At 50.3% G+C, this 72,089-nt stretch overlaps 5 protein-coding genes across 5 annotated transcripts in view; 2 read left to right on the top strand and 3 right to left on the bottom strand.

Annotated features, from left to right (window-relative positions):
* The first annotated feature begins 3,195 nt into the window (after window positions 1-3,195).
* Window positions 3,196-4,515, top strand: LOC138771354 (cocaine- and amphetamine-regulated transcript protein-like). The gene is made up of 3 exons (XM_069950991.1): window positions 3,196-3,327; window positions 4,244-4,324; window positions 4,408-4,515. The coding sequence occupies exons 1-3, from the start codon at window positions 3,196-3,198 to the stop codon at window positions 4,513-4,515; spliced, it is 321 nt and encodes a 106-aa protein (XP_069807092.1).
* Window positions 4,516-12,298: 7,783 nt separating this feature from the next.
* On the top strand, window positions 12,299-21,767 carry LOC138771353 (pneumococcal serine-rich repeat protein-like). The gene is made up of 4 exons (XM_069950990.1): window positions 12,299-12,433; window positions 14,372-16,657; window positions 20,459-20,542; window positions 21,660-21,767. The coding sequence occupies exons 1-4, from the start codon at window positions 12,299-12,301 to the stop codon at window positions 21,765-21,767; spliced, it is 2,613 nt and encodes an 870-aa protein (XP_069807091.1).
* A 4,895-nt stretch (window positions 21,768-26,662) lies between these two features.
* Window positions 26,663-45,139, bottom strand: LOC138771352 (cilia- and flagella-associated protein 251-like). The gene is made up of 2 exons (XM_069950989.1): window positions 44,974-45,139; window positions 26,663-27,396 (listed from the first exon to the last, which is right to left on the bottom strand). The coding sequence occupies exons 1-2, from the start codon at window positions 45,137-45,139 to the stop codon at window positions 26,663-26,665; spliced, it is 900 nt and encodes a 299-aa protein (XP_069807090.1).
* Window positions 45,140-47,470: 2,331 nt separating this feature from the next.
* Window positions 47,471-53,035, bottom strand: JTB (jumping translocation breakpoint). Its single transcript, XM_069950107.1, has 5 exons — window positions 52,900-53,035; window positions 49,482-49,525; window positions 49,313-49,398; window positions 48,191-48,270; window positions 47,471-48,115 (listed from the first exon to the last, which is right to left on the bottom strand). Exons 1-5 carry the CDS (start codon window positions 52,947-52,949, stop codon window positions 47,959-47,961), a joined length of 417 nt encoding a protein of 138 aa, XP_069806208.1. The 5' UTR covers window positions 52,950-53,035; the 3' UTR covers window positions 47,471-47,958.
* Window positions 53,036-66,236: 13,201 nt separating this feature from the next.
* RAB13 (RAB13, member RAS oncogene family) overlaps window positions 66,237-72,089 on the bottom strand; it is a 7,893-nt gene continuing 2,040 nt past the window's right edge. The window contains exons 2-8 of the mRNA XM_069951407.1: window positions 70,701-70,761; window positions 70,427-70,487; window positions 70,159-70,236; window positions 69,172-69,261; window positions 67,473-67,538; window positions 67,347-67,397; window positions 66,237-67,269 (exon numbers count right to left, since the gene is read on the bottom strand). Of these exons, the coding sequence (XP_069807508.1) occupies window positions 67,195-67,269; window positions 67,347-67,397; window positions 67,473-67,538; window positions 69,172-69,261; window positions 70,159-70,236; window positions 70,427-70,487; window positions 70,701-70,761 (482 nt within the window). The 3' untranslated portion in view covers window positions 66,237-67,194. The remainder of the gene's footprint in view (window positions 67,270-67,346; window positions 67,398-67,472; window positions 67,539-69,171; window positions 69,262-70,158; window positions 70,237-70,426; window positions 70,488-70,700; window positions 70,762-72,089) is intronic.

Here is a 72,089-nt window from a genome sequence, read left to right as displayed (position 1 = left end):
CCCTGTCCGCCCCCCCCCCGTACAGTCATACACCCCTGTCCGCCCCCCCCCCGTACAGTCATACACCCCTGTCCCCCCCCCCGTACAGTCATACACCCCTGTCCCCCCCCCTGTACAGTCATACACCCCTGTCCGCCCCCCCCCGTACAGTCATACACCCCTGTCCGCCCCCCCCCGTACAGTCATACACCCCTGTCCGCCCCCCCCCCCGTACAGTCATACACCCCTGTCCGCCCCCCCCCCCCCGTACAGTCATACACCCCTGTCCGCCCCCCCGTACAGTCATACACCCCTGTCCGCCCCCCCTCCCCGTACAGTCATACACCCCTGTCCGCCCCCCCCCCCGTACAGTCATACACCCCTGTCCGCCCCCCCCCGTACAGTCATACACCCCTGTCCGCCCCCCTGTACAGTCATACACCCCTGTCCCCCCCCCCCGTACAGTCATACACCCCTGTCCGCCCCCCCCCCCCCGTACAGTCATACACCCCTGTCCGCCCCCCCCCCCGTACAGTCATACACCCCTGTCCCCCCCCCCTGTACAGTCATACACCCCTATCCCCCTGTATAGTAATACACCCCGATCCACCCCCCTATATAGTCATACACTTCTATCCCTATGTACCTCCTGTATAGTAATACACCCCCCCTCCCTTATCTAGTCATATACACCTATCCACCCCCCCATATAGTTATACACATGTATTCCTATATGACCCCCTGTGTATACACATCCTCTAGAGGCTGTATACCTGTATATACACATCCAGGTCTCCCCTAATAATGACAATAATATAGTAATAATGATAATAGACTAACCATGGGTTGCTGCTCAGTTCTTTTTTACTTTTTCTAATCAAAATATCGCCAGTTTGGCATGGCAAGTGGGTGTGGTTTGCATGCGTCATCGAGACAGGCAGGGAACACTCACCAATGAGGTGCCACGTGAAGGTGATTCCCTCTGTGACGCACGGCCTACTCCACCCAAGCGGCCGGCTGGCGCACATAATGGAGGCGCAGATTCCTCTCCAGGTCAGCGGTGTGCAGGGAGCGGCCGGTAAGAGATGACACGTCCCGCTCTAGACGCCATCTTATCATCCAGGAGCAGGTGGGCTACAAGGTACAGAGGGCGGCAGAAATCTCTTTTCCACCATACAAACCCCGGTGAGCTGAGAATAATCGGCAGCCGGCACGGCTATCCCGCGGAGCCAGCACCATAGCTCCTCACACTGGACTCCAGGGAGGATAACCAGGGCGAGCCAGAGCCCCATGCCCTCAAGATAGGTAAGAAAAACGAATAGGAGCAACAACTCCCTCAGCCTTGCAGAAGAAACAGAAACATGGAGTTTTATGGAGCCTTCAGCCTTTCATTACCGGTGGAGTCCGAATGTTTAGTATTTGATTACCGGTGGAGTCCGATCGTTCAGTATTTGATTACCGGTGGAGTCTGATCGTTCAGTATTTGATTACCGGTGGAGTCCGACGGTTCAGTCTTTGATTACCGGTGGAGTCTGATCGTTCAGTATTTGATTACCGGTGGAGTCCGACGGTTCAGTCTTTGATTACCGGTGGAGTCTGATCGTTCAGTATTTGATTACCGGTGGAGTCCGACGGTTCAGTCTTTGATTACCGGTGGAGTCTGATCGTTCAGTATTTGATTACCGGTGGAGTCCGACGGTTCAGTCTTTGATTACCGGTGGAGTCTGATCGTTCAGTATTTGATTACCGGTGGAGTCGATCGTTTAGTATTTGATTACCGGTGGAGTCCGATAGTTCAGCCTTTAATTAACGGTGGAGTCCAGTTGTTCAGTATTTGATTATCGGTGGAGTCCGATCTTTCAGCCTTTCATTACCGGTGGAGTCTGATCGTTTAGTATTTGATTACCGGTGGAGTCGATCGTTTAGTATTTGATTACCGGTGGAGTCCGATCGTTTAGTATTTGATTACCGGTGGAGTCCGATCGTTCAGCGTTTGATTACTGGTGGAGTCTGATCGTTCAGTATTTGATTACCGGTGGAGTCTGATCGTTCAGTATTTGATTACCGGTGGAGTCCGACGGTTCAGTCTTTGATTACCGGTGGAGTCCGACGGTTCAGTCTTTGATTACCGGTGTGGTCTGATCGTTCAGCCTTTGATTACCGGTGGAGTCCGACGGTTCAGCCTTTGATTACCGGTGGAGTCCGATCGTTCAGCCTTTGATTACTGGTGGAGTCTGATCGTTCAGCGTTTGATTACTGGTGGAGTCTGATCGTTCAGTATTTGATTACCGGTGGAGTCCAACGGTTCAGTCTTTGATTACCGGTGGAGTCTGATCGTTCAGTATTTGATTACCGGTGGAGTCCGACTGTTCAGTCTTTGATTACCGGTGGAGTCTGATCGTTCAGTATTTGATTACCGGTGGAGTCCGACGGTTCAGTCTTTGATTACCGGTGTGGTCCGATCGTTCAGCCTTTGATTACCGGTGGAGTCCGACGGTTCAGCCTTTGATTACCGGTGTGGTCCGATCGTTCAGCCTTTGATTACCGGTGTGGTCCGATCGTTCAGCCTTTGATTACCGGTGTGGTCCGATCGTTCAGCCTTTGATTACCGGTGTGGTCCGATCGTTCAGCCTTTGATTACCGGTGTGGTCCGATCGTTCAGCCTTTGATTACCGGTGGAGTCCGACGGTTCAGCCTTTGATTACCGGTGTGGTCCGATCGTTCAGCCTTTGATTACCGGTGGAGTCCGATCGTTCAGCCTTTGATTACCGGTGTGGTCCGATCGTTCAGCCTTTGATTACCGGTGGATGAAGAAGTTGGGTGCAGCCCTGGGGCGTGTAGAGTTGCGCTCATCTCTAGTCAGGACAGATTGCCTCCAGGCCGCTACTAGAAGTGTATTACAGGGGTCATCCTGTGTGTATGAGTATATATACTCCTGCCGGTGGCTGTCCAGGCATGCTGGGGGTTGTAGTTATACAATAGTGGGGAGCGACAGGTTGGAGACTGATAACTTTAAGCTGTAATCACTGACACAAAGCAGAACGGCAGAGCTGGAGCCGGAGGCTGGAGGGGCGGCCGCCATATCACCTTCCCCATCAGTAATCACCAGAGACGCACATCATCTCTCCCTATATACAGTATATACGGGGGAGGGGGGGAGGAGGTGTATAAAGGTGCAGACCCCGGAGCTCCCACAGCACAGTCTGCACCGCAGCCATGGGGCTACCGAAGCAACGCACTGCCCTCCTGCTGACCCTCTGCCTGACCGCACTCCTCCTGCCAGGGAGAGCCGAGGACCCCCGACTGCAGCTGACCCCCGAGGAGCTGCCCCTGCAGAGCAACAGCCTGGTGAGTGTGAGAGGATGATGGGAGTGATGATACACTGTGTGTGATAGGAGATTAGAGTGTCAGCTCCTGGGGTCAGGGAGGATGATGGGAGTGATGATACACTGTGTGTGATAGGAGATTAGAGTGTCAGCTCCTGGGGTCAGGGAGGAGGATGATGGGAGTGATGATACACTGTGTGTGATAGGAGATTAGAGTGTCAGCTCCTGGGGTCAGGGAGGATGATGGGAGTGATGATACACTATGTGTGATAGGAGATTAGAGTGTCAGCTCCTGGGGTCAGGGAGGATGATAGGAGTGATGATACACTGTGTGTGATAGGAGATTAGTGTCAGCTCCTGGGGTCAGGGATGATGGGAGTGATGATACACTGTGTGTAATAGGAGATTAGAGTGTCAGCTCCTGGGGTCAGGGAGGATGATAGGAGTGATCATACACTGTGTGTGATAGGAGATTAGTGTCAGCTCCTGGGGTCAGGGATGATGGGAGTGATGATACACTGTGTGTGATAGGAGATTGGAGTGTCAGCTCCTGGGGTCAGGGAGGATGATGGGAGTGATGATACACTGTGTGTGATAGGAGATTAGAATGTCAGCTCCTGGGGTCAGGGAGGATGATGGGAGTGATACATCTCGGGATGATGGGTGATGGAGGATGGGGGTGATACATGGTGGGGTGATGAAGGATGGGGGTGATACATGGTGGGGTGATGGAGGATGGGGGTGATACATGGTGGGGTGATGGAGGATGGGGGTGATACATGGTGGGGTGATGGAGGATGGGGGTGATACATGGTGGTGTGATGGAGGATGGGGGTGATACATGGTGGTGTGATGGAGGATGGGGGTGATACATGGTGGAGTGATGGAGGATGGGGGTGATAGTAGCTGCTGTATAATCCCGGGTGTTGTCCCTCCAGGCGGTGGCTCTGGGCGAGATGCTGGAGTACAGTCAGGATAGAGGGCTGCTGCTGGAGAAGAAGGCGGCCCAGCTGCCCCGGGTGAGGATCTCTCATATACATTGTGTGATTGATGGCTCCAGGTTGTTGTTGCCTGCAGAGCTGACACTCTATTCTCTGTGCAGTGTGATGTAGGAGAGCGCTGCGCTATGAAGCACGGACCTCGGATTGGGAAGCTGTGTGACTGCCTGCGCGGAGCCTCCTGTAACTCCTTCATGCTGCGCTGTTACTGAGGGGGCCACACACCGGACCCCCATCCCTGACCACCCTCCGGCCCCTCCTACTATCCCTGACCACCCTCCGGCCCCCCCCCCCCCCATCCCTGACCACCCTCCAGCCCCCCTCCTACTATCCCTGACCACCCTCCGGCCCCCCCCCCATCCCTGACCACCCTCCAGCCCCCCTCCTACTATCCCTGACCACCCTCCGGCCCCTCCTACTATCCCTGACCACCCTCCGCCTCCCCCCCATCCCTTACCACTTTCCGCCTCCCCCCATCCCTGACCACCCTCCAGCCCCCCTCCTACTATCCCTGACCACCCTCCGCCCCCCCCCCATCCCTGACCACCCTCCGCCTCCCCCCCCATTCATGACCACCCTCCGGCCCCTCCTACTATCCCTGACCACCCTCCGCCTCCCCCCCATCCCTGACCACCCTCCGTCCCCCCCCCATCCCTTACCACTTTCCGCCTCCCCCCATGACCACCCTCCAGCCCCCCTCCTACTATCCCTGACCACCCTCCAGCCCCCCCCATCCCTGACCACCCTCCAGCCCCCCTCCTACTATCCCTGACCACCCTCCGGCCCCCCCCCCATCCCTGACCACCCTCCGCCTCCCCCCCATCCATGACCACCCTCCGGCCCCCTTGTGATGTTTAGCCATAGGAGAATAAGATACAGCTGTAATTGTGCTGATAACAGAGAACAGCAGCAGTAGCTGATCCCCATGACCCCCCGAGACCCCCAGCCCCCTTCCCCACTCTCTGTGTTTTATATGACACTTTGTATTACAATAAAGAATTATTACTGATTCCTCTATGTGTTTTTAATTTCCTCTCCTGAAACCATCTGTGCTGCTGTGGGGATGGTGACAATGTACAGTCTCACTCATGTCTCTTGCGTCCCTATGATAACACTTCATAGCCATGTTCCCTGGCAGGTGGTTGTTATCATAGGCCCATATGACAACACTGACGTGCCAGAGCACAGGGACAGGCAGCTGATGGCGGGGTCATGTCCTGCGGGGATCACCGCACGGCGACCATTACATAACACGCTAAATGTGATGTCACCTCAGAGCCGACAGATAATCTCCCCGAGCCGCATTATGTCACATGTTATATAAGGAGATTACCCCCATCATCCACCAGGAGCAGCCGACAATGGGGAGGATCAAAGAGCACAACATGATACACACTCTGGGCAGTGTATCTAAGCATGTGTCTGCTGTACCACTGTATCTAATCCAATCATGTGCAATACTGTCTGCTGGAAACTCCGCCCTACTGACTAATCAATAGTTCAGGCATAAAATGTGATTGACCTGTAATAATAATCCAGTAGGGGAGCAGCAGCCCCAAATCATATAGCGCAGAGGCCCCCTAGTTGTTGGTGAGCCTCCCCCTAGTTGTTGGTGAGTCTCCCCCTAGTTGTTGGTGAGTCTCCCCCTAGTTGTTGAGGAGGCGCCCATTAGTTTTTGGTGAGGCCACCCTAGAAGTTGGTGAGCCTCCCCCTAGTTGTTGGTGAGCCTCCCCATAGTTGGTGAGGCCCCCCCTAGTTGTTGGTGAGGCCCCCCTAGTTGTTGGTGAGGTGCCCCCTAGTTGTTGGTGAGCCTCCCCCTAGTTGTTGGTGAGGCCCACCCTAGTTGTTGGTGAGCCTCCCCCTAGTTGTTGGTGAGCCTCCCCCTAGTTGTTGGTGAGTCTCCCCCTAGATGTTGAGGAGGCGCCCACTATTTTTTGGTGAGGCCACCCTAGAAGTTGGTGAGGTGCCCCCTAGTTGTTGGTGAACCTCCCCCTAGTAGTTGGTGAGGCGCCCCCTAGTTGTTGGTGAGCCTCCCCCTAGTTGTTGGTGAGGCTCCCCCTAGTTGTTGGTGAGGTCACCCTAGATGTTGGTAAGGCCCCTCTGGTTGTTGGTGAGGCCACCCTAGATGTTGGTAAGGCCCCTCTGGTTGTTGGTAAGGCCCCTCTGGTTGTTGGTGAGGCCACCCTAGTTGTTGGTGAGTCTCCCCCTAGTTGTTGGTGAGGCCCCCCCTAGTTGTTGGTGAGCCTCCCCCTAGTTGTTGGTGAGTCTCCCCCTAGTTGTTGAGGAGGCGCCCACTAGTTTTTGGTGAGGCCACCCTAGAAGTTGGTGAGGTGCCCCCTAGTTGTTGGTGAGCTGCCCCCTAGTTGTTGGTGAGCCTTCCCCTAGTTGTTGGTGAGGCGCCCCCTAGTTGTTGGTGAGGCCACCCTAGATGTTGGTAAGGCCCCTCTGGTTGTTGGTGAGGCCACCCTAGTTGTTGGTGAGGCCACCCTAGATCTTGGTAAGGCCCCTCTGGTTGTTGCTGAACCTCCCCATAGTTGTTGGTGAGGCCACCCTAGATGTTGGTAAGGCCCCTCTGGTTGTTGGTGAGCCTCGCCATAGTTGTTGGTGAGGCCACCCTAGTTGTTGGTGAGGCCACCCTAGATGTTGGTGAGGTGCCCCCTAGTTGTTGGTGAGGCCCCCCCCCCCTAGTTGTTGGTGAGGCCACCCTAGTTGTTGGTGAGGCCCCCCATAGTTGTTGGTGAGGCGCTCCTTAGTTGTTGGTGAGCCTCCCCCTAGTTGTTGGTGAGGCCACCCTAGATGTTGGTAAGGCCCCTCTGGTTGTTGGTGAGCCTCCCCATAGTTGTTGGTGAGGCCCCCACCTAATTGTTCGTGAGGCACCCCCCTAGTTGTTGGTGAGGCCACCCTAGTTGTTCGTGAGGCGCCCCCCTAGTTGTTGGTGAAGCCACCCTAGTTGTTCGTGAGGCGCCCCCCTAGTTGTTGGTGAGGCCACCCCAGTTGTTCGTGAGGCGCCCCCCTAGTTGTTGGTGAGGCCACCCTAGTTGTTGGTGAGGCGCCCCCCTAGTTGTTGGTGAGGCGCCCCCCTAGTTGTTGGTGAGGCCACCCCAGTTGTTCGTGAGGCGCCCCCCTAGTTGTTCGTGAGGCGCCCCCCTAGTTGTTGGTGAGGCGCCCCCCTAGTTGTTGGTGAGGCACAGCTTGGGAGCCAGTTTTCACAAAAGTAACTATGATCTGCACAGTCCTTTTGCTGTTTGCAAAAAATTCCATTTTAGAAACATTATTAATTTATTTTTTACTTGCTTTATTAGCTTATAGAGCTTGGGAGACCGGCGAGAGGCGGCCATAGCAGTAATTCCAGCTTTTAAAAGGACTTCCACCACAGATCAGATGGTGAGGCCCGGCCTCCTCCTGGTTAGTCTGGTAAAGCTCCAGTAGAAAAAGTTTGAGAAGCACTGATAAAGTGGGCCTCATCATGGTCACCATCACAAACAGACGCCTCATGTGAGCGTAGTGTCACCTGCTGCTGTGTAATATACAACCAAAGTGACAATAATGCTAAATACTGCCCCCTATGATTAGGAACATAACTGCAATAATGATGCCAAATATCTGTAAGAATATAACTACTATAATACTGCTCCAATATACAGGAATATAACTACTATAATACTTCCCCCTATATACAGGAATATAACTACTATAATACTGCTCCTATATACAGGAATATAACTACTATAATACTGCCCCCTATATACAGGAATAAAACTACTATAATACTGCCCCCTATATACAGGAATATAACTACTATAATACTGCTCCTATATACAGAAATATAACTACTATAATACTGCTCCTATATACAAGAATATACCTACTATAATACTGCCCCCTATATACAGGAATATAACTACTATAATACTGCCCCCTATATACAGAAATATAACTACTATAATACTGCTCCTATATACAGGAATATAACTACTATAATACTGCTCCTATATACAGGGATATACTACTATAATACTGCTCCTATATACAGGAATATAACTACTATAATACTGCTCCTATATACAGGAATATAACTACTATAATACTGCTCCTATATACAGGAATATAACTACTATAATACTTCCCCCTATATACAGGAATATAACTACTATAATACTGCTCCTATATACAGGAATATAACTACTATAATACTGCCCCCTATATACAGGAATAAAACTACTATAATACTGCCCCCTATATACAGGAATATAACTACTATAATACTTCCCCCTATATACAGGAATATAACTACTATAATACTGCTCCTATATACAGGAATATAACTACTATAATACTGCCCCCTATATACAGGAATATAACTACTATAATACTGCTCCTATATACAGAAATATAACTACTATAATACTGCTCCTATATACAAGAATATACCTACTATAATACTGCCCCCTATATATAGGAATATAACTACTATAATACTGCCCCCTATATACAGAAATATAACTACTATAATACTGCTCCTATATACAGAAATATAACTACTATAATACTGCTCCTATATACAAGAATATACCTACTATAATACTGCCCCCTATATACAGGAATATAACTACTATAATACTGCCCCCTATATACAGAAATATAACTACTATAATACTGCTCCTATATACAGGAATATAACTACTATAATACTGCTCCTATATACAGGGATATACTACTATAATACTGCTCCTATATACAGGAATATAACTACTATAATACTGCTCCTATATACAGGGATATAACTACTATAATACTGCTCCTATATACAGGGATATACTACTATAATACTGCTCCTATATACAGGGATATAACTACTATAATACTGCTCCTATATACAAGAATATAACTACAATAATACTGCTCCTATATACAAGAATATAACTACTATAATACTGCTCCTATATACAGGAATATAACTACTATAATACTGCTCCTATATACAGAAATATAACTACTATAATACTGCTCCTATATACAGGAATATAACTACTATAATACTGCTCCTATATACAGGAATATAACTACTATAATACTGCCCCCTATATACAGGGATATAACTACTATAATACTGCTCCCTATATACAGGAATATAACTACTATAATACTGCTCCTATATACAGGAATATAACTACTATAATACTGCTCCTATATACAGGAATATACTACTATAATACTGCTCCTATATACAGGAATATACTACTATAATACTGCTCCTATATACAGGGATATAACTACTATAATACTGCTCCTATATACAGGAATATAACTACTATAATACTGCTCCTATATACAGAAATATAACTACTATAATACTGCTCCTATATACAGGAATATAACTACTATAATACTGCTCCTATATACAGGAATATAACTACTATAATACTGCCCCCTATATACAGGGATATAACTACTATAATACTGCTCCTATATACAGGAATATAACTACTATAATACTGCTCCTATATACAGGAATATAACTACTATAATGCGGTTCAGGGAAGAAACAGAGTGCTGCACCTCACACCTATGGCTGATACTAGTGCCCCTAGGCTAAATAAAAAACACATCAGAATTTTGTGTATGAATTGATCAAGCCATACTGCCCCATGTACCTTGTGCCGGTATCTGATACACATGGGTCCCTACACTAAGTCCACACCGTGCCAGTCAGTGACCACCAACCCCGCAGGTGTGCACAGTCAGGGAACGGGGGCCATGGGACGGCCCTGCGACCCCCATGCCACAGGACCAGACCCAAAACCACCACACCAGAACCCGGCCAGCACCGCCGGCGGAGAAGGTCGCCCCCAAGCAGCACAAGTCTGGATGAGGTACTGCGCTCACCATAGCTGCTGCAGACAGAATGGGAAAAGACAGGAGGGATTAAAACCATGTGCACTCAGGTGTCTCCTGCTAATTGCGGTCATGTGGGTCTCACCAGGAGGAGTGCAAAACACGGGGAAAAGAGAGAAACAAAATGCGGTTCAGGGAAGAAACAGAGTGCTGCACCTCACACCTATGGCTGATACTATAATACTGCTCCTATATATAGGAATATACTACTATAATACTGCCCCCTATATACAAGAATATAACTACTATAATACTGCTCCCTATATACAGGAATATAACTACTATAATACTGCCCCCTATATACAGGAATATAACTACTATAATACTGCTCCTATATACAGGGATATAACTACTATAATACTGCCCCCTATATACAAGAATATAATTACTATAATACTGCTCCTATATACAGGAATATAACTATTATAATACTGCTCCCTATATACAGGGATATAACTACTATAATACTGCTCCTATATACAGGGATATAACTACTATAATACTGCTCCTATATACAAGAATATAACTACTATAATACTGCCCCTATATACAGGGATATACTACTATAATACTGCTCCTATATATATGAATATAACTACTATAATACTGCTCCTATATACAGGGATATAACTACTATAATACTGCTCCTATATACAGGAATATAACTACTATAATACTGCTCCTATATATATGAATATAACTACTATAATACTGCTCCTATATATATGAATATAACTACTATAATACTGCCCCTATATACAGGAATATAACTACTATAATACTGCTCCTATATATATGAATATAACTACTATAATACTGCTCCCTATATACAGGGATATAACTACTATAATACTGCCTTCTATATACAGGAATATAACTACTATAATACTGCTCCCTATATACAGGGATATAACTACTATAATACTGCTCCTATATAAAAGAATATAACTACTATAACATATGTGTAGGTATATACCCCTATATCACTATGTGTAGGTATATACCCCTATATCACTATGTGTAGGTATATACCCCCCTATATCACCATGTGTAGGTATATCCCCACTATATCACTGTGTGTAGGTATATATCCCCTATATCACTGTGTGTAGGTATATACCCCCCTATATCACTATGTGTAGGTATATACCCCTATATCACTATGTGTAGGTATATACCCCCCTATATCACTATGTGTAGGTATATACCCCTATATCACTATGTGTAGGTATATACCCCCCTATATCACTATGTGTAGGTATATACCCCTATATCACTATGTGTAGGTATATACCCCTATATCACTATGTGTAGGTATATACTCCCCTATATCACTATGTGTAGGTATATACCCCTATATCACTATGTGTAGGTATATACCCCAATATCACTATGTGTAGGTATATACCCCCCTATATCACTATGTGTAGGTATATACCCCCCTACATCACCATGTGTAGGTATATACCCCCTATATCACCATGTGTAGGTATATACCCCTATATCACTATGTGTAGGTATATACCCCCCTATATCACTATGTGTAGGTATATACCCCCCTATATCACTATGTGTAGGTATATACCCCCCTATATCACTATGTGTAGGTATATACCCCCCTATATCACCATGTGTAGGTATATACCCCCCTATATCACTATGTGTAGGTATATACCCCCTATATCACCATGTGTAGGTATATACCCCCAATATCACCATGTGTAGGTATATACCCCTATATCACTATGTGTAGGTATATACCCCCTATATCACTATGTGTAGGTATATACCCCTATATCACCATGTGTAGGTATATCCCCACTATATCACCATGTGTAGGTATATACCCCCTATATCACCATGTGTAGGTATATACCCCCCTATATCACTATGTGTAGGTATATACCCCCTATAACCCCGCCTCCTCGGATACATATATGTAAGCTGTGTTTGTAGAAATGAGGTGGAGTATCTTCCTTCGGGTGGATTATCGCCCCGGGCGGCCGTCATTATCACATTAGGGCTCTGGTGTAATCTCCAGCACTGGGCAGGGTCAGGTCAGAGCTCGTCCGGTGTCCAGGAGAGAAGCCGCTGCCGCCGATGGCTGACAGGTGCCCCCTCATCTGCCCCTCACTGTGCCTTATCACCCTCCTGACCCTGATGCTGCTGGAGGCGACATCTGCAGAGGTGACAGACGGCGGACGAGGAGTCCAGCGGGTCAGTGAGAAGGAGCTGGTGAGTCCTTGTTCTCTCCTGGAGGGGGTGGGGGGGTTGAGGGGGACTCCGCACCTGCTATACAGCTCGCTTACAGAACCCACCATAGAGCCCCTCCAATACCCACCATAGAGCCAATCCAATGCCCACCATAGAGCCAATCCAATGCCCACCATAGAGCCCCTCCAATACCCACCATAGAGCCAATCCAATGCCCACCATAGAGCCCCTCCAATACCCACCATAGAGCCCCTCCAATACCCACCATAGAGCCAATCCAATGCCCACCATAGAGCCAATCCAATGCCCACCATAGAGCCCCTCCAATACCCACCATAGAGCCAATCCAATACCCACCATAGAGCAAATCCAATACCCACCATAAAGCCAATCCAATGCCCACCATAGAGCCAATCCAATGCCCACCATAGAGCCCCTCCAATACCCACCATAGAGCCAATCCAATGCCCACCATAGAGCCCCTCCAATACCCACCATAGAGCCAATCCAATACCCACCATAGAGCAAATCCAATACCCACCATAGAGCCAATCCAATGCCCACCATAGAGCCAATCCAATGCCCACCATAGAGCCCCTCCAATACCCACCATAGAGCCAATCCAATGCCCACCATAGAGCCAATCCAATACCCACCATAGAGCCCATCCAATACCCACCATAGAGCCAATCCAATAACCACCATAGAGCCCATCCAATACCCACCATAGAGCCAATCCAATACCCACCATAGAGCCCCTCCAATACCTACAATAGAGCCAATCCAATGCCCACCATAGAGCCCCTCCAATACCTACAATAGAGCCAATCCAATGCCCACCATAGAGCCCCTCCAATACCTACAATAGAGCCCATCCAATACCCACCATAGAGCCCCTCCAATGCCCACCATAGAGCCCTCCAATACCCACCATAGAGCCCTCCAATACCCACCACAGAGCCCATCCAATACCTACCATAGAGCTCATCCAATACTCACCATAGAGCATATCCAATACCCACCATAGAGCCTATCCAATACCCACCATAGAGCCAATCCAATACCCACCATAGAGCCAATCCAATACTCACCATAGAGCATATCCAATACCCACCATAGAGCCTATCCAATACCCACCATAGAGCCCCTCCAATACCCACCATAGAGCCAATCCAATACCCACCATAGAGCCCCTCCAATACCCACCATAGAGCCTCTCCAATACCTACAATAGAGCCCATCCAATACCCACCATAGAGCCCCTCCAATACCTACCATAGAGCTCATCCAATACCCACCATAGAGCCCCTCCAATACCCACCATAGAGCTCATCCAATACCCACCATAGAGCCCCTCCAATACCCACCATAGAGCCCCTCCAATACCCACCATAGAGCCCCTCCAATACCCACCATAGAGCCCCTCCAATACCCACCATAGAGCCCCTCCAATACCCACCATAGAGCCCATCCAATACCCACCATAGAGCCCCTCCAATACCCACCATAGAGCCCATCCAATACCCACCATAGAGCCCCTCCAATACCCACCATAGAGCCTCTCCAATACCCACCATAGAGCCCCTCCAATACCCACCATAGAGCCCATCCAATACCCACCATAGAGCCCCTCCAATACCCACCATAGAGCTCATCCAAGAATCAACCACTATAGAGTTTGTCTTGCACCAGCTAAAAGCCTCTGCCACTGCCAGCTACATAGCATGCCGTGTGCCAGCCACAAAGCCCATCCCTGTACCGGCCACTGTACCAATCACAGAGCCTGCCCCATACCAGCTAAAAAGTCTGTCACTACACCAAACAGCATGCCAATCGCAGTCACACGGCCCATGCCAATCGCAGTCACAGGGCCCATGCCAGTACCAGTACCAGTCACACAGCCCATACCAGTCATAGGGCCCATGCCAGTACCAGTCACACAGCCCATGCCAATACCAGTCACACAGCCCATGCCAGTACCACACAGCCCATGCCAGTACCAGTCACACGGCCCATGCCAGTACCAGTCACACAGCCCATGCCAATACCAGTCATACGGCCCATGCCAATACCAGTCACACGGCCCATGCCAATACCAGTCACACGGCCCACGCCAGTTCCAGTCACACGGCTCACGCCAGTACCAGTCACACGGCCCACGCCAGTACCAGTCACACGGCCCATGCCAGTACCAGTCACACGGCCCATACCAGTCATACGGCCCATGCCAGTACCAGTCACACAGCCCATGCCAATACCAGTCACACAGCCCATGCCAATACCAGTCACACAGCACATGCCAGTACCACGGCCCATGCCAGTTCCAGTCACATGGCCCATGCCAATACCAGTCACACAGCCCATGCCAGTATCAGTCACACAGCCCATCGCAGTACCAGTCACTCAGCCCATGCCAGTACCAACCACCTAACTACAGTGCCCGTACACAGAACCAGTCACATGGCCCATGCCAGTACCAGTCACATGGCCCATGCCAGTACCAGTCACATGGCCCATGCCAGTACAAGTCACATGGCCCATGCCAGTACCAGTCACATGGCCCATGCCAGTACCAGTCACATGGCCCATGCCAGTACCAGTCACACAGCACATGTCAATACCAGTCACACAGCCCATGTCAATACCAGTCACACGGCCCATACCAGTCACACGGCCCATACCAGTCACACGGCCCATACCAGTCACACGGCCCATACCAGTCACACGGCCCATGCCAGTACCAGTAATACGGCCCATACCAGTCACACGGCCCATGCCAGTACCAGTCACATGGCCCATGCCAGTACCAGTCACACAGCCCATACCAGTCATACGGCCCATGCCAATACCAGTCACACAGCCCATGCCAGTACCAACCACCTAATTACAGTGCCTGTACACAGTAGGAGTCACACGGCCCATGCCAGTACCAGTCACACGGCCCATGCCAGTACCAGTCACACGGCCCATGCCAGTACCAGTCACACGGCCCATGCCAGTACCAGTCACACGGCCCATGCCAGTACCAGTCACACGGCCCATGCCAGTACCAGTCACACGGCCCATGCCAGTACCAGTCACACGGCCCATGCCAGTACCAGTCACACGGCCCATGCCAGTACCAGTCACACGGCCCATGCCAATACCAGTCACACGGCCCATGCCAATACCAGTCACACGGCCCATGCCAGTACCAGTCACACGGCCCATGTCAATACCAGTCACACGGCCCATGTCAATACCAGTCACACGGCCCATGCCAGTACCAGTCACACGGCCCATGCCAGTACCAGTCACACGGCCCATGCCAGTACCAGTCACACGGCCCATGCCAGTACCAGTCACACAGCCCATGCCAATACCAGTCACACGGCCCATGCCAATACCAGTCACACAGCCCATGCCAGTACCAGTCACACGGCCCATGTCAATACCAGTCACACAGCCCATGTCAATACCAGTCACACAGCCCATGCCAGTACCAGTCACACAGCCCATGTCAGTACCAGTCACACGGCCCATGCCAGTACCAGTCACACGGCCCATGCCAGTACCAGTCACAAGGCCCATGCCAATACCAGTCACACGGCCCATGCCAGTACCAGTCACACAGCCCATGTCAATACCAGTCACACAGCCCATGTCAGTACCAGTCACACGGCCCATGCCAGTACCAGTCACACGGCCCATGCCAGTACCAGTCACAAGGCCCATGCCAATACCAGTCACACGGCCCATGCCAGTACCAGTCACACAGCCCATGTCAATACCAGTCACACAGCCCATGTCAATACCAGTCACATGGCCCATGTCAATACCAGACACACAGCCCATGCCAGTACCAGTCAAACAGCCCATGCCAGTACCAACTACCTAACTACAGTGCCCGTACACAGTACCAGTCACACAGCCCATGCCAGTACCAGTCACACAGCCCATGTCAATACCAGTCACACAGCCCATGTCAATACCAACCACCTAACCAAAGTGCCCATACCCAGTACCAGTCACACAGCCCATGCCAGTACCAACCACCTAACTACAGTGCCCATACACAGTACCAGTCACACAGCCCATGCCAGTACCAGTCACACGGCTCATGCCAGTACCAGTCACACAGCCCATGCCAGTACCAGTCACACAGCCCATTCCAATACCAGTCACACAGCCCATGTCAATACCAGTCACACAGCCCATGTCAATACCAGTCACACAGCCCATGCCAGTACCAACCACCTTACCAAAGTGCCCATACCCAGTACCAGTCTCAGTACTAACCACAGCGCCCATATCCAGTACCAGTGCTAACCACAGCGCCCGTACCAAGGGCCAGTCTCAGTACTAACCACAGTGCCCGTACCCAATACCAGTCACACAGGCCGGTCCAGTACCAACCACCTAACCACAGCACCCGTACCCAGTACCAGTACTCATCACAGCGCCCGTACCCAGTACCAGTCTCACCCTCACCAGTGGTCCCATACCCAGTACCAGTACTAACCACAGCGCCCGTACCCAGTACCAGTCTCACGCTCACCACTGGGCCCATACCCAGTACCAGTACTAACCACAGCGCCCGTACCAAGTGTCAGTACTCACCACAGCACCCGTACCCAGTACCAGTACTCACCACAGCGCCCGTACCCAGTACCAGTCTCACACTCTTCACTGGACCCATACCCAGTGTCAGTACTCACCACAGCGCCCGTACCCAGTACCAGTCTCACCCTCACCAGTGGTCCCATAGCCAGTACCAGTACTAACCACAGCACCCGTACCAAGTACCAGTCTCAAGCTCACCACTGGGCCTATACCCAGTACCAGTAATAACCACAGCGCCTGTACCCAGTACCAGTACTCCCCACAGCGCCCGTACTCAGTACCAGTCTCACGCTCACAACTGGACCCATACCCAGTACCAGTACTCACCACAGTGCCCGTACCCAGTACCAGTCTCACCCTCACCAGTGGTCCCATACCCAGTACCAGTACTAACCACAGCGCCCGTACCCAGTACCAGTACTCACCACAGCGCCCGTACACAGTACCAGTCTCACCCTCAGCAGTGGTCCCATACCCAGTACCAGTACTCACCACAGCGCCCGTACCCAGTACCAGTCTCACCCTCACCAGTGGTCCCATACCCAGTACCAGTCCCACCACAGCACCCATACCCAGTACCAATACTAACCACAATGCCCGTACCCAGTACCAGTACTAACCACAGTGCCCGTACCCAGTACCAGTACTAACCACAGTGCCCGTACCCAGTACCAGTACTAACCACAGTGCCCGTACCCAGTACCAGTACTAACCACAGTGCCCGTACCCAGTACCAGTACTAACCACAGTGCCTGTACCCAGTACCAGTCTCACCACTAACCACAGCGCCCATACCCAGTACCAGTCTCCGCACTCACAACAGTGCCCATACCTAGTACCAGTCTCAGCACTCACCACAGTGCCAGTATCCAGTACCAGAACTCACTACAGTGCCCGTACCCAGTACCAGTCTCACCACAGCGCTCATATCCAGTACCAGTCTCAGCACTAACCACAGTGCCCGTACCCAGTACCAGTCCCACCCTCACCAGTGGTCCCATACCCAGTACCAGTACTCACCACAGCACCCGTACCCAGTACCAGTACCAGCACCAGCACTCACCACAGCGCCCGTACCCAGTACCAGTCTCACCCTCACCAGTGGTCCAATACCCAGTACCAGTACTAACCACAGCGCCCGTACCCAGTACCAGTCTCACCCTCACCAGTGGTCCCATACCCAGTACCAGTACTAACCACAGCGCCCGTACCCAGTACCAGTCTCACCCTCACCAGTGGTCCCATAGCCAGTACCAGTACTAACCACAGCGCCCGTACCCAGTACCAGTCTCACGCTCACCACTGGGCCCATACCCAGTACCAGTACTCACCACAGCGCCCGCACCCAGTACAAGTCTCACCCTCACCAGTGGTCCCATACCCAGTACCAGTACTCACCACAGCGCCCGTACCCAGTACCAGTCTCACGCTCACCACTGGGCCCATACCCAGTAGCAGTACTCACCACAGCGTCCGTACCCAGTACCAGTCTCACCCTCACCAGTGGTCCCATACCCAGTACCAGTACTCACCACAGCGCCCGTACCCAGTACCAGTCTCACGCTCACCAGTGGTCCCATACCCAGTACCAGCACTCACCACAGCGCCCGTACCCAGTACCAGTCTCGCCCTCACCAGTGGTCCCATACCCAGTACTAGTACCCACCACAGCGCCCGTACCCAGTACCAGTCTCACCCTCACCAGTGGTCCCATACCCAGTACCAGTACTAACCACAGCGCCCGTACCCAGTACCAGTCTCACCCTCTCCAGTGGTCCCATACCCAGTACCAGTACTAACCACAGCGCCCGTACCCAGTACCAGTCTCACGCTCACCACTGGGCCCATACCCAGTACCAGTACTCACCACAGCGCCCGCACCCAGTACAAGTCTCACCCTCACCAGTGGTCCCATACCCAGTACCAGTACTCACCACAGCGCCCGTACCCAGTACCAGTCTCACGCTCACCACTGGGCCCATATCCAGTACCAGTACTCACCACAGCGCCCGTACCCAGTACCCGTCTCACGCTCACCAGTGGTCCCATACCCAGTACCAGAACTCACCACAGCGCCCGTACCCAGTACCAGTCTCACCCTCACCAGTGGTCCCATACCCAGTAGCAGTACTCACCACAGCGCCCGTACCCAGTACCAGTCTCACCCTCACCAGTGGTCCCATACCCAGTACCAGTACTCACCACAGCGCCCGTACCCAGTACCAGCACTCACCACAGCGCCCGTACCCAGTACCAGCACTCACCACAGCGCCCGTACCCAGTACCAGTCTCACCCTCAGCAGTGGTCCCCTACCCAGTACTCACCACAGCGCCCGTACCCAGTACCAGTACTCACCACAGCGCCCGTACCCAGTACCAGCACTCACCACAGCGCCCGTACCCAGTACCAGCACTCACCACAGCGCCCGTACCCAGTACCAGTCTCACCCTCAGCAGTGGTCCCATACCCAGTAGCAGTACTCACCACAGCGCCCGTACCCAGTACCAGTCTCACCCTCACCAGTGGTCCCCTACCCAGTACCAGTAGTCACCACAGCGCCCGTACCCAGTACCAGCACTCACCACAGCGCCCGTACCCAGTACCAGTCTCACCCTCACCAGTGGTCCCATACCCAGTAGCAGTACTCACCACAGCGCCTGTACCCAGTACCAGTCTCACCCTCACCAGTGGTCCCATACCCAGTACCAGCACTCACCACAGCGCCCGTACCCAGTACCAGTCTCACCCTCAGCAGTGGTCCCCTACCCAGTACCAGTACTCACCACAGCGCCCGTACCCAGTACCAGTACTCACCACAGCGCCCGTACCCAGTACCAGCACTCACCACAGCGCCCGTACCCAGTATCAGTCTCACCCTCAGCAGTGGTCCCCTACCCAGTACCAGTAGTCACCACAGCGCCCGTACCCAGTACCAGCACTCACCACAGCGCCCGTACCCAGTACCAGTCTCACCCTCAGCAGTGGTCCCATACCCAGTACCAGTAGTCACCACAGCGCCCGTACCCAGTACCAGCACTCACCACAGCGCCCGTACCCAGTACCAGCACTCACCACAGCGCCCGTACCCAGTACCAGTCTCACCCTCAGCAGTGGTCGCCTACCCAGTACCAGTAGTCACCACAGCGCCCGTACCCAGTACCAGTCTCACCCTCACCAGTGGTCCCATACCCAGTAGCAGTACTCACCACAGCGCCCGTACCCAGTACCAGTCTCACCCTCAGCAGTGGTCCCATACCTTTATGAGATACTGAACTCATACCAGTGCCTGACCCAAAAGTGATCCGAGATACCACCGCTGCCATCCATCACTGCACAGCGGGCAGGGACCATGCTGGTGGAGGGGGGACCCCCCCCCATTCCTTATTACATGGGGGGGGCTGTATAATCTATGATCTACCTGCTGACTGTTTCCTCTCTTCCAGCTTCTGGAGCTCCAGGATGTTCTGTACAAACTACAGTCCAAGAGGAGCTCAGCATGGGAGGGCAAGTACACCCAGGTGCCCAAGGTGAGTGCCCACCCAGAGGGGTCCAAGCAGCACAGAGGATGTCAGGAGAGGAGGGGGCTGATCCTATAGGAGAGGACACAGCAGCACAGAGGATGTCAGGAGAGGAGAGGGCTGATCTTATAGGAGAGGTCCCAGCAGCACAGAGGATGTCAGGAGAGGAGGGGGCTGATCTTATAGGGGAGGACACAGCAGCACAGAGGATGTCAGGAGAGGAGGGGGCTGATCTTATAGGGGAGGACACAGCAGCACAGAGGATGTCAGGAGAGGAGGGGGCTGATCTTATAGGAGAGGTCCCAGCAGCACAGAGGATGTCAGGAGAGGAGGGGGCTGATCTTATAGGAGAGGTCCCAGCAGCACAGAGGATGTCAGGAGAGGAGGGGGCTGATCCTATAGGAAAGGTCACAGCAGCACAGAGGATGTCAGGAGAGGAGGGGGCTGATCTTATAGGAGAGGTCCCAGCAGCACAGAGGATGTCAGGAGAGGAGGGGGCTGATCCTATAGGAGAGGTCCCAGCAGCACAGAGGATGTCAGGAGAGGAGGGGGCTGATCTTATAGGAGAGGACACAGCAGCACAGAGGATGTCAGGAGAGGAGGGGGCTGATCTTATAGGGGAGTTCACATCAGCACAGAGGATGTCAGGAGAGGAGGGGGCTGATCTTATAGGAGAGGTCCCAGCAGCACAGAGGATGTCAGGAGAGGAGGGTGCTGATCCTATAGGAGAGAACACAGTAGCACAGAGGATGTCAGGAGAGGAGGGTGCTGATCCTATAGGAGAGAACACAGTAGCACAGAGGATGTCAGGAGAGGAGGGGGCTGATACTATAAGAGAGGACACAGCAGCACAAAGGATGTCAGGAGAGGAGGGTGCTGATCCTATAGGAGAGAACACAGTAGCACAGAGGATGTCAGGAGAGGAGGGGGCTGATCTTATAGGAGAGGTCACTGCAGCACAGAGGATGTCAGGAGAGGAGGGTGCTAATCTTTTAGGAGAGGTCACGGGGTCTCAGCAGCACAGAGCATGTCAAGAGTGTGCTGATCCCATAGGAGAGGTCCCAGCAGCACAGAGTATTTCAGAAGCCCACTTACCTGTTGGTGACCAGTGCCTCTTTTCCCCCAGTGCACCATGGGAGAAGCCTGTGCAGTTAAGAGAGGAGCCCGGATAGGAAAGCTGTGTGACTGCCCCCTGCGGAGCTCCTGCAGCTACTTCTTCCTGAGATGTCTGTGAGCCCCCCGGGCCCCATCACGGCGATGACGCAGAGGAGAAGCAGCGGAGAGCCGTGACCTGCGCCGGAGGCAGCGTTAGCGCTTATCTCACAGTCACCGCTAATCTGACTGCACGGTCCTGGCTCGTGTATATAATCCTCCGCTATGTGTGAGATTATCCCCAGACCCCAAAGAAATACAAGGTTTTCTATATAATTATCTCCTGTCTGATCCTTTATCCGTCATAGAAACAATGAGAGCAGATCCAGAGGGGAGGGGGCGTCTTATCACACACACACATATACACACACACACTATATATATATATATATATATATATATATATATATATATATATATAAAATCACGCACATCCCCATAAGAAATCACTGGTCTGTAGACAATTGGTTCCACACCCCAAATATACTGATTATTATTCTGAATAACATGTAAAACAGATGAAACAATGAGAAGCAGCTGGATATGTGATATATAAGTTACTGTACAGTATAGCAGCATGTGGTGTATAATGTATAGTAACTGTATAACCCTGATAACATTGCAGCAGATGGATATGTGATATATAAGTTACTGTACAGTATAGCAGCATGTGGTGTATAATGTATAGTAACTGTATAACCCTGATAACATTGCAGCAGATGGATATGTGATATATAAGTTACTGTACAGTATAGCAGCATGTGGTATATAATGTATAGTAACTGTATAGCCCTGATAACATTGCAGCAGATGGATATGTGATATATAAGTTACTGTACAGTATAGCAGCATGTGGTATATAATGTATAGTAACTGTATAACCCTGAGAACACAGCAGCAGCTGGATATGTGATATATAAGTTACTGTACAGTATAGCAGCATGTGGTGTATAATGTATAGTAACTGTATAACCCTGATAACACAGCAGCTGGATATGTGATATATAAGTTACTGTACAGTATAGCAGCATGTGGTGTAGAATGTATAGTAACTGCATAACCCTGATAACACAGCAGCTGGATATGTGATATATAAGTTACTGTACAGTATAGCAATCAGCATGTGGTGTATAATGTATAGTAACTGTATAACCCTGATAACACAGCAGCAGCTGGATATGTGATATATAAGTTACTGTACAGTATAGCAATCAGCATGTGGTGTATAATGTATAGTAACTGTATAACCCTGATAACACAGCAGCTGGATATGTGATATATGTTACTGTACAGTATAGCAGCATGTGGTGTATAATGTATAGTAACTGTATAACCCTGATAACACAGCAGCTGGATATGTGATATATGTTACTGTACAGTATAGCAGCATGTGGTGTATAATGTATAGTAACTGTATAACCCTGATAACACAGCAGCAGCTGGATATGTGATATATGTTACTGTACAGTATAGCAGCATGTGGTATATAATGTATAGTAACTGTATAACCCTGATAACACAGCAGCTGGATATGTGATGTATAAGTTACTGTACAGTATAGCAATCAGCATGTGGTGTATAATGTATAGTAACTGTATAACCCTGATAACACAGCAGCTGGATATGTGATATATAAGTTACTGTACAGTATAGCAGCATGTGGTATATAATGTATAGTAACTGTATAACCCTGATAACACAGCAGCTGGATATGTGATATATAAGTTACTGTACAGTATAGCAGCATGTGGTGTATAATGTATAGTAGCTGCATAACCCTGATAACACAGCAGCAGTTTGTAGATACAGGATGGAGCTGCAGATCCCCATAATGCAGTAGCGTAGTACAACAGGCTAGAAAAGAGAAGAAGGGCTGCTGTCAGAGGTCTGTGTGGTCACATGACAGCAATGGGGAAGGGGGGGGGGGGGGGGTGTTCAGCATGCACCAATCAGGAAGCGAGAATCACAGAGCTGTGCAATAGGAAAGTGACAGAAACTTCTCTATACAGCAGTGTGTATAGCTGTGTGTGAGTGCTGGCACACTTTAGCAGCAGTGTGTATAGCTGAGTGAGTGTGCAGGCACATTATAGCAGTAGTGTGTATAGCTGAGCGTAAGTGCAGGCACATTATATACAGCAGCGTGTATAGCTGAGTGTGAGTGAAGGCTCATTATAGCAGCAGAGTGTATAGCTGAGTGTAAGTGCGGACACATTATACCAGGAATGGAGAGGATGGGAAACACAAGGGCTAACAGACTGCAGGGAGCGGGAAGGAATGAGCAGGGCAGGTGTGAGCACATAGAGGAGTTACAGCTATGAAAAAATTACCTCCACAGCCCTGTCCCCTGAGGCAAGCCTCAGCCTTAGCCTTAGCAGATCAGCCATATTATATATAGCAGTCAGATAAGCCTAGGAGATGCAGCAGCATGGATGGAGGACTGGTGGTAGAAGCTGTTGGTGGGTATGGTATTAGGATAGAGACACTCAACACAAGGAGTGGTGGATGTTGGCACTGTTGGTGGTGGATGGTAGCAGTAGAGGGTGGTGGATGTTGGCACTGCTTGTGGTGGATGGTGGCACTGGCAGTAGTGGGTGGTTTATTTTGGCACTGGCAGTAGTGGGTGATGGATGTTGGCACTGCTGGTGGTAGATGGTGGCACTGAAGGTGGTAGTAGTGGGTGGTGGATGTTGGCACTGGTGGTGGTAGTAATGGTGGTGAAAGTAGTGAGTGAGGGGTGGTGGCAGTAGTAGTGGGTGGTGAATGTTAGCACTGGTGGTGGTGGAAGGTGGCTGTAGTGAGTGGTGGATGTTGGCACTGGTGGTGATAGATGGTGGCAATAGTGGGTGGTGGCACTGGCAGTAGTGGATGGTGGCACTGGTGATGAAGGCAGTTGTGAGAGTGAATGGTGGCAGTAGCGGGTGGTGGATGTTGGCACCGGACAGGTGACACTGTTGTTGGTGGAAGTAGTTGATGTTGGCACTGCCAGTATTGGGTGGTGGATGGTGGCACTTTTGAAAGTAGTGGGTGGGGGTACTGGTGGTGGTGTAAGTAGTGGATGTTGGCACTGGCAGATGGTGGCACTGGTGGTGGTGGAAGTCGGCACTGGCAGTGGTGGCACTGGTAATGGTGGTAGTAGTGGGTGGTGCCACTGGTGGATGTTGACACTAGCAGTAGTGGGTGCACTGGTGATGGTGGCAGTAGTGGGTGGCACTGGTGGATGGTGGCATTGGCGTGGTGGCAGTAGTAGTGGGTGGTGAATGTTAGCACTGGTGGTGGTGGAAGGTGGCTGTAGTGAGTGGTGTATGTTGGCACTGGTGGTGATAGATAGTGGCAATAGTGGGTGGTGGCACTGGCAGTAGTGGATGGTGGCACTGGTGATGGAGGCAGTAGCGGGTGGTGGATGTTGGCACTGGACTGTTGTTGGTGGAAGTAGTTGATGTTGGCACTGCCAGTAGTGGGTGGTGGATGGTGGCACTTTTGAAAGTAGTGGGTGGGGGTACTGGTGGTGGTGGCAGTAGTGGATGTTGGCACTGGTGGCATCGGCGTGGCGGCACTGGTGGGTGGTGGCACTTGTGGTGATAGTGGGTGGTGGCACTGGCAGTGGTGGGTGGTGGCACTGGCAGTGGTGGATGGTGGCACTGGTGGTGGTGGAAGTTGGCAATGGCAGTGGTGGCACTGGTAATGGTGGTAGTAATGGGTGGTGGCACTGGTAATGGTGGTAGTAGTGGGTGGTGGCACTGGTGAATGTTGGCACTGGCAGTAGTGGGTGCACTGGTGATGGTGGCAGTAGTGGGTGGCACTGGTGGATGGTGGCATTGGCGTGGTGGCAGTAGTGGGTGGTGGCACTGGTGGAGGTAGTAGTGGGTGGTGATGGATGTTGGCACTGGAAGTTGTGGATGGTGGCACTGGTGGTGGTGAAAGTTGGCACTGGCAGTGGTGGGTGGTGGCACTGGTAATGGTGGTAGTAGTGGGTGGTGGCACTGGTGGATGTTGGCACTGGCAGTAGTGGGTGCACTGGTGATGGTGGCAGTAGTGGGTGGCACTGGTGGATGGTGGCATTGGCATGGTGGCAGTAGTGGGTGGTGGATGGTGGCACTGGTGGTAGTAGTGGGTGGTGGCACTGGTGATGGATATTGGCACTGGCAGTGGTGGATGGTGGCACTGGCGGTATTGGGTGGTGGCACTGGTGATGATGGTAGTAGTGGGTGGTGGCACTGGTGGATGTTGGCACTGGCAGTAGTGGCTGCCGGAGATGGATGTCTGTTCGCGGCTGCATAAATCATCATTTTTTTTTCATTTTGGATTAATACTGAGGGTCCAAAAGTGTTACCGCCCAATATTAGGCTGTGCCCTGGATGCTAATGATAGGTCTGTCTTGACACAGCAAACATCTGGACATTCTGACCAGCACAGAGTGCTCACCAGCTTTCACCTCCAGCCCATGCTGGTATGGTTGCTGATGATGATGATCATCATCATCATCATCACCATCACCGCCATCATGACCCAACCTCGCCCTCATCAGCCCCACCATCATGGCCCATCCCCTCCTCCTTTAGCACTGCCATCATGGCCCATCTCCCACTGCTCCTCATCAGCACCACCATCATGGCCCATCTCCTCCTGCTTCTCATCAGCACGCCATCATGGCCCATCTCCTCCTCAGCACCACCATCATGGCCCATCTCCTCCTCAGCACCGTCATCATGGCCCATCTCCTCCTCAGCACCGTCATCATGGCCCATCTCCTCCTCAGCACCGTCATCATGGCCCATCTCCTCCTCAGCACCGTCATCATGGCCCATCTCCTCCTCAGCACCGTCATCATGGCCCCTCTCCTCCTCAGCACCGTCATCATGGCCCATCTCCTCCTCAGCACCGTCATCATGGCCCATCTCCTCCTCCTCAGCACCGCCAACATGGCCCATCTCCTCCTTCTCCTCAGCACCGCGATCATGGCCCATCTCCTCCTTCTCCTCAGCACCGCCATGATGGCCCATCTCCTCCTCCTTCCTTAGCAGCGCCATCATGGCCCATCTCCTCCTCCTCAGCAGCGCCATCATGGCCCATCTCCTCCTCCTCAGCACCACCATCATGGCCCATCTCCTCCTCCTCAGCACCACGAACATGGCCCACCTCCTCCTCCTCAGCACCGCCATCATGGCCCATCTCCTCCTCCTCGTCAGCACTGCCATCATGGCCCATCTCCTCCTCAGCACCGCCATCATGGCCCATCTCCTCCTCCTCAGCACTGCCATCATGGCCCATCTCCTCCTCCTCAGCACCACCATCATGGCCCATCTCCTCCTCCTCAGCACCACGAACATGGCCCACCTCCTCCTCCTCAGCAGCGCCATCATGGCCCATCTCCTCCTCCTCAGCACTGCCATCATGGCCCATCTCCTCCTCAGTACTGCCATCATGGCCCATCTCCTCCTCCTCAGCACCACCATCATGTCCCATCTCCTCCTCCTCAGCACCACGAACATGGCCCACCTCCTCCTCCTCAGCACCGCCATCATGGCCCATCTCCTCCTCCTCAGCACTGCCATCATGGCCCATCTCCTCCTCAGTACTGCCATCATGGCCCATCTCCTCCTCCTCAGCACCACCATCATGGCCCATCTCCTCCTCCTCAGCACCACCATCATGGCCCATCTCCTCCTCCTCAGCACCACGAACATGGCCCGCCTCCTTCTCCTCTTCATGTGCTCAAGAATGAGTACGAGCGGGGTGATAAACCTTGTGTCCTCCTCAGATGGCCTGCCACTGACTCCAGAAATCACTGCTTTGCCCCTGGCCCATTTGGTAGATGTTATGCCCTGCCCCCAGCATGTCTTGGATTTTCTTCACCTGTGCCACTGCTAGGGTCCACCACTGATGTCCCCTACATAGCTGGCTCCCATGTTCTGTCTCAAACTACATCACCATCGCCGTCTCCACCACTGTCACTCTGTCCATCTCCTTCTCGGCCTAGAGATAGCATCCCACCAGGCGTGGCCTTGGTAGATTCCCCTAGGATTCTGTGTAGGTAAGTGTACTGGAGGTGGACTCCACTGATGCCTGGCCAGAAAAATCAGGGTCTCCAGTCACCTCAAATCGACGAGTCCACAATCTGCCCACTCGCCCAGTGCCAGAGACTGGAGGCTTCATCTCCCACCACCCCTCCCCATCAGTTTTCTTCTGCTGTTGTTCTTCTTCAGACATTCTCCTAGTACTGCACAAAACCTGTATCTCCCCGTCAGCTACTGAATCCAGTATTATACTCCAGAGCTGCACTCACTATTACATTACATACATTACTGATCCTGTACTGATCCTGAGTTACATCCTGTAGATCTTTTATTTAAATATACAGTTGTACCTCGGTTTAAGAGTAACTTGGATTAAGAGCGTTTTGCAAGAAGAGCTCACAGTTTTTAAAAATTATGACTTGGAGTAAGAGCATTGCTTTGGTGTAAGAGCTCCCTGTGCTGGGTGGGAGGGAGAGTGGGGGAGGGGCATGGCCTGCATAGCGGGGTCTACAGCCCTGTACTCTGACCCAGGAAGTCTCCCTCACCTTCCAAATCATAGCAGATTCACTTCAGGCTGGGCCTACATCAGGGGACTGTGGAGGTAATCTCTTCATAGCTGTAACCCCTCTCTGCCCGGACAGAGTGCTGCTATACTGTGCCCACATCTCCCTGCTCATTCCTTCCTGCTCCCTGCAGTCTCTGTCAGCCCTTTTGTGTGTTATACACACTGATGTGTAGAAAAGTTTCTGTCACTGTCCTTCTGCAAAGCTCTGTGATTCTCACATCCTGATTGGTCTATGCTGAACACACCCCCTTCCCATTGCTGTCATGTGACCACACAGACCTCTGACAGCAGCCCTGCTTCTCTATTCTAGCCTGATGTACTACGCTACTGCATTATGGGGATATGCAGCTCCATCCTGTATCTACAAGCTGCTGCTGTGTTATCAGGGTTATGCAGTTACTATACATTATACACCACATGCTGCTATACTGTACAGTAACTTATATATCACATATTTATCTGCTGTGTTATCAGGGTTATACAGTTACTATACATTATACACCACATGCTGCTATACTGTACAGTAACTTATATATCACATATTTATCTGCTGGGTTATCAGGGTTATACAGTTACTATACATTATATACCACATGCTGCTATACTGTACAGTAACTTATATATCACATATCCAGCTGCTGCTGCGTTATCAGGGTTATACAGTTACTATACATTATATACCACATGCTGCTATACTGTACAGTAACTTATATATCACATATCCAGCTGCTGCTGCGTTATCAGGGTTATACAGTTACTATACATTATATACCACATGCTGCTATACTGTACAGTAACTTATATATCACATATCCAGCTGCTGTGTTATCAGGGTTATACAGTTACTACACATTATACACCACATGCTGATTGCTATACCGTACAGTAACTTATATATCACATATCCACCTGCTGTGTTATCAGGGTTATACAGTTACTATGCATTATATACCACATGCTGCTATACTGTACAGTAACTTATATATCACATATCCAGCTGCTGTGTTATCAGGGTTATACAGTTACTACACATATACCACATGCTGCTATACTGTACAGTAACTTATATATCACATATCCAGCTTCTGTGTTGTCAGGGTTATACAGTTACTATACATTATATACCACATGCTGATTGGTATACTGTACAGTAACATATATATCACATATTCAGCTGCTGTGTAATCAGGGTTATACAGTTACTATACATTATACACCACATGCTGCTATACTGTACAGTAACTTATATATCACATATCCAGCTGCTGTGTTATCAGGGTTATACAGTTACTATACATTATATACCACATGCTGCTATACTGTACAGTAACTTATAATATCACAGATTCTGCTGCTTCTCATTGTTTGTTTCATCTATTCTACATGTTATTCAGAATTTAAAAAAAAAATCATTATATTTGGGGTGTGGAACCAATTGTCTGCATTTCAGTGACTTCTTATGGGGAATTTTGATTTGGTCTAAGAGTGGATTTGGATTACAAGCATGGGACCGGAACAGGTTATACTTGTAATCCAAGGCACCACTGTATAAAACATAACAAACCAACAATATAAATAACATAACATAACTGTACAATATATACAAGTCCATAAACGTATGGGCTGGTCCAGCCTCACACTCACCAAACACACCGCTGTATTAACCACCGCACGGGCAAACTCAGAACAGGATTTTCTGTTTATACCAAAGTCCCAAGAAACCCCCTGTCCCCATATAACCCACCACCCACAATCTAACATTAAACCCCAACCCCAGGTGGAGACCCAACACAAAATATGCAAACTAAATATACAAACATACACACTAATAAACCAGAGTGAGGCATCTCAGCCCCACACACAGCCCGAAAGCCCAAGTTCAGCACCTGCAAGCCCTATCCTCCTATACAGCTACAGCACAAAACAAAAGACTAATGTGCCAGCATCAGCCACCACCAGGAGAGGAGACGCAGGCTAAGGAAACTTATAGGCAGAGCCCCTCCAAAGACAAGAGGCCCTACCAGCCCCCAGCCTCTCGTACTCCAGAGAGCGCACCTTCACCAGGTCATCCAGAGTGCCCCTAACCACCTCATCCACAGGGGGCGCTGTGCCCCTTACCACCTCATCCACAGGGAGGATTTTACTCTGCATCAATACTAAACACCGTGCACTCCAGGTGTGGTACCTGACCACTATGCTGACTAGGAATAAAGTGCTCCGGACATCCCCGATCCTCAGAGCTCCTGCCCTGCAGATTGTCCCTCACATAGAGTTTCCCATGGAAGCAGCACCAAGTCCCAAAACTTCAAGGGGATCCTGGTAGAATTCAATAGGCCCAAACCAACCTCCAGATCCCGGCTTGGGCAATCCTTGAGCGCCAGCGGTTTTCGGAAATGAGATGACAGGAACCTATTGTCAAGGAAATTCCTCAACAGAGTCCTAATCTCCCACATCCCCAAACCCCACCGACGAATGACCTTCAGAACCAGGGTAGCATAAGCCGGAAGATGCCCATGTGGTGTGCGGAGATCCTTCACTTGCCCTCCTGTCTCCCATTCCTGGAAGAAAGGCCGAAACCATCCCCTACAGGAGAATACCCACGGAGGAGCCCTCTCTTTCCAGAGGTTTGCAATGTTGGTCTTAAGAAAGGTATTCACCAGGAACACCACGGGGTTGACCATACACAACCCCCCTTGTCTCCTCATACGGTAAGTAATGACCATACACAACCCCCCTTGTCTCCTCGTACGGTAAGTAATGACCATACACAACCCCCCTTGTCTCCTCGTACGGTAAGTAATGACCATACACAACCCCCCTTGTCTCCTCGTACGGTAAGTAATGACCATACGCAACCCCTTCACTTGCCCTCCTGTCTCCCATTCCTGGAACAAAGGTCGAAACCATCCCCTACAGGAGAATACCCACGGAGGAGCCCTCTCTTTTCAGAGGTTTGCAATGTTGGTTTTAAGAAAGGTATTCACCAGGAACACCACGGGGTTGACCATACACAACCCCCCTTGTCTCCTCATACGGTATGTAATGACCATACACAACCCCCCTTGTCTCCTCGTACGGTAAGTAATGACCATACGCAACCCCCCTTGTCTCCTCGTACGGTAAGTAACCTCCCTCTTGACTAGGTTCAGTCTACTCCCCCATAACAGCTGGAAGAACACACTGTAGACCCGAGTCCAGAGCGGCTCTGACAAAATGCAAACACTGCCCAGATATATCAGCAAAGGGAGCAGGAATGTTTTGATCAGGTTAACCCTTTCCCTGAGGGTCAAAGACCAACCCTTCCACTGATCCACCCTCTGAGCGGCGATCTTAAGCCTTCTGTCCCAGTTTTGTTTGGGGTAATCCCCTTGGCGAATTCAATGCCGAGGACTTTTGCAAACTCCTGGGGCTCTGGAAGGGTGTCCGGGAGATCAAATCCAGGATCTCCACCTCCCAGCCAGAGACTCTCACACTTATCCTGGTTGATCTTGGACCCAGATGCCTCTGAGTAGCGCTCCACCTCTGACATCACACACTGCACCTCCTCTTGAGAGGAGAAGAATATGGTGACATCATTGGCGTACGCTACCACCCTCAGAGTGTAATCCGGCACCGCAGGGTCCATTCTCACCCCTATCAGAAGAAAATAGTGAGGGTATATACGTGTAACACACGAGAGTACCTGAGTATCATAAGATGATAGTCCTCTTGTCAAGCAGGATATCCGTGTAGAAAGGAATCCAGACACTGGTGCTGCAATCAAACTAGCTTCTTTATTTTTAGCAATATACTCGGTACACTTCAGCTCACAGGCTGATCCACACACCCAAGCGTCCACCTGGTGTCCTGCGGACGTTTCGGAGGATAAAGCTTCTCCTTTCTCATGCGCGGAGCTTTATCCTCCGAAACGTCCGCAGGACACCAGGCCATATCTCAGAAGAACAGACCAGAGGTACTCGTGGTTAACCCGATCAAACGCTTTTGCCTGATCCAAGGACAGCAAGTTCCCCTTCCAGTGACCTGCCCTACCCTGCTCCACAGCCTCCCGGACACCGAGCACAGCACTAAAGGTACTGCGGCCTGGAACAGAGCTGGGGGCCAAACTTCACCAGCCGATTAAACAGCACCTTTGCCAGAATCTTTCTGTCCACATTCAGAAGCGCTATGGGACGGCGATTCTCAATGCGGGACGGGTCTTTACCCTTTGACAAGATGATCAAGGCTGACCTCCTCATTGACTTAGGCAGGATGCCCGAGGAGAGACACTCATTTATTACCTTGTGAGGGTAGTTCTATGTTTTTATACTTTTATATTGAGAAATTATATTTTCCTTTAAACGGACGAGCAATGCTTATGTAATTTTAGATGGTGCCTGTATTCTGCCAAGTATGCCTGAGAGCTGATACAATAGTAACAAGATGTGAAGCATAACAAAGGAACTGCTGTGACCACGGGGAGAACATTGCAGAGTACAGCGAGGGACAACACAGTCGGATACAAGATAGAGATGCTTACTATCTGCTTTAAACACGCCCTTCCCTTTGTACTGTGTGTAAATTATTATTTTCTCTATAATAAACCTCAGTGCCGTGTGATGATCCCAAGGGCTAACACTGCAGGGACTGAGATTGAGGGTACGTTCACACTTACCGGGTCCGCAGCGTATTTTCTGCTGCGGATCCGCAGCGTATCCGCACCAGATCCGCAGCAGATTTAATTTAAATAACTGAACACAGCATCAATCTGCACCATCAAATCTGCTGCGGATCTGCTTCGGATCCTGTAGGTGTGAAGGCACCCTGAGGGTGCCTTCACACCTACCGTATCGCAGGAGAAAATCCGCTGCGGATCCGCAGCAGATCCGCAGCAGATTTAACTAAATGAATGAACACAGCATTAAAAACGCACTGTCAAATCCGCTGCGGATCCGCAGCAGATTTGTAAGTGCGGATTTGATGCTGTGTTCATTCATTTAGTTAAATCTGCTGCGGATCCGCAGCGGATTTTCTGCTGCGATACGGTAGGTGTGAAGGCACCCTGAAGCTGAATTTTGCGTCAGAGTCTTTCTTAGTGTGCGCGCACCTGCTGAATGATTTGGAGCAAGTGACTGACCACTATTAAAGTGACCCCTGTCCTTGGCGGGAGTCAAGAAGGGTAGTTGTCCTTAAAGTGACACTGTCACCCCCTTTGTGCATTCTGACTGCTCTACACAGGTGTAAAAGGTAAATTTAGCAGTTTTCATACCTTATTTTATATCATACTTCATGGTACTTGTTCAAATAAAAAGTGATCTTTTATCAACTGCAGATTGTGCAAAGTGGGCGGGGCTTCACAGCAACAGCACCACTTAACCCTGCCCACAATGCCATCATTGGCCCCGCGCCTCCATGATGCCATAGGCACACAGGCCCCACCCCCTTGCAGACCATTGGAACAGGCTGACCTAAAGGTGTAGGCCCCACCCTCTCTAGGCCGGCCCATACCAATGGCCGTCGAGAGGGTGGGGCCAATGGTTGCGCTGTGGGCAGGGCTAAGTGACGCTGTTGCCGCAAAGCCCCGCTCACTTAGCGCAATCTGTAGTTGATAAAAGATCACTTTTTACTTGAACAAGCACCATGAAGTATGATATAAAAACTGCTAAATTTACTCTTTATACTTGTTTAGAGACGTCATAAATAGAGATGAGGGAACCTGGAGCAGCTGGAGTCCATCCAAACCCGAACGTTCGGCATGTGATTAGCTGGGGCTGCTGAAGTTGGATAAAGCCCTAAGGATATGTGGAAACCATGGGTATAGTCATTGGCCGTATCCATGATTTCCAGACAATCTTACGTCTTTATCCAACTTCAGCAGCCGCCACTAATCAAATACCGAACGTTCGGGTTCGGACGAACCCGGTTCGCTCATCTCTAGTCATAATGCAAAAAGGGGGGGGGGGGGGGACAGCGTCACCACTTAGATGTTAAACCATCTGGTGACTTCTTGAGGGCAAGACCATCAATAGCCACCCTGACTTCCTCTTCTTGGATCATCTCTGTCAAAACATCCCTGATCTGGACCTATTCAGGGATCCTGTATTATCAATCAGTCCTGAGACAATTTTACTACTTACTGACATCTTGCAGTTTCTGTAGGGGTCGGGTGAGCGGTATTTCCCGTAGTCCCTCTCAAAAACCAAACATGCGTGTCTATCAGGGCTGTGGAGTCGGTAACAGCAGCTCCCACTCCTGAATTTTATCAGGACCGACTCGGCCTCCTGCTCCTTGATAAATGGCCGGTCATATACCAGGGGAGTTATCTATCACACTGGCTCAGCAGCTTCTCCCTAATGTCCTACATGATCCTGGGGCGACTTCTGAGGGAATATATACTGTATATACAGCAGCTTCTCCTGTGTGTGCAGTGGATGCAGCCAGTCTCCAGCCTCCATGTCCTGAACTACTCACAACTAGACTAGATAGAGCAGGTGGTCATTTCCTACTGACATCTTCTATGTTTCTAACTAAATATTCACCAGACACACAGAAATACTAACACTGCTAGATAGCTGTAATATAGAGGTCAGCCATAGTGATATACAGGGGGTCACACATAGTGATATAGAGAGGGGTCACACTTAGTGATACAGAGAGGTCACACAGTGATATAGAAAGGGGTCACACATAGTGATATAGAGGTCACACATAGTGATATAGAGAGGTCACACATAGTGATATAGAGAGGGGTCACACAGTGATATAGAGAGGGGTCACACATAGTGATATAGAGGGGGGTCACACATAGTGATATAGAGAGGGGTCACACATAGTGATATAGAGGGGTCACACATAGTGATATAGAGAGAGGGGTCACACATAGTGATATAGAGAGGGGTCACACATAGTGATATAGAGAGGTCACACATAGTGATATAGAGAGGGGTCACACATAGTGATATAGAGAGGGGGGTCACACATAGTGATATAGAGGGGTCACACATAGTGATATAGAGGGGGGTCACACATAGTTATATAGAGAGGTCACACACAGTGATATAGAGAGGGGTCACACATAGTGATATAGAGGGGTCACACATAGTGATATAGAGAGGGGTCACACATAGTGATATAGAGAGAGGTCACACACAGTGATATAGAGAGGGGTCACACATAGTGATATAGAGGGGGGTCACACAGTGATATAGAGAGGGGTCACACATAGTGATATAGAGGGGTCACACAGTGATATAGAGGGGGGTCACACATAGTGATATAGAGAGAGGTCACACATAGTGATATAGAGAGGGGTCACACATAGTGATATAGAGAGGGGTCACACATAGTGATATATAGAGAGGTCACACATAGTGATATAGAGAGGGGTCACACATAGTGATATAGAGAGAGGGGTCACACATAGTGATATAGAGAGGGGTCACACATAGTGATATAGAGAGGGGTCACACATAGTGATATAGAGAAAGGTCACACATAGTGATATAGAGAGAGGTCACACATATTGATATAGAGGGGTCACACAGTGATATAGAGGGGTCACACATAGTGATATAGAGGGGTCAAACATAGTTATATAGAGAGGGGTCAAACATAGTTATATAGAGGTCACATAGTGATATAGAAGGTCACTGTGAGGGCACGCAATAGCACGCACACACACACACACACACACACACACACAGCCTGCTGCAGCCATAGCACGCATACATACATACATATACACACACACACACACACCCACACACACAGCCTGCTGCAGCCATAGAACACTGAAGAAAAACACACACAATCTTCTCCCAGAGAGAAAACACCACACTGAGGACAGAGGTTACTGCTACACTACTTATGTCTTCTCCTCCTCCTCTATATTACACAGGATATCTCCATATTACACTGCTGCTCATATACAGTCATCCAGCATCCAGGAAGAGACCAGCACAGATCTCCCCCCACACAATGGACTCTTCCAGCTCAGAAACAAGCTGCCAAATAGTGACCGACAACTTTTCCCCTACCACCCTTGTCTAATAAGGCCAGTGTCCTACTACTAATATATTCCCCGACCACCCTTATGTAATAGGGCCAGTGTCCTACTACTAATATATTCCCCGACCACCCTTATGTAATAGGGCCAGTGTCCTACTACTAATATATTCCCCGACCACCCTTATGTAATAGGGCCAGTGTCCTATTACTGATATATTCCCCGACCACCCTTATGTAATAGGGCCAGTGTCCTATTACTGATATATTCCCCGACCACCCTTGTCTAATAGGGCCAGTGTCCTACTACTAATATATTCCCCGACCACCCTTGTCTAATAGGGCCAGTGTTCTACTACTAATATATTCCCCGACCACCCTTATGTAATAGGCCCAGTGTCCTACTACTAATATATTCCCCGACCACCCTTATGTAATAGGACCAGTGTCCTACTACTAATATATTCCCCGACCACCCTTATGTAATAGGGCCAGTGTCCTACTACTAATATATTCCCCGACCACCCTTATGTAATAGGACCAGTGTCCTATTACTGATATATTCCCCGACCACCCTTATATAATAGGGCCAGTGTCCTATTACTGATATATTCCCCGACCACCCTTATGTAATAGGGCCAGTGTCCTACTACTAATATATTCCCAGACCACCCTTATGTAATAGGGCCAGTGTCCTATTACTGATATATTCCCCGACCACCCTTATGTAATAGGGCCAGTGTCCTACTACTAATATATTCCCCTACCACCCTTGTCTAATAGGGCCAGTGTCCTACTACTAATATATTCCCCGACCACCCTTATGTAATAGGGCCAGTGTCCTACTACTAATATATTCCCCGACCACCCTTATGTAATAGGGCCAGTGTCCTACAAATAATATATTCCCCGACCACCCTTATGTAATAGGGCCAGTGTCCTATTACTGATATATTCCCCGACCACCCTTATGTAATAGGGCCAGTGTCCTACTACTAATATATTCCCCGACCACCCTTATGTAATAGGGCCAGTGTCCTACTACTAATATATTCCCCGACCACCCTTATGTAATAGGGCCAGTGTCCTACTACTAATATATTCCCCTACCACCCTTGTCTAATAGGGCCAGTGTCCTACTACTAACCTACTACTAATATATTCCCCGACCACCCTTATGTAATAGGGCCAGTGTCCTACTACTAATATATTCCCCGACCACCCTTATGTAATAGGGCCAGTGTCCTACTACTAATATATTCCCCGACCACCCTTATGTAATAGGGCCAGTGTCCTATTACTGATATATTCCCCGACCACCCTTATGTAATAGGGCCAGTGTCCTATTACTGATATATTCCACGACCATCCTTATGTAATAGGGCCAGTGTCCTATTACTTACATATCCCCCGACCACCCTTATGTAATAGGGCCAGTGTTCTATTACTGATATATTCCCCGACCACCCTTATGTAATAGGGCCAGTGTTCTATTACTGATATATCCCCCGACCACCCTTATGTAATAGGGCCAGTGTCCTATTACTGATATATCCCCCGACCACCCTTATGAAATAGGGCCAGTGTTCTATTACTGATATATTCCCCGACCACCCTTATGTAATAGGGCCAGTGTTCTATTACTGATATATCCCCCGACCACCCTTATGTAATAGGGACAGTGTCCTACTACTGATATATTCCCCGACCACCCTTATGTAATAGGGCCAGTGTCCTATTACTGATATATTCCCCGACCACCCTTATGTAATAGGGCCAGTGTCCTACTACTAATATATTCCCCGACCACCCTTATGTAATAGGGCCAGTGTTCTATTAGAATGTTGCTCATAATATATATTCAAGAGCAAAACTTGTAAAATTCATATCAAAATTCAATTCTACATTTTTTTAAAGATTGTCTTAAAGCTGGAGCTGGAACATTTTTTTCCAACTCCGACTCCAGCCAAAACTAGCTCCAACTCCGACTCCACAGCCCTGGTGTCTATCATACTAGCACTTCATTAGCAAGGCTTTCACTCTGGAGATATCATCACGACTACCTCCAGTCGAGACAAGATGTTCAAGTTTCTTCCTCAGGCTCTGGTACAAACGATACCTGTCCACACTCATGAGGCTCGAGAGCTGGAGGAGGAATCTCGCGACCCTTTTTTTAAACACCTCCCACCGCCGCGCGACCCCCCTCTAAACTCCCCTAGTGGCACCAGGACGCTCAGTAACGTCCTGGTAGTTCTTGTCCCTTCATGAGGACATCTAGAATCAGGCACCTCCCCATTTCTTACGCAATAACTCGCCGGCATTCTACTGCTGCTGCAAAAAGGACCGTCACCCCGCTATATGGCTCAGCTGCAATTCCCCAAACGTCATGTTGTTCCTGCCTCCCCCCGCTGTCGGTAAGTGAGATCGGGCAGCGGGAGGAGGCAGTATCACACCACATCCTCCCGCTGCCTCTGCCCGGAGGGGAGCCGCGCTAACCCCATAAACGCCGCGGCCGATGCGACCGCAGCGTCTATGGGGGAGATGTCATGTTTGACGTTAATCGGCCACTGTCACTGTGTCCCCCGGCCCCCCTGCCCCCGTACCGGAGATCGCCGCTATCAACGTTATAACGGCAATCTCCGGTACCGGCGCCACCGACAGCTTTCATCTCCCCCCAACCGTGAATCCACGGTGGGGGGAGATGAATATGTAATAATCAGACCCCAGATCAGCCCCCCTAGTGCCCCGATCACTAACCCGCTCCCTCCGCGGGCGGCCATCAAATCCAAGATGCGTTTGTTCGCAGGGATGGAAATGAAAAAATGATCAAAGCCCCATGCTCTCCGCCACCGGAGGTAGCGGAGAGCATGGGGCAGTGATCGGGGACCCCCCTGTGGGGTCCCGGAACAGGCGATTGGCGCTATATACTATATACCGCTGATCGCCTGTTCCCAGTGCTGCCGGCACTTTTTATCACCTGTCACCATAAATCATTGGTGACAGGGGATAAAAAGTGGTACAGTGTCGCCCCCCACCCCCCCAGTCACCCCCGTCCCCCAGTCACCCGCCCTTCCCCATATACTCACCAGATCCACGGAGCTCCGTCCTCCTCGACGTCCTGACTGCTTCTGATGTGCGCATGCGCGCCAGAAGCAGCCAGCTCTGAAAATTTTAAGTGACAGAGACCAATTTGGTCTCTGTCACTAAACTATGATTACTGTGATAGAAAATATTACAGTAATCATAGTAATACAGTGAAAATGAATGGATAAAGTACAAAAAGTGAAAAACACACAAAAAAATAAAACACACTTTTTATTATAGTAATAATTGCAGTTTACTCGCAAATTACCCCTAACCCCCCCAGATTACCCATAAACACCGCACGTTGCCCGTAATCACGCCAGATTACCCGTAACCACCGCACGTTGCCCCTTACCGCCCCAGGTTGCCTGTAATCACACCAGATTACCCGTAACCACCCCAGGTTGCCCATAATCACACCAGATTACCCGTAACCACCCCAGGATGCCCATAATCACGCCAGATTACACGTTACCACCGCACGTTGCCCGTAACCCCCGCACGTTGCCCGTAATCACGCCAGATTGCACGTAACCACAGCACGTTGCCTGTAACAACTGCACGTTGCCCGTAACCACCGCACGTTGCCCCTAACCGCCCCAGGTTGCCTGTAATCACACCAGATTACCCGTAACCACCCCAGGATGCCCATAATCACGCCAGATTACACGTTACCACCGCACGTTGCCCGTAACCACCGCACGTTGCCCGTAATCACGCCAGATTGCACGTAACCACTGCACGTTGCCCGTAACCACTGCACGTTGCCCCTAACCGCCCCAGGTTGCCTGTAATCACACCAGATTACCCGTAACCACGCCAGATTACACGTAACCACCGCACGCCAGATTGCACGTAATCACGCAAGATTGCACGTAACCACTGCACGTTGCCCCTAACCACCCCAGGTTGCCTGTAATCACACCAGATTACCCGTAACCACCGCACGTTGCCCCTAACCGCCCCAGGTTGCCCGTAATCACGCCAGATTACACGTAACCACCGCAAGTTGCCACTGACCACCGCACGTTGCCACTGACCACCACACATTGCCACTGACCACCACACATTGCCACTGACCACCACACATTGCCACTGACCACCACACATTGCCACTGACCACCACACGTTGCCTCTAACCACCCCAAATTGCCAAAGACCCCCTCCAGATTGCCGTAACCAACCCAAATTACATATAAGCACTTCAGTTTATCCGTAACCACCGCAGATTACCCGTAATCACCCCACGTTGGCCGTAACCACTCCACATTACCTGTAATCTAATTTTTTTATTGTATTTTAGTAACTGCGCTACTCTAATAACTGTTTCTAGCTGCGGTTTTGCTCCAGCAAATTGGCGCTCCTTCCCTTCTGAGCCCCGCTGTGTGCCCATACAGGGGTTTATGCCCACATATGGGGTACCGTTCTACTCAGGAGAACCTGCGTTACAGATTTTGGGGTGAATTTTCTCTCCTGTTCCTCGTGAAATTTAGAAATTTCCAACTAAAGGAACATATTATTGGAAAAATTCGAGTTTTTCATTTTTACTGTCTACTTTTGAATACTTTCCTCTAATACCTGTGTGGTCAAAATGGTCACCACACCCCAAGATGAATTCTTTGAGGGGTGTACTTTCCAAAATGGGGTGACTTTTGGGGGGGGGGGTTCTCTTCTGCGGACACTACAGGGGCACTACAAACGCACCTGGCGCTCAGAAACTACTTCAGCAAAATCTGAACTGAAAATGCTAATTGGCGCTCCTTCCCTTCTGAGCCCTCCTGTGTGGCCATACAGTGGTTTATGCCCACATATGGGGTACCGTTGTACTCAGGAGAACCTGTGTTACACATTTTGGGGTGCGGATTCTCTCATGTTCCTTGTGAAATTGAGAAATTTAAAACTAAACAAACATATTATTGGAAAAATTCAAGTTTTTCATTTTTACTGTCTAATTTTAAATACTTTTCTCTAATACCTGTGGGGTCAAAATGGTCACCACACCCCAAGATGAATTCTTTGAGGGGTGCACTTTCCAAAATGGGGTGACTTTTGGGGGGTTTCTCTTCTGCGGACACTACAGGGGCTCTGCAAACGCACCTGGTGCTCAGAAACTTCTTCAGCAAAATCTGCATTAAAAAAGCTAATTGGCGCTCCTTCCCTTCTGAGCCCGGCTGTGTGCCCATGCAGTGGTTTACGCCCACATATGGGGTACCGTTGTATTCAGTAGAACCTGCGTTACAAATTTTGGCATGCTTTTTTTCTCATGTTCCTTTTGAAGATGAGAAACTTTAATCTAAACGTATATATTACTTGAAAATTTAAATTTTCGATTTTTTTACGGCCTAATTGTGAATACTTTCCTCCAGCCCCTGTAGGGTTAAAATGCTCATTATACCCCTAGATTAATTCTTTAAGGTGTCTAGTTTCCAAAATGGGGTCACTTATGGGGGTTTCCAGTATACAAGCCTTCTAAATCCATTAAAAAAAATAAGAACTGGTCCCTAAAAAAAATCAGTTTTGGAAATTTTCACAAAATGTGATAAGTTGCTAATAAATTTCTAAGCCTCATAACACCCTAAAAAAGTAAAATATGTTTCCCAAATTATGCCATAATAAAGAGGACATATTGGTAATGTGATTTAGTAACTAATTTATGTGCTAGGACTTTCTTTTTTAGAAGCAGAGAATTTCAGAAGTTCGTAAAATGCAAAATTTTCACATTTTTCAGGATATTTTGATGTTTTTCACAAAAAATACACAAAGTAGTGACCAAATTTTGCTACTAATATAAAGTGTCATATGTGACGAAAAAACAATCTCAGAATCGCTAGCATACGTTAAAGCATCACTGAGCTATAAGCGCATAAAGTGAGACAGGTCAGATTTTGAAAAATGAGCCTGGTTATTAAGGCCAAAACAGGCTTTAGAGGCAAGGAGTGCGGCCAAAACTATTTTTTAATATGTTATTACTTACGGAAAGTTAGACAAACTTCTAATGTACATTAATTATGGGAAATGCACATATAGGGCTATTTCCCTTAATTTAGTAGATCAGGGAGACTTCAGATTCTCTAAAAAAAGATGACGTCACGAATCGGGGGTGTAATTACAATGGATCGCCAGCAGGCGCTCACTATATATAGAAGTCAATGAGTACCATTGACTTCTATATACACTCACCGGCCACTTTATTAGGTACACCATGCTAGTAACGGGACGGACCCCCTTTTGCCTTCAGAACTGCCCCAATTCTTGGTGGCATAGATACAACAAGGTGCTGGAAGCTTCCTCAGAGATTTTGGTCCATATTGACATGATGACATCACACAGTTGCCGCAGATTTGTCGGCTGCACATCCATGATGCCAATCTCCCGTTCCACCACATCCCAAAGATGTTCTATTGGATTGAGATCTGGTGACTGTGGAGGCCATTGTTGTACAGTGACCTCATTTTCATGTTCAAGAAACCAGTCTGAGATGATTCTAGCTTTATGACATGGCGCATTATCCTGCTGAAAGTAGCCATCAGATGTTGGGTCCATTGTGGTCATAAAGGGATGGACATGGTCAGCAACAATACTCAGGTAGGCTGTGGCGTTGCAACCATGCTCAATTGGTACCAAGGGGCCCAAAGAGTGCCAAGAAAATATTCCCCACACCATGACACCACCACCACCAGCCTGAACCGTTGATACAAGGCAGGATGGATCCATGCTTTCATGTTGTTGACGCCAAATTCTGACCCTACCATCCGAATGTCGCAGCAGAAATCGAGACTCATCAGACCAGGCAACGTTTTTCCAATCTTCTACTGTCCAATTTCGATGAGCTTGTGCAAATTGTAGCCTCAGTTTCCTGTTCTTAGCTGAGCGGAGTGGCACCCGGTGTGGCCTTCTGCTGCTGTAGCCCATCTGCCTCTGAGTTGGCCGTACTGTGCGTTCAGAGATGCTCTTCTGCCTACCTTGGCTGTAACGGTTGGCTATTTGAGTCACTGTTGCCTTTCTATCAGCTTGAACCAGTCTGCCCATTCTCCTCTGACCTCTGGCATCAACAAGGCATTTCCGCCCACAGAACTGCCGCTCACTGGATGTTTTTTCTTTTTCGGACCATTCTCTGTAAAAGATGGTTGTGCGTGAAAATCCCAGTAGATCAGCAGTTTCTGAAATACTCAGACCAGCCCTTCTGGCACCAACAACCATGCCACGTTCAAAGGCACTCAAATCACCTTTCTTCCCCATACTGATGCTCGGTTTGAACTGCAGGAGATTGTCTTGACCATGTCTACATGCCTAAATGCACTGAGTTGCCGCCATGTGATTGGCTGATTAGAAATTAAGCAGTAACGTGCAGTTGCACAGGTGTACCTAATAAAGTGGCCGGTGAGTGTATAGTGCGCCCCTGCTGGACACTCCATTGTAATTACAATGGATGTGTATGTAAATGTAATACAGTATGCAGTGTTTTTGATTGAATACATTTATGGAATACTTTGGGGAGTAAGTGTCCTTGCTCCCCAAAGTATTCCATAAATGTAATCAATCAGTACATAACAGTAACCCGCCGCCACTACCGAATGCCCGCCGCTCTGGACTAGGCTCAACTACTACTCTCATGGTGATGGGAGAGTAGTAGCTAGGTTATATCGCCGCCGCTGCTGATGGGCGCAGGGGGGAGCAGCTCATCACTGTGCAGCTATCATCCCCCTCCGCTCCCCCCTCCTCCTCCGGTCAAACTTTACACTATGTGATGGGTGACTCACCGCCCGGCCACCGCTCTCAGATCACACATGCCGGCCGGGGACACCAGGAAGCACCGGGAGCCGGCATGTGTGATCGGAGAGCGGTGGCCGGGCAGGCAGTCACCCATCACATAGTGTAAAGTTTGACCGGAGGGGGGAGCGGAGGGGGATGATAGCTGCACAGTGATGAGCGGCTCCCCCTGCACCCATCAGCAGCAGCATCAGCGGCAATATAACCCAGCTACTACTCTCCCATCACCATGAGAGTAGTAGTTGAGCCTAGTCCAGAGCGGCGGGCGATCGGTATCGGGGGTGGTTGGGCGGGCGGGCATGGGGTTACTGTTATGTACTGATTGATTACATTTAGGACACTTGCTCCCCAAAGTATTCCATAAATGTCTTCATTTAAAACACTGTATACTGTATTACATTTACATATACATCCATTGTAATTACAATGGAGTGTCCAGCAGGGGCGCACTATATATAGAAGTCAATGGTACTTATTGACATATATATATATATATATATATATATATATATATATATATATATATATATATATATATATGTCAATAAGTACCATTGACTTCTATATATAGTGCGCCCCTGCTGGACACTCCATTGTAATTACACCCCTGGTTCGTGAAGTCATCTCTTTTTAGAGAATCTGAAGTCTCCCTGATCTACTAAATTAAGGGAAATAGCCCTATATGTGCATTTCCCATAATTAATGTAAATTAGAAATTTGTCTAACTTTCCGTAAGTAAAAACATATTAAAAATTAGTTTGGGCCGGAGTTGTCCTTTAATAGAAGCCAGCGTCAACGGAGAGGGTGCCACCATTACGGCTGATTGAGTTAGACGGCTTTCTTTTTGCCACTATCCTTTCCATGCCCCCCCCTACCTTCCTCATCTGATGATGGTTTACCCCTCTTTAGTGAAATAGATGTATCCATGTCCCCTTTATTTGCAATTTCCTTGTCCCCTGACTCTGGGCAAATCCTCTCCCCAAAAGACATAAGATCCTCAGGGAGAGAGGATTTGACATCTCCTGCAGGCCCCTCCGTCATCGCACCACCCGTAACCTCACCCTGTGCCTCCTGCACCTCAGAGGAGGAAATATCCTGGAGGGTTTGGAACCAGTTCGAGACCAATCAGAGGGAGGATGGTTGTACCTTCCTTTGGCATCTGGGGGGTGGGAGAAGATCTTACATCTCTTCTTTTATTATTCTTTTTAGTACCCCGCTTGTGCTCCACCCATCTCCCACTATCCTCATCCGCGCTCTCACCATGGGAGGACAGTGAAGAGATGGCACCTTCTTCTTTCCGAATCCTCCAAATCTCCTCATCCAGATCACTGTCCCTCACAGCCTCAGCAGTAAGATTGGCCTCAGGGATGAGATCAGAGGTCACCACAGTTGCCTGAGGCTCCCCTATCTCCCTCTGGCGTTTATTCAGACGCCTCAGTTGGGCTGGCGTTGGTTGCTTACTTTTCTTTCCTGACTCTTTTACTCCTTCACCTCTGTCAGCTGCCCCCCCCCCCAGTAGATTTCTCCTCATGACCTTTTTTCACTGGGTAACAACTGCGTTGGCAAAGGACTGAGGGCAGCGACTGAATGGGTGACCTAAGCCACCACACAGGTGACACCTAATCTTCACACAGGAGGCAGCGAGAAGGCCTATTTCACCACACAATGAGCACTTCTTCACCGGGCAACTAGCGCTGAAATGTGTGGGTTCAACGTGTCTGTGACAGAGCTTAGGCTGACCCTGGTAAAAAACTCGGATTCAATCCCTTCTTAGGAAGGTTGCAGATGGTATGTGGGTAACGGTGTTTCCTGAATACCTAAGTTTGACCATAAAGGTCCAAGCCCCTGACCAGATGCCATATTCGTCCCTGTTCTTTTCTGGGACTTCCACCACCCCTCCATACCGGCCAAGTGAGTGATTCATTACCGGTTAAAACGGTCACTCTCTTGACGTTGACGTTGGCAAGACACCGCCTGAATGGCAAAGTCTCGCCAGCGGGGCTCATTCTTTACCAGCTCAGGGGTACCAAAGGTATGTATCAAGGCAAAGATGTCAGCTACCTTGAAACGCATCTGCAGCAGAAGCTCAACAACTTTAGATCTTGGGGGACATGTATCACTACCTCTCCACCTCAGACGGACCACATTCCTTCGGGCACCGCCCGGCCCGGCTGTTGGGAGAGACCACACAGTTTCCTTACCCCTTTCCTCTCGGAAGGCTGCAAGGCCATGCCTTTCTATCAAGAAAGACAGATCAACCTCCCTACCCTCTACCAGTCTCCTGAAGCTTGTACAGGTGGGTCCTGGTGTCTTCATACCCACGGAGGCTCTCAGAGATCCGGAGGCCATAGCTCTGCCCAGTCTCCTGAAGCTTGTACAGGTGGGTCCTGGTGTCTTCATACCCACGGAGGCTCTCAGAGATCCGGAGGCCATAGCTCTGCCCAGTCTCCTGAAGCTTGTACAGGTGGGTCCTGGTGTCTTCATACCCACGGAGGCTCTCATAGATCCGGAGGCCATAGCTCTGCCCAGTCTCCCGAGCCCACTGCACCCCCCAATCTTCCTCCACACCTCCATGGGCAGACAGCTTTGCTCCAGGAGGAGTGTCACTGCTCACACTGTCATAGCTGGTTTCCACAGTCGCTGTAGTACTGCTGGCGCTTGTAGTTCCACAGCTGGCTGTAGCCTTGCGGCTACCCTTTGTCACCCCTGGTTCAGGGGCGGCTTGAAAAGCATCGCTGCACATCCTAGTAGAACGCCTATGCCCTGGGACCTCTGATGTACCACCTAATGGTATTCTCTCTGCTGTTTGTCGCTGGATTCCTCTGCCCCCCCACGGACCTGGTTCGGCGGGGCCGGAGTTGGGGCTCTCCTCGGCTCGCTCATACCTGGGCCTGCACCCCCCGCCTGGGGAGAAGGAGATGCACCCCAACAAAAACGAAGTTCAGGCTTCCCTCCAAATGCGTAGAGTACACCAAATGGGAAACAGGAAGAGGCTCCCTCTAGTGGCCAGTACTCTAGAGCTGCACTCACTATTCTGCTGGTGGGGTCACTGTGTACACACATTACATTACTGATCCTAAGTTATATCCTGTATTATACCCCAGAGCTGCACTCACTATTCTGCTGGTGGGGTCACTGTGTACACACATTACATTACTGATCCTGAGTTACATCATGTATTATACCCCAGAGCTGCACTCACTATTCTGCTGGTGAGGTCACTGTGTACAATGATTCAGCTTCAGAGCTGAAATCTCCCATTGTATCCTCTCTCAGCTGGGTGGGGATTTGCATTCTGGGAGGTGTCGCCTCTGCAGCAATAAGTGCCCCCCTGTGCTGGGGTTTGTCACACACCAAAGGTTGAATAAAAAGTTCAAAACAGTCTCAACTTTATTGTCCTAAAAAAACAAAAGTAACCCTACAAGAGAGAGTAATAAATAATAGTGTATGAATGAAGCCGCCATAACTGTGTGACATCGCCCCCTGCTGGTGGGTGGGTGTGACGTCACCTGGTTACACGGCCCCTGATTGGCTGGAGGGCTCGCTCTGTGTAATGTCCTGGTTGCAGCCTCAATGTTAGAAACCCGCCACATAGCGAATGTAAAGTGCACTGCCTGGTCCGGTCAAAGGGGGAGCCGTGGTCACCGGAGAAGCCCCGCCCGAGCCGCGGGCACTGAAGCATCCACCCCAAGCCGCGGGCACCGGAGCAGGCACCAATGATGCAGGGGCATTGGTGCAGCCACCAACGAGCCACCAGCACCGGAGCAGCCACCCCAGAGCCGCCGGCACCGGAGCAGCCATCCCCGAGCCATGGGAAACAGAACAGCCACCCCAGAGCACCAGAGCAGTCTCTTATATGGTTATATGGACTCAATCTGTTTGCGCACTTTCTCCAATGCTCGCCGATCCAGCGTCCTCTGCCGAGAGATCACCAGAAGGGAGAGGGCCACAGTGCCCGCCAGCATGACACCCACAAACTGCCAGAACACCCGCTTCTCCATGGGGGCAGAGCGACAGCTAAGGGGGAAAAGGGGCAGAAGCGGTTACAACGGGTGAAGGTTCCCCCCTCCCCCGACCCTGGTCACTACTCACCTCTTATACTCCGACTTGTTGGTGGAGGTGCAGGCGACCTGCTCGATGAATCCGGTGACACCACACTGACCAAGAGTTTTCTGTGGGGGAGGAAGATGGTGGTTACTGGTGATGGTGGAGGAAGGAGATGGTGGTTACTGGTGTTGGTGGAAGGAGATGGTGGTTACTGGTGATGGGTGAGGAAGATGGTGGTTATTGGTGATGGGTGAGAAAGATGGTGGTTATTGGTGATGGGTGAGGAAGATGGTGGTTAATGGTGATGGGGGGGAGAGAGATGGTGGTTACTGGTGATGGGTGAGGGAGATGGTGGTTAATGGTGATGGGGGGGAGAGAGATGGTGGTTACTGGTGATGGGTGAGGAAGATGGTGGTTATTGGTGATGGGTGAGGAAGATGGTGGTTAATGGTGATGGGGGGGAGAGAGATGGTGGTTACCGGTGATGGGTGAGGGAGATGGTGGTTAATGGTGATGGGGGGGAAGATGGTGGTTAATGGTGATGGGGGAGAGAAATGGTGGTTACTGGTGATGGGTGAGGGAGATGGTGGTTACTGGTGATGGGGGGGGAGATGGTGGTTAATGGTGATGGGGGAGAGAAATGGTGGTTACTGGTGATGGGGGGGGAGATGGTGGTTAATGGTGAAGGGGGGGGGGAGATGGTGGTTAATGGTGAAGGGGGGGGGAATGGTTGGTTACTGGTGACGGGTGAGTGAGATGGTGGTTACTAGTGATTGGGGAGGAAGGAGATGGTGGTTACTGGTGATGGGGGAGGGAGATTGTTGATTACTGGTAATGGGGGAGGGAGATGGGGAGAGAAATGGTGGTTACTGGTGATGGGTGAGGGAGATGGTGGTTAATGGTGATGGGGGGGAAATGGTTGGTTACTGGTGATGGGTGAGGGAGATGGTGGTTACTAGTGATTGGGGAGGAAGGAGATGGTGGAGGAAGGAGATGGTGGTTACTGGTGATGGGGGAGGGAGATGGTTGATTACTGGTAATGGGGAGGGAGATGGTGGTTACTGGCGATGGGGGAGAGAGATGGTGATTACTGGTGATGAGGAGGGAATTGGGGGGCACAGGGGGTTGGGGGTGGCTTACAGTACAAACTCTGCAAGCAAAACTTACCGTCTCAAACTGGTTACAGCTGTAGCAATCCTTAGAGATGGTGTACTCCTCTGTCTGCCAGCAGGGGGCGCTCACCACTACATGGTCTGCAACACACAACATGTACAGCCAGGTCAGGGGTCACGTGTCCAGGACAACAAGGTGACGACAAGTAACACGGAACGCCTACCGGAATCTACCGCAGCCTCCTGATCCGGAACCGACACCACCCACCTATAGAGGGAAGAGATATATCAGTGCACGGGGGAGCGTAATAACAGTGCCACAGGGGAGAGATGAGGGGACAGTAATCAGTGTGACACTCAGGGAGATGAGGGAACAGTAATCAGTGTGACACACAGGGGAGATGAGGGGACAGTAATCAGTGTGACACACAGGGGAGATGAGGGGACAGTAATCAGTGTGACACACAGGGGAGATGAGGGGACAGTAATCAGTGTGACACACAGGGGAGATGAGGGGACAGTAATCAGTGTGACACAGGGGGAGATGAGGGGACAGTAATCAGTGTGACACAGGGGGAGATGAGGGGACAGTAATCAGTGTGAAACAGGGAGATGAGGGGACAGTAATAAGTGTGACACAGGGGAGATGAGGGGACAGTAATCAGTATGACACACAGGGGGAGATGAGGGGACAGTAATCGGTGTGACACAGGGGGAGATGAGGGGACAGTAATCAGTGTGATACACAGGGGAGATGAGGGGACAGTAATCAGTGTGACACAGGGAGATGAGGGGACAGTAATCAGTGTGACACAGGGAGATGAGGGGACAGTAATCAGTGTGACACACGGGGATGAGGGGACAGTAATCAGTGTGACACACGGGGATGAGGGGACAGTAATCAGTGTGACACACGGGGATGAGGGGACAGTAATCAGTGTGACACACGGGGGAGATGACAGGACAGTAATCAGTGTGACACAGGGAGATGAGGGGACAGTAATCAGTGTGACACACGGGGATGAGGGGACAGTAATCAGTGTGACACAGGGGGAGATGAGGGGACAGTAATCAGTGTGACACAGGGAGATGAGGGGACAGTAATCAGTGTGACACAGGGGAGATGAGGGGACAGTAAGTGTGACACACAGGGGAGATGAGGGGACAGTAATCAGTGTGACACACAGGGGGAGATGAGGGGACAGTAATCAGTGTGATACACAGGGAGATGAGGGGACAGTAATCAGTGTGACACACAGGGGAGATGAGGGGACAGTAATCAGTGTGACACAGGGAGATGAGGGGACAGTAATCAGTGTGACACAGGAGAGATGAGGGGACAGTAATCAGTGTGACACACACGGGAGATGAGGGGACAGTAATCAGTGTGACACACAGGGGGAGATGAGGGGACAGTAATCAGTGTGACACACAGGGGAGATGAGGGGACAGTAATCAGTGTGACACACAGGGGGAGATGAGGGGACAGTAATCAGTGTGACACGGAGATGAGGGGACAGTAATCAGTGTGACACACAGGGGGAGATGAGGGGACAGTAATCAGTGTGACACAGGGGAGATGAGGGGACAGTAATCAGTGTGACACAGAGGGACATGAGGGGACAGTAATCAGTGTGACACAGGGGGAGATGAGGGGACAGTAATCAGTGTGACACAGGGGGAGATGAGGGGACAGTAATCAGTGTGACACAGGGGAGATGAGGGGACAGTAATCAGTGTGACACACGGGGAGATGAGGGGACAGTAATCAGTGAGACACACAGGGGAGATGAGGGGACAGTAATCAGTGTGATACACAGGGGAGATGAGGGGACAGTAATCAGTGTGACACACAGGGGGAGATGAGGGGACAGTAATCAGTGTGACACACAGGGGGAGATGAGGGGACAGTAATCAGTGTGACACACAGGGGAGATGAGGGGACAGTAATCAGTGTGATACACAGGGGGAGATGGGCGGACAGTAATCAGTGTGACACACAGGGGAGATGAGGGGACAGTAATCAGTGTGACACACAGGGAGAAGAGGGGACAGTAATCAGTGTGACACACAGGGGAGATGAGGGGACAGTAATCAGTGTGACACAGGGAGATGAGGGGACAGTAATCAGTGTGACACACAGGGGAGATGGGGGGACAGTAATCAGTGTGACACAGGGGGATGAGGGGACAGTAATCAGTGTGATACAGGGGGAGATGAGGGGACAGTAATCAGTGTGACACACAGGGGGAGATGAGGGGACAGTAATCAGTGTGACACACAGGGGGAGATGAGGGGACAGTAATCAGTGTGACACACAGGGGGAGATGAGGGGACAGTAATCAGTGTGACACAGGGAGATGAGGGGACAGTAATCAGTGTGACACACGGGGGAGATGAGGGGACAGTAATCAGTGTGACACACGGGAGATGGGGGGACAGTAATCTGTGTGACACAGGGAGATGAGGGGACAGTAATCAGTGTGACACACAGGGGAGATGAGGGGACAGTAATCAGTGTGACACAGGGAGATGAGGGGACAGTAATCAGTGTGACACACAGGGGAGATGGGGGGACAGTAATCAGTGTGACACAGGGAGATGAGGGGACAGTAATCAGTGTGACACACGGGGGAGATGAGGGGACAGTAATCAGTGTGACACAGGGAGATGAGGGGACAGTAATCAGTGTGACACACGGGGGAGATGAGGGGACAGTAATCAGTGTGACACACGGGGGAGATGAGGGGACAGTAATCAGTGTGACACAGGGGGAGATGAGGGGACAGTAATCAGTGTGACACACAGGGGGAGATGAGGGGACAGTAATCAGTGTGACACACAGGGGGAGATGAGGGGACAGTAATCAGTGTGACACACGGGAGATGAGGGGACAGTAATCAGTGTGACACACAGGGGGAGATGAGGGGACAGTAATCAGTGTGACACACGGGAGATGAGGGGACAGTAATCAGTGTGACACACAGGGGGAGATGAGGGGACAGTAATCAGTGTGACACACGGGAGATGAGGGGACAGTAATCAGTGTGACACACAGGGGGAGATGAGGGGACAGTAATCAGTGTGACACACGGGAGATGGGGGGACAGTAATCAGTGTGACACAGGGAGATGAGGGGACAGTAATCAGTGTGACACAGGGAGATGAGGGGACAGTGATCAGTGTGATACACAGGGGGAGATGAGGGGACAGTAATCAGTGTGACACACAGGGGGAGATGAGGGGACAGTAATCAGTGTGACACAGGGAGATGAGGGGACAGTAATCAGTGTGACACAGGGAGATGAGGGGACAGTAATCAGTGTGACACACAGGGGAGATGAGGGGACAGTAATCAGTGTGATACACAGGGGGAGATGAGGGGACAGTAATCAGTGTGACACACAGGGGGAGATGAGGGGACAGTAATCAGTGTGACACAGGGAGATGAGGGGACAGTAATCAGTGTGACACAGGGAGATGAGGGGACAGTAATCAGTGTGACACACAGGGGAGATGAGGGGACAGTAATCAGTGTGATACACAGGGGGAGATGAGGGGACAGTAATCAGTGTGACACACAGGGGGAGATGAGGGGACAGTAATCAGTGTGACACCCAGCAGGCAGGGACCCTCACTGACCCGTGGACGCCCAGCACCATCACCGTCCTCAGCAGCCAGGCCGCCGCCATGTCTCCGCGCTCTGCGATAACTTCCTCCCCGTACAGGATGAACACGCTGAGGAGGGATGATGACTTCAGAAGGTCTCGTGTGCGGCGCCAGTCACATGACCGCCCTGTCACAATGGAGAAGCCTCATGATGTAGAGCAGGGAGGAGGGGAGTTACATGGGACTGTATGTTATAGGAGGAGGGGAGTTACATGGGACTGTATGTTATAGGAGGAGGGGAGTTACATGGGACTGTATGTTATAGGAGGAGGGGAGTTACATGGGACTGTATGTTATAGGAGGAGGGGAGTTACATGGGACTGTATGTTATAGGAGGAGGGGAGTTACATGGGACTGTATGTTATAGGAGGGGAGTTACATGGGACTGTATGTTATAGGAGGAGGGGAGTTACATGGGACTGTATGTTATAGGAGGGGAGTTACATGGGACTGTATGTTATAAGAGGGAGTTACATGGGACTGTATGTTATAGGAGGAGGGGAGTTACATGGGACTGTATGTTATAGGAGGGGAGTTACATGGGACTGTATGTTATAGGAGGAGGGGGAGTTACATGGACTGTATGTTATATAGGAGAGGAGTTACATGGGACTGTATGTTATAGGGAGGGGAGTTACATGGGACTGTATGTTATAGGAGGAGGGGAGTTACATGGGACTGTAGTTATAGGAGGAGGGGAGATTACATGGGACTGTGTTATAGGAGGAGGGGAGTTACATGGGACTGATGTTATAGGAGGGGAGTTACATGGGACTGTATGTTATAGGAGGGGAGTTACATGGGACCTGTATGTTTAGAGGAGGGGAGTTACATGGGACTGTAGGTTATAGGAGGGGGAGTTACATGGGACTGTATGTTATAGGAGGGGGGGAGTTACATGGGACTGTATGTTATAGGAGGAGGGGAGTTACATGGGACTGTATGTTATAGGAGGAGATTTACATGGGACTGTATGTTATAGGAGGAGGGGAGTTACATGGGACTGTATGTTATAGGAGGAGGAGATTTACATGGGACTGTATGTTATAGGAGGAGGAGATTTACATGGGACTGTATGTTATAGGAGGAGGGGAGTTACATGGGACTGTATGTTATAGGAGGAGGGGAGTTACATGGGACTGTATGTTATAGGAGGAGGGGAGTTACATGGGACTGTATGTTATAGGAGGGGAGTTACATGGGACTGTATGTTATAGGAGGAGGGGAGTTACATGGGACTGTATGTTATAGGAGGAGGGGAGTTACATGGGACTGTATGTTATAGGAGGAGGGGAGTTACATGGGACTGTATGTTATAGGAGGAGGGGAGTTACATGGGACTGTATGTTATAGGAGGGGAGTTACATTGGACTGTATGTTATAGGAGGGGAGTTACATGGGACTGTGTGTTATAGGAGGGGGGAGTTACATGGGACTGTATGTTATAGGAGAGGAGTTACATGGGACTGTATGTTATAGGAGGGGAGTTACATGGGACTGTATGTTATAGGAGGAGGGGAGTTACATGGGACTGTATGTTATAGGAGGAGGGGGTTACATGGGACTGTATGTTATAGGCAGGAGAGGGTTACATGGGACTGTATGTTTATAGGAAGGGAGTTACATGGGACTGTATGTTATAGGGAGGAGGGGAGTTACATGGGACTGTATGTTATAGGAGGAGGGGAGTTACATGGGACTGTATGTTATAGGAGAGGGGAAGTTACATGGGACTGTATGTTATAGGAGGAGGGGAGTTACATGGGACTGTATGTTATAGGAGGAGGGGAGTTACATGGGACTGTATGTTATAGGAGGAGGGGAGTTACATGGGACTGTATGTTATAGGAGGGGAGTTACATGGGACTGTATGTTATAGGAGGGGAGTTACATGGGACTGTATGTTATAGGAGGAGGGGAGTTACATGGGACTGTGTTATAGGAGGAGGGGAGTTACATGGGACTGTATGTTATAGGAGGGGAGTTACATGGGACTGTATGTTATACGGAGGGGAGTTACATGGGGACTGTATGTTATAGGAGGAGGGAGTTTACATGGGACTGTATGTTATAGGAGGAGTGGAGTTACATGGGACTGTATGTTATAGGAGGAGGGGAGTTACATGGGACTGTATGTTATAGGAGGAGGGGAGTTACATGGGACTGTATGTTACTAGGAGGAGATTTACATGGGACTGTACTGTTACTAGGGGGAGGGAGTTACATGGGACTGTATGTTATAGGAGGAGGAGATTTACATGGGACTGTATGTTATAGGAGGAGGGATTTACATGGGACTGTATGTTATAGGAGGAGGGGAGTTACATGGGACTGTATTGTTATAGGAGGAGGGAGTTACATGGGGACTGTATGTTATAGGAGGAGGGGAGTTACATGGGACTGTATGTTTATAGGAGGGGAGTTACATGGGACTGTATGTTATAGGAGGGGGGGGAGTTACATGGGACTGTATGTTATAGGAGGAGGGGAGTTACATGGGACTGTATGTTATAGGAGGAGGGGAGTTACATGGGACTGTATGTTATAGGAGGAGGGGAGTTACATGGGACTGTATGTTATAGGAGGAGGGGAGTTACATGGGACTGTATGTTATAGGAGGGGAGTTACATGGGACTGTATGTTATAGGAGGGGAGTTACATGGGACTGTATGTTATAGGAGGGGAGTTACATGGGACTGTATGTTATAGGAGGAGGGGAGTTACATGGGACTGTATGTTATAGGAGGAGGGGAGTTACATGGGACTGTATGTTATAGGAGGGGGGGAGTTACATGGGACTGTATGTTATAGGAGAGGAGTTACATGGGACTGTATGTTATAGGAGGGGAGTTACATGGGACTGTATGTTATAGGAGGAGAGTTACATGGGACTGTATGTTATAGGAGGAGGGGAGTTACATGGGACTGTATGTTATAGGAGGAGGGGAGTTACATGGGACTGTATGTTATAGGAGGAGAGTTACATGGGACTGTATGTTATAGGAGGAGGGGAGTTACATGGATGTATGTTATTAGAGTGGATTACATGGGACTGTAGTTATAGGAGGAGGGGAGTTACATGGGACTGTTATGTTTAAGGAGGAGGGGAGTTCATGGGACTGTAATGTTATTAGAGGGGGAGTTACATGGGACTGTATGTTATAGGAGGAGGGGAGTTACATGGGACTGTATGTTATAGGAGAGGGGAGTTACATCGGGACTGTATTGTTATACGGATGAGGGGAGTTTACATTGGGACTGTATGTTATAGGGAGCAGGTGGGGGGAGTGTACATGGGACTGGTATGTTATAGGAAAGGAGGGGAGTATACATGGGAACTGTATTTAATAGGAGGGAGTTAACATGGGACTGTATGTTATAGAGGAGAGCTTACAGGGGACTGTAGTGTTATAAGGAGGAGGGGGAGTTACATGGTGACTGTATGTTAGAGGAGTGAGGAGTTTACATGGGACTGTAATGTTATAGGAAGGTAGGGGAGTTAAGATGGGACTGTATGTTATAGGAGGATGGGAGTTACATGGGACTGTAAATGTTAGAGCGGAGGAGGGGAGTTACATGGGACTGTATGTTATAGGAGGAGGGGAGTTACATGGGACTGTATGTTATAGGAGGAGGGGAGTTACATGGGACTGTATGTTATAGGAGGAGGGAAGTTACATGGGACTGTATGTTATAGGAGGAGGGGAGTTACATGGGACTGTATGTTATAGGAGGAGGGGAGTTACATGGGACTGTATGTTATAGGAGGAGGGGAGTTACATGGGACTGTATGTTATAGGAGGAGGGGAGTTACATGGGACTGTATGTTATAGGAGGAGGGGAGTTACATGGGACTGTATGTTATAGGAGGGGGGAGTTACATGGGACTGTATGTTATAGGAGGAGGGGAGTTACATGGGACTGTATGTTATAGGAGGAGGGGAGTTACATGGGACTGTATGTTATAGGAGGAGGGGAGTTACATGGGACTGTATGTTATAGGAGGGGGGAGTTACATGGGACTGTATGTTATAGGAGGAGGAGAGTTACATGGGACTGTATGTTATAGGAGGAGGGGAGTTACATGGGACTTGTATGTTATAGAGGAGGGGGATTTACATGGGACTGTATGTTATAGGAGGAGGGGAGTTACATGGGACTGTATGTTATAGGAGGGGAGTTACATGGGACTGTATGTTATAGGAGGAGGGGAGTTACATGGGACTGTATGTTATAGGAGGGGAGTTACATGGGACTGTATGTTATAGGAGGGGAGTTACATGGGACGTATGTTATAGGAGGGGGGAGTTTACATGGGACTGTATGTTATAGGAGGAGGGGAGTTACATGGGACTGTATGTTATAGGAGGAGGACGTTACATGGGACTGTATGTTATAGGAGGAGGGGAGTTACATGGGAATGTATGTTATTAGGAGGGGGGAGTTACATGGGACTGTATGTTATAGGAGGAGGGGAGTTACATGGGACTGTATGTTATAGAGGAGGGGAGTTACATGGGACTGTATGTTATAGGAGGAGGGGAGTTACATGGGACTGTTGTTATAGGAGGAGGGGAGTTACATGGGACTGTATGTTATAGGAGGGGAGTTACATGGGACTGTATGTTATAGGAGGGGAGTTACATGGGACTGTATGTTATAGGAGGAGGGGAGTTACATGGGACTGTATGTTATAGGAGGATGGGAGTTACATGGGACTGTATGTTATAGGAGGGGAGTTACATGGGACTGTATGTTATAGGAGGAGAGTTACATGGGACTGTATGTTATAGGAGGAGGGGAGTTACATGGGACTGTATGTTATAGGAGGGGGGAGTTACATGGGACTGTATGTTATAGGAGGAGGTGAGTTACATGGGACTGTATGTTATAGGAGGAGGGGAGTTACATGGGACTGTATGTTATAGGAGGAGGGGAGTTACATGGGACTGTATGTTATAGGAGGAGGGAAGTTACATGGGACTGTATGTTATAGGAGGAGGGGAGTTACATGGACTGTATGTTTATAGGAGAGGGGAGTTACATGGGACTGTATGTTATAGGAGGAGGGGAGTTACATGGGACTGTATGTTATAGGAGGAGGGGAGTTACATGGGACTGTATGTTATAGGAGGAGGGGAGTTACATGGGACTGTATGTTATAGGAGGGGAGTTACATGGGACTGTATGTTATAGGAGGGGAGTTACATGGGACTGCATGTTATAGGAGGAGGGGAGTTACATGGGACTGTATGTTATAGGAGGAGGGGAGTTACATGGGACTGTATGTTATAGGAGGAGGGGAGTTACATGGGACTGTATGTTATAGGAGGGGAGTTACATGGTACTGTATGTTATAGGAGGAGGGGAGTTACATGGGACTGTATGTTATAGGAGGGGAGTTACATGGGACTGTATGTTATAGGAGGGGGGAGTTACATGGGACTGTATGTTATAGGAGGAGGGGAGTTACATGGGACTGTATGTTATAGGAGGAGGGGAGTTACATGGGACTGTATGTTATAGGAGGAGAGTTACATGGGACTGTATGTTATAGGAGGAGGGGAGTTACATGGGACTGTATGTTATAGGAGTAGGGGAGTTACATTGGGACTGTAATGTTATATGAGGAGGAGGAGTTACATGGGACTGTAATGTTTAGTAGGAGGAGATTGTACATGGGACTGTATGTTATGAGGAGGAGGGGATGTTACATGGGACCTGTATGTTGATAGGTAGGGAGTTACATGGGACTGGAATGTTAATATGAGGGGGAGTTACATGGGAGTTGTATGTTATAGAGAGGGGGAGTTTACATTGGGACTGTATGATTATAGGAGGAGGGGAGTTTACAATGGGACTGTAAGTTATAGGAGATGAGGGAGTTGACAGTGTACTGTATGTTATAGGGAGGAGGGGAGTTACATGGGACTGTATGTTATGGAGAGGGGAGTTACATGGGACTGTATGTTATAGGAGAGGAGTTACATGGGGACTGTATGTTATAGGAGGAGGGGAGTTACATGGACTGTATGTTATAGGAGGAGGGGAGTTACATGGGACTGTATGTTATAGGAGGAGGGGAGTTACATGGGACTGTATGTTATAGGAGGAGAGTTACATGGGACTGTATGTTATAGGAGGAGAGTTACATGGGACTGTATGTTATAGGAGGAGGGGAGTTACATGGGACTGTATGTTATAGGAGGAGGGGAGTTACATGGGACTGTATGTTATAGGAGGAGGGGAGTTACATGGGACTGTATGTTATAGGAGGAGGGGAGTTACATGGGACTGTATGTTATAGGAGGGGGGAGTTACATGGGACTGTATGTTATAGGAGGAGGGGAGTTACATGGGACTGTATGTTATAGGAGGAGGGGAGTTACATGGGACTGTATGTTATAGGAGGAGTGGAGTTACATGGGACTGTATGTTATAGGAGGAGGGGAGTTACATGGGACTGTATGTTATAGGAGGAGAGTTACATGGGACTGCATGTTATAGGAGGGGAGTTACATGGGACTGTATGTTATAGGAGGGGAGTTACATGGGACTGTATGTTATAGGAGGGGGAGTTACATGGGACTGTATGTTATAGGAGGAGGGGAGTTACATGGGACTGTATGTTATAGGAGGAGGGGAGTTACATGGGACTGTATGTTATAGGAGGAGGGGAGTTACATGGGACTGTATGTTATAGGAGGAGGAGATTTACATGGGACTGTATGTTATAGGAGGAGGAGATTTACATGGGACTGTATGTTATAGGAGGAGGGGAGTTACATGGGACTGTATGTTATAGGAGGGGAGTTACATGGGACTGTATGTTATAGGAGGAGGGGAGTTACATGGGACTGTGTTATAGGAGGAGGGGAGTTACATGGGACTGTATGTTATAGGAGGGGAGTTACATGGGACTGTATGTTATAGGAGGGGAGTTACATGGGACTGTATGTTATAGGAGGAGGGGAGTTACATGGGACTGTATGTTATAGGAGGGGGGAGTTACATGGGACTGTATGTTATAGGAGGAGGGGAGTTACATGGGACTGTATGTTATAGGAGGGGGGGGAGTTACATGGGACTGTATGTTATAGGAGGAGGGGAGTTACATGGACTGTAGATTATGAGGGAGGAGGGGAGTTACATGGGACATGTTGTTATAGGAGGGGGGGGAGTTACATGGGTCTGTAATGTTATAGGAGGAGGGGAGTGACAGTGGGACTGTATGTTATAGGGAGAGATTTACATGGGACTGTATGTTTAGGAGGAGGGGGAGTTACATGGGACTGGTATGTTATAGGAGGAGGAGATTTACATGGACTGTATGTTATAGGAGGAGGGTAGTTACATGGGACTGTATGTTATAGGAGGAGTGGAGTTACATGGGGACTGTATGTTATAGGAGGGGAGAGTTACATGGGACTGTAGTGTTATAAGGAGGGGGGGGAGTGTACATGGGACTGTATGGTATAGGAGAGGGGAGTTACATGGGACTGTATGTTATAGGAAGGAGGGGAGTTACATGGACTGTATGTTATAGGAGGAGAGTTACATGGGACTGCATGTTATATAGGAGGGGAGTTACATGGGACTGTATGTTATAGGAGGGGAGTTACATGGGACTGTATGTTATAAGGGAGGGGGAGTTACATGAGGACTGTATGTTATAGGAGGAGGGGAGTTACATTGGACTGTATGTTATAGGAGGAGGGGAGTTACATGGGACTGTATGTTATAGGAGGAGGGGGAGGTTACATGGGACTGTAATGTTATAGGATGGGGAGTTACATGGGACTGTATGTTATAGGAGGGAAGTTACATGGGACTGTATGTTATAGGAGGAGGGGAGTTACATGGGACTGTATGTTATAGGAGGAGGGGAGTTACTGGGACTGTATGTTATAGGAGGAGGGGAGGTTACATGGGACTGTATGTTATAGGAGGAGGGGAGTTACATGGGACTGTATGTTATAGGAGGGGAGTTACATGGGACTGTATGTTATAGGAGGGGGGGAGTTACATGGGACTGTATGTTATAGGAGGAGGGGAGTTACATGGGACTGTATGTTATAGGAGGAGGGGAGTTACATGGGACTGTATGTTATAGGAGGAGAGTTACATGGGACTGCATGTTATAGGAGGGGAGTTACATGAGACTGTATGTTATAGGAGGAGGGGAGTTACATGGGACTGTATGTTATAGGAGGGGAGTTACATGGGACTGTATGTTATAGGAGGAGGGGAGTTACATGGGACTGTATGTTATAGGAGGGGAGTTACATGGGACTGTATGTTATAGGAGGGAAGTTACATGGGACTGTATGTTATAGGAGGAGGGGAGTTACATGGGACTGTATGTTATAGGAGGAGGGGAGTTACATGGGACTGTATGTTATAGGAGGAGGGGAGTTACATGGGACTGTATGTTATAGGAGGAGTGGAGTTACATGGGACTGTATGTTATAGGAGGGGAGTTACATGGGACTGTATGTTATAGGAGGGGGGGGAGTTACATGGGACTGTATGTTATAGGAGGAGGGGAGTTACATGGGACTGTATGTTATAGGAGGAGGGGAGTTACATGGGACTGTATGTTATAGGAGGAGAGTTACATGGGACTGCATGTTATAGGAGGGGAGTTACATGGGACTGTATGTTATAGGAGGGGAGTTACATGGGACTGTATGTTATAGGAGGGAAGTTACATGGGACTGTATGTTATAGGAGGAGAGTTACATGGGACTGTATGTTATAGGAGGAGGGGAGTTACATGGGACTGTATGTTATTAGAGGGGAGTTACATGGGACTGTATGTTATAGGAGGAGGGGAGTTACATGGGACTGTATGTTATAGGAGGGGAGTTACATGGGACTGTATGTTATAGGAGGAGGGGAGTTACATGGGACTGTATGTTATAGGAGGAGGGGAGTTACATGGGACTGTATGTTATAGGAGGAGGGGAGTTACATGGGACTGTATGTTATAGGAGGAGGGGAGTTACATGGGACTGTATGTTATAGGAGGAGGGGAGTTACATGGGACTGTATGTTATAGGAGGAGGGGAGTTACATGGGACTGTATGTTATAGGATGAGGGGAGTTACATGGGACTGTATGTTATAGAGGAGGGGAGTTACATGGGCTGTTGTTTTAGGAGGAGGGGAGTTACATGGGACTGTATGTTATAGGAGGAGGGGAGTTACATGGGACTGTATGTTATAGGAGGAGGGGAGTTACATGGGACCTGTATGTTATAGGAGGAGGGGAGTTACATGGGGACTGTATGTATAGGGCGGAGGGGAGTTACATGGGACTGTAGGTTTATAGGAGGAGGGGAGTTACATGGGACTGTATGTTATAGGAGGAGGGGAGTTACATGGGACTGTATGTTATTAGAGGGGAGTTACATGGGACTGTATGTTATAGGAGGGGGGAGTTACATGGGACTGTATGTTATAGGAGGAGGGGAGTTACATGGGACTGTATGTTATAGGAGGGAGTTACATGGGACTGTATGTTATAGGAGGAGGGAGTTACATGGGACTGTATGTTATAGGAGGGGGGAGTTACATGGGACTGTATGTTATAGGAGGAGGGGAGTTACATGGGACTGTATGTTATAGGAGGAGAGGGGAGTTACATGGGACTGTATGTTATAGGAGGAGGGGAGTTACATGGGACTGTATGTTATAGGAGGAGGGGAGTTACATGGGACTGTATGTTATAGGAGGAGGGGAGTTACATGGGACTGTATGTTATAGGAGGAGGGGAGTTACATGGGACTGTATGTTATAGGAGGAGGGGAGTTACATGGGACTGTATGTTATAGGAGGAGGGGAGTTACATGGGACTATGTTATAGGAGGAGGGGAGTTACATGGGACTGTATGTTATAGGAGGAGAGTTACATGGGACTGTATGTTATAGGAGGGGAGTTACATGGGACTGTATGTTATAGGAGGGGGGGAGTTACATGGGACTGTATGTTATAGGAGGAGGGGAGTTACATGGGACTGTATGTTATAGGAGGGGAGTTACATGGGACTGTATGTTATAGGAGGGGAGTTACATGGGACTGTATGTTATAGGAGGGAAGTTACATGGGACTGTATGTTATAGGAGGAGGGGAGTTACATGGGACTGTATGTTATAGGAGAGGAGTTACATGGGACTGTATGTTATAGGAGGAGGGGAGTTACATGGGACTGTATGTTATAGGAGGAGGGGAGTTACATGGGACTGTATGTTATTAGAGGGGAGTTACATGGGACTGTATGTTATTAGAGGGGAGTTACATGGGACTGTATGTTATAGGAGGAGGAGTTACATGGGACTGTATGTTATAGGAGGAGGGGAGTTACATGGGACTGCATGTTATAGGAGAGGAGTTACATGGGACTGTATGTTATAGGAGGGGAGTTACATGGGACTGTATGTTATAGGAGGGGAGTTACATGGGACTATGTTATAGGAGGGGAGTTACATGGGACTGTATGTTATAGGAGGAGGGGAGTTACATGGGACTGTACGTTATTAGAGGGGAGTTACATGGGACTGTATGTTATTGGAGGGGAGTTACATGGGACTGTATGTTATTGGAGCGGAGTTACATGGGACTGTCTGTATGGGCAGGAAGCAGATGGCTCCAGTCACTGTATAGTGGTGGGGACCTGTAACTGCAGCTCGGGCCTCCTATTACTGTGCTGGGACCTCAGCGGTCAGTGACTAATGACCGTCCCTGTGGAGAGTCCCTCAGGGAGTTGGGGGGGGCTCTGATACTGTGAGACAGATCATTGGTGGGAGAGATTGTTGGGGATCTGAACCCCCAGACCCCACAGTCTCTTGTGATGACAGGGACACTATATAGCGGTAAGAACAGTGTGGGGACCTGATGAAGAGCTGTTTGCTTTGGCTTCTTACTAATAAGGCGCTGTTGTATATTGCTGGTCTATCATGTTCCTGTATAGAGAAGTGTCTGTCAGTCATCAGCAGGTGGGCGGGGTCTGTGGCGGGAGCTTCATCTCTTGTATATGGGGCAGAGTGTGAGCGGATGTGCAGGCGCCCTCTGTCCTCTGCTGCCATCTGGTGGTGATTGGGGATTTTGCAGGACACAGCAGGTATGATGTCATTATTCTCTCTTCACTGTCCGTTGGGGGCGCTGGGTGTCATAGGGTCTTCAAACTGCAACAATACTACATTTCCCATCATGCCTGCACAACCAAATCCAAAGCTTTAGCTGTCCGGGTATGATGGGAATTGTGGCTTTGCTGGAGGGCCGGAGTTTGGAGACCCACGGTGCACAGCTCTGCCCCCATGCTCCAATCTAGTTCTGGATCCCCCTATACTAAGCTGTTATTATGTATATTGTACAGTTATAAAGGGATGCCCCCCACATCTACCCCAGCACCTGCACTTCCAGCCTAACCTGCTTTTACGTCCTAAATACAAGACTTTCACCTCTAGGTTCCAAATCAGGACCGGGAGGGACTATTATCACCCAATCTGGGGTCCTTTATACAGGACCGAGACCTCCGGCTCTGAGGCCATCTCTACAGGACAGAGACCCCCGGCTCTGAGGCCATTCCTACAGGACCGAGACCCCCCGCTCTGAGGCCATTCCTACAGGACCGAGACCCCCGGCTCTGAGGCCATCTCTACAGGACAGAGACCCCCCGCTCTGAGGCCATTCCTACAGGACAGAGACCCCCCGCTCTGAGGCCATTCCTACAGGACAGAGACCCTCGGCTCTGAGGCCCTACCTACAGGACAGAGACCCTCGGCTCTGAGGCCCTACCTACAGGACAGAGACCCTCGGCTCTGAGGCCCTACCTACAGGACAGAGACCTCCGGCTCTGAGGCCATCCCTACAGGACAGAGACCCCCGGCTCTGAGGCCATCTCTACAGGACAGAGACCTCCGGCTCTGAGGCCATCCCTACAGGACAGAGACCCTCGGCTCTGAGGCCATCTCTACAGGACAGAGACCCCCGGCTCTGAGGCCCTACCTACAGGACAGAGACCCCCGGCTCTGAGGCCATTCCTACAGGACCGAGACCCCCGGCTCTGAGGCCATCTCTACAGGACAGAGACCCTCGGCTCTGAGGCCCTACCTACAGGACAGAGACCCCCCGCTCTGAGGCCCTACCTACAGGACAGAGACCCCCGGCTCTGAGGCCCTACCTACAGGACCGAGACCCCCGGCTCTGAGGCCATTCCTACAGGACAGAGACCCCCGGCTCTGAGGCCATTCCTACAGGACCGAGACCCCCGGCTCTGAGGCCATCTCTACAGGACAGAGACCCTCGGCTCTGAGGCCCTACCTACAGGACAGAGACCCCCCGCTCTGAGGCCATTCCTACAGGACCAAGACTCCCCGCTCTGAGGCCATCTCTACAGGACAGAGACCCCCGGCTCTGAGGCCCTACCTACAGGACAGAGACCCCCGGCTCTGAGGCCATTCCTACAGGACAGAGACCCCCGGCTCTGAGGCCATCCCTACAGGACAGAGACCCCCGGCTCTGAGGCCATCCCTACAGGACAGAGACCCCCCGCTCTGAGGCCATTCCTACAGGACAGAGACCCCCGGCTCTGAGGCCATCTCTACAGGACAGAGACCCCCGGATCTGAGGCCATTCCTACAGGACAGAGACCCCCGGCTCTGAGGCCATCCCTACAGGACAGAGACCCCCCGCTCTGAGGCCATTCCTACAGGACAGAGACCCCCGGCTCTGAGGCCATCTCTACAGGACAGAGACCCCCGGATCTGAGGCCATTCCTACAGGTCAGAGACCCCCGGCTCTGAGGCCCTACCTACAGGTCAGAGACCCCCCGCTCTGAGGCTATTCCTACAGGACAGAGACCCTCGGCTCTGAGGCCCTACCTACAGGACAGAGACCTCCGGCTCTGAGGCCATCCCTACAGGACAGAGACCCCCGGCTCTGAGGCCATCTCTACAGGACAGAGACCCCCGGCTCTGAGGCCCTACCTACAGGACCGAGACCCCCCGCTCTGAGGCTATTCCTACAGGACAGAGACCCCCGGCTCTGAGGCCATCCCTACAGGACAGAGACCCCCGGCTCTGAGGCCCTACCTACAGGACAGAGACCCCCGGCTCTGAGGCCATTCCTACTTGACAGAGACCCCCGGATCTGAGGCCCTACCTACAGGACAGAGACCCCCGGCTCTGAGGCCATGCAGCCATGTTTTTTCTAATCCTAGATAAGCTGGGTGAAAATGACAGGAAGTGTGCGGTGCGTGTGATAAATCCCTCCCCATAGCACATCCAGGATGCACAGACGAAACCTGATTAAAAATGTTAGAAAACGGTATTTATTATACAAAGCTGCGTGAGGACGCTACAGGCCACCAGGGGGCGTACAGTACACCGCCAGCAGCGTCACACATCCTCCTCCCGTATAGGGTCAGACCGCGGCCCCAGTGCCCATAACAGCCAATCAGGGTCCACATTTTAGAAGCTGGACTGTGATTGGTTGTTGTGCTGGGAATCCTGAGAGATGTAGTGCTCACGCCACAGCAATGACTACATCTCCCACAATGCCGTGCAGCAGTGCACATTGACCCCACAGAAGGAATGGGAGGAGCAGCAGAAGAAAATGGAATCCCTTGTAAATCCTCAGAGACCTCCAGCTAACCCTTAGGGCAGACTACAACTCCCAGCATGTCCTTAGCACTATACACATACACTTAACACGTTCTGAATCCTTCATCCCATCCCCCCACCTTATAGTAATGTTACTAAATCTCCATCATCAGCTCCTACACTCTGGGACCCCCCACCCCTAATACTGCAGCGGCAGGCTGGGGGGGGGGGACGAGATTGCAGGAGGGTTGTCACCTACAGACGACTCGCTATATACAGACTGATATTACCTGCAGGGGGCGCCCCATCCCCCCAGTATACACTCACTCCCTATTCCTATAGTATAAGGCCTCTAAGGAATGTCCATGGGGAGGGGGGAGCAGTAGATGAGGGACCCCCGGACCATGAGGAGGGGGGGGGGGGGGGGGGGGGGAGTCAGTAGATGAGGGACCCTCGGTCCATGGGGAGGAGGGGTCAGTAGACGAGGGACCCCCGGTCCATGGGGAGGAGGGGTCAGTAGATGAGGGACCCCCGGTCCATGGGGAGGGAGGATGGACGCGGTGGGCCGCTCTGTGCTAATCCTGTAACAGTTCAATGTCTGGATGAGCTGTGTCCATTCCCAGTATGACAGGACGGGGGCGCTCCATCTCCCTCCAGTCGATCCTTATATCACAGAACACTTGTTGCCGCCCTTCTTGGAAGAACTTCTTAAATCCACTGGATCCTTCATCCCGTGAGCCTGCAAGAAACAGAGTCAGGGGCCATGTCTGTGGGGTCTCTGGGGGGTATGTGGGACGTATATGGGGGCACACTCACCGCCCTCCGGGACATCTGCATCAGGATATCTGTGGCCAGTGCATTAAAAGCCTGCGGGGAAAGAGGGGACATTAGTAGAAGAGAAGACCAGGCACCGAGATCTACCCAACTACCGCCATCACTCACCTCATCCACGTTCTGACTGGACTTAGCGCTGGTCTCAAAGAATCGGATACCATGTTCCTTAGCAAGCTAATGGCGGAAAGAAGAGGAGGAAAGTCACTGTAGGACACAGGTAGACCCCTACTACCGCCCCCCCCCCCCCCCAGGTACTCAGGACACAGGTAGACCTCCACTACTGCCCCCCCCCCAGGTACTCAGGACACAGGTAGACCTCCACTACTGCCCCCCCAGGTACTCAGGACACAGGTAGACCTCCACTACTGCCCCCCCCCCCAGGTACTCAGGACACAGGTAGACCTCCACTACTGCCCCCCCAGGTACTCAGGACACAGGTAGACCCCTACTCTCCACCCCCCCCCCAGGTACTCAGGACACAGGTAGACCTCTACTCTCCACCCCACCCCCCCAGGTACTCAGGACACAGGTAGACCTCCACTACTGCCCCCCCCCAGGTACTCAGGTAGACGTCCACTACTGCTCCCCCCCAGGTACTCAGGACACAGGTAGACCTCTACTCTCCACCCCACCCCCCCAGGTACTCAGGACACAGGTAGACCTCCACTACTGCCCCCCCCCCAGGTACTCAGGACACAGGTAGACCTCCACTACCGCCCCCCCCCAGGTACTCAGGACACAGGTAGACCCCTACTCTCCCCCCCCCCCAGGTACTCAGGACACAGGTAGACCTCCACTACTGCCCCCCCCAGGTACTCAGGACACAGGTAGACCCCTACTCTCCCCCCCCCCCCAGGTACTCAGGACACAGGTAGACCTCCACTACTGCCCCCCCCAGGTACTCAGGACACAGGTAGACCTCCACTACTGCCCCCCCCCAGGTACTCAGGTAGATCTCTACTACTGCCCCCCCCAGATACTCAGTACACAGGTAGATCTCTACTACTGCCCCCCCCAGATACTCAGTACACAGGTAGACCTCTACTACTACCCCCCCCCCCCCCCAGGTACTCAGGACACAGGTAGACCTCTACTACTGCCCCCCCCCCAGGTACTCAGGACACAGGTAGACCTCTACTACTGCCCCCCCCAGGTACTCAGGACACAGGTAGACCTCTACTACTGCCCCCCCCAGGTACTCAGGACACAGGTAGACCTCTACTACTGCCCCCCCCCAGGTACTCAGGACACAGGTAGACCTCTACTACCGCCCCGCCCCCCCCAGGTACTCAGGACACAGGTAGGCCCCATACTACCGCCCCCCCCCCCAGGTACTCAGGACACAGGTAGGCCCCATACTACCGCCCCCCCCCCCCCCCAGGTACTCAGGACGCAGGTAGGCCCCATACTACCGCACCCCCCCCCCCCCCCCCCAGGTATTCAGGACACAGCTAGACCTCTACTACCCCCCCCCCCCCCCCCCCCCCCCCCCCCAGGTACTCAGGGGTATGCGGGACACATGTAGACCTTCACCCCCTGGGTACACAGGACAAATGCATAGACCACCATTCCCCCACCCCCAAGGTACGCTGGACTCGCCTAGACCTTTACCACCATCCTTCTTACCCACGTGTATACCCCCTCCCCAACATCCCCCTCCCCGGTACACATAATACGCATATACCTCCATCACCCCTGGGTACACAGGACATGCGTAGACCTCTACCCAACCCCTATGCCCCTGCCCTCCGGGCACCGGGACACATGTAGACCTCTATTCCCCCAGGGTACACGGACACACAGTCACCTTCTCCCCTCGCTCCTTTGGGACCTTCCGTCTGTTCTCCATGTCACATTTGTTTCCCAGGAGCATCCGCTCTACACCCGGTGCAGCATTCTGCAGGGAGAAACAACTACTAATAGAAGAGTAAAACAGCCCAACAAGGACACTCCCCAATTACTGATGGAACAGTCCTAACTGGTCACTCCCCAACTACTGATGGAACATTCCTATGTGGTCACTAATCAACTACTGATGGAACAGACCAACCCGTTCACTACCCAATCCCCAACTACTGATGGAACAGTCCTATCTGGTCGCTCCCCAACTACTGATGGAACAGTCCTATCTGGTCGCTCCCCAACTACTGATGGAACAGTCCTATCTGGTCGCTCCCCAACTACTGATGGAACAGTCCTATCTGGTCGCTCCCCAACTACTGATGGAACAGTCCTATCTGGTCGCTCCCCAACTACTGATGGAACAGACCAACCCGTTCACTACCCAATCCCCAACTACTGATGGAACAGTCCTATCTGGTCGCTCCCCAACTACTGATGGAACAGTCCTATCTGGTCGCTCCCCAACTACTGATGGAACAGTCCTATCTGGTCGCTCCCCAACTACTGATGGAACAGTCCAACCGCATGAGAGTGCAACAAGTGATAGAACAGTCCTATCTGGTCACTCCCCAACGACTCAGGGAACAGTCCTACCTGTTCACTATATAATTACTCATGGAATAGTCCAACCCGGTCACTGCCTAATCACTGATGGAACAGTCCTATCTGGTCACTTCCTAACTACTGATGGAACAGTCCAGCCTGGTGACTCCCCAACAAGAGATGAAACAGTTCAAGCTGATGATAGTTCTACAAGTGATGGAATAGTCCAACGAGGACACTCCCCGACTATTATAAAGGCCCCCCACCTCCACACCATGCCCCGTCCCTTTGGCACCCTCTGCACCTCGTCCCCCCCACACTCACACACACACCGCCATTGCTCACCCACCTCTTTAATGCTCTTCATCCAGTTTTGAATATTTTCGAAGGATCGCTCATCAGTGATATCATAGACCAGGATGATCCCCTGAAACAAAGCAACAGGTGAGATCATCCCTCACGTTGTAACGTATGGGACGTGCTGCATAGAGGCCCCACCCTGATATGCCACCGCCCACCCATTCTCTATCATGGTGGTCTGACCTTTACCATCCGTCCTGTCCTCCCCCTACACAAGCTATGAGGAGTCCCGTCACAGCACTCAGTGGGGTACTCACCATTGCCCCCCGATAGTAGGCCGTTGTGATGGTCTTGAATCTCTCTTGTCCGGCCGTGTCCCTGACAAGAAAACAAACGTAATTTATTGGTAGCCATGACTGTCAATGGCGGCCCCTCCTGAGGGACAATCTGGGGTCATAGGCACCCAGATGCTTCTGCTCAGCAATGGCGGCCATCTTGTTAGGCAATTGTATATAGAGGTCTGTGTATCTCAGTGGCAGCCCACCCTTAGGCCATGCTGCTGCAGAACATCTTTGCCTCTGGATAACTCACCAGACCTGAAGTTTGATTTTCTTTCCTTGGATCTCGGTCGTCCGGATTTTAAAGTCAATTCCTGCGAAGAACAAGAGAAAACGCTTCTAAGATTGACCAATAAATCCCTCAGAATCGGGAGGCTGGGAAAGCTGGGTGACGCTCATCAAGGAGAAGATGATGGCGGCTGTTTTGTTGGCCAACTTTTACAAAGCCCTGATCTACAGCGAGCAGGACTGGGACTCCATCCCCATCATTGTGTGGATATCTGCGGGGTCTCCCCTCCCCCCCACATAATGGACAAATAGAAGGCGGCAGGAAGGAAGATGAGGAATCCTGAGTGACAGCGGATCAGAGGCAAGCGCCTTCCTGCTTTTGTTACTGGGATGAAATCATAAAACAGCCATAAAATCGAGGAAGTATCCGGAGCAGACGCTGCCGAACTGATCTGTCTATTATACAGGTCGTCTATAACCGATCAGATCAGTCTATTATACAGGTCGTCTATAACCGATCAGATCAGTCTATTATACAGGTCGTCTATAACCGATCAGATCAGTCTATTATACAGGTCGTCTATAACCGATCAGATCAGTCTATTATACAGGTCGTCTATAACCGATCAGATCAGTCTATTATACAGGTCGTCTATAACCGATCAGATCAGTCTATTATACAGGTCGTCTATAACCGATCAGATCAGTCTATTATATAGGTCGGGTATTATACGCTGCTAAACCAATTAGTCTATTATACACCACTGCACCGATCAGGTCTGTCTATTACCCGCCGCCGCACCGACGGCATCAGTCTATTATCCGCCGCACCGACTGGATCAGTCTATTATCCGCCGCACCGACCAGATCAGTCTATTATCCGCCGCCGCACCAACCGGATCAGTCTATTATCCGCCGCACCTACCGGATCAGTCTATTATCCACCGAACCGACCGGATCAGTCTATTACCACTGCCGCACCGATCGGGTCAGTCTATTATCTGCCGCACCGATTGGATCAGTCTATTATCCGCCGCACCGATCGGATCAGTCTATTATCCGCCGCACCGATCGGGTCAGTCTATTATCCGCCGCACCGATCGGATCAGTCTATTATCCGCCGCACCGATCGGATCAGTCTATTATCCGCCGCACCGATCGGATCAGTCTATTATCCGCCGCACCGACCGGATCAGTCTATTACCCCTGCTGCACCGATCGGGTCAGTCTATTATCTGCCGCACCGATCGGGTCAGTTTATTATCTGCCGCACCGATTGGGTCAGTCTATTATCCGTCGCACCGATCGGATCAGTCTATTACCACCGCCGCACCAATCGGATAAGTCTATTACCACTGCCGCACCGATCGGGTCAGTCTATTATCTGCCGCACCGATCGGATCAGTCTATTATC

Source organism: Dendropsophus ebraccatus, chromosome 13 (assembly GCF_027789765.1).
Source record: "Dendropsophus ebraccatus isolate aDenEbr1 chromosome 13, aDenEbr1.pat, whole genome shotgun sequence".
Lineage (NCBI taxonomy): Eukaryota > Metazoa > Chordata > Amphibia > Anura > Hylidae > Dendropsophus > Dendropsophus ebraccatus.
Note: the sequence above shows the minus strand (reverse complement) of the source record. Positions and strands in the feature narration are given on the sequence as shown.

Coding starts and splice junctions, on each gene's coding strand:
- JTB (XM_069950107.1), bottom strand. CDS start 52,949: ATGGCGGCGGCCTGGCTGCTGAGGACGGTGATGGTGCTGGGCGTCCAC. Junction 48,271..49,312: donor GCTGTAACCAGTTTGAGACG/GTAAGTTTTGCT, acceptor CCTCCCCCACAG/AAAACTCTTGGTCAGTGTGG. Junction 48,116..48,190: donor AACAAGTCGGAGTATAAGAG/GTGAGTAGTGAC, acceptor TTTCCCCCTTAG/CTGTCGCTCTGCCCCCATGG.
- LOC138771353 (XM_069950990.1), top strand. CDS start 12,299: ATGGCTGACAGGTGCCCCCTCATCTGCCCCTCACTGTGCCTTATCACC. Junction 12,434..14,371: donor GGGTCAGTGAGAAGGAGCTG/GTGAGTCCTTGT, acceptor TGCCAATACCAG/TCACACAGCCCATGCCAGTA. Junction 16,658..20,458: donor GTACCAACCACCTTACCAAA/GTGCCCATACCC, acceptor CCTCTCTTCCAG/CTTCTGGAGCTCCAGGATGT.
- LOC138771354 (XM_069950991.1), top strand. CDS start 3,196: ATGGGGCTACCGAAGCAACGCACTGCCCTCCTGCTGACCCTCTGCCTG. Junction 3,328..4,243: donor CCCTGCAGAGCAACAGCCTG/GTGAGTGTGAGA, acceptor TTGTCCCTCCAG/GCGGTGGCTCTGGGCGAGAT. Junction 4,325..4,407: donor AGGCGGCCCAGCTGCCCCGG/GTGAGGATCTCT, acceptor TTCTCTGTGCAG/TGTGATGTAGGAGAGCGCTG.
- LOC138771352 (XM_069950989.1), bottom strand. CDS start 45,139: ATGACGGAGGGGCCTGCAGGAGATGTCAAATCCTCTCTCCCTGAGGAT. Junction 27,397..44,973: donor ACCATCATCAGATGAGGAAG/GTAGGGGGGGGC, acceptor CTCATTCTTGAG/CACATGAAGAGGAGAAGGAG.